The 72,089-nt window shown below is 35.3% G+C and overlaps 2 protein-coding genes and 1 long non-coding RNA gene across 5 annotated transcripts; 1 reads left to right on the top strand and 2 right to left on the bottom strand.

Moving 5' to 3' along the window:
- Window positions 1–28,507: 28,507 nt before the first annotated feature.
- On the bottom strand, window positions 28,508–44,752 carry LOC100792102 (serine/threonine-protein kinase TIO). Of its 2 annotated transcripts, XM_003535136.5 has the most exons (22): window positions 44,510–44,752; window positions 44,349–44,423; window positions 43,560–43,652; window positions 43,317–43,391; window positions 43,116–43,208; window positions 42,614–42,677; window positions 42,409–42,493; window positions 41,507–41,579; window positions 41,343–41,411; window positions 41,153–41,233; window positions 40,958–41,042; window positions 40,678–40,800; window positions 40,043–40,181; window positions 38,732–38,903; window positions 34,492–34,590; window positions 33,773–34,303; window positions 32,403–33,560; window positions 31,854–32,087; window positions 31,099–31,242; window positions 30,616–30,696; window positions 30,096–30,284; window positions 28,508–28,994 (listed from the first exon to the last, which is right to left on the bottom strand). In XM_003535136.5, the coding sequence occupies exons 1-22, from the start codon at window positions 44,597–44,599 to the stop codon at window positions 28,749–28,751; spliced, it is 3,999 nt and encodes a 1,332-aa protein (XP_003535184.1). In that variant the 5' UTR covers window positions 44,600–44,752; the 3' UTR covers window positions 28,508–28,748. The 2 variants fall into 2 exon arrangements, with proteins under 2 accessions (XP_003535184.1, XP_006589027.1); XM_006588964.4 differs by lacking the exon at window positions 40,678–40,800.
- Window positions 35,666–37,742, bottom strand: LOC121172993 (uncharacterized). Its single transcript, XR_005886964.1, has 3 exons — window positions 37,496–37,742; window positions 37,246–37,413; window positions 35,666–36,720 (listed from the first exon to the last, which is right to left on the bottom strand). It is a non-coding gene; the product is annotated as an uncharacterized lncRNA (long non-coding RNA).
- An 11,041-nt stretch (window positions 44,753–55,793) lies between the features above and the next one.
- LOC102666915 (uncharacterized) lies at window positions 55,794–61,886 on the top strand. 2 transcript variants are annotated; one of them, XM_006588963.4, is made up of 3 exons: window positions 55,794–55,908; window positions 59,536–60,147; window positions 61,226–61,886. In XM_006588963.4, exons 2-3 carry the CDS (start codon window positions 59,544–59,546, stop codon window positions 61,609–61,611), a joined length of 990 nt encoding a protein of 329 aa, XP_006589026.1. In that variant the 5' UTR covers window positions 55,794–55,908; window positions 59,536–59,543; the 3' UTR covers window positions 61,612–61,886. The 2 variants fall into 2 exon arrangements, with proteins under 2 accessions (XP_006589026.1, XP_040862287.1); XM_041006353.1 differs by lacking the exon at window positions 55,794–55,908 and having other exon boundaries at window positions 59,310–60,147.
- The last annotated feature ends 10,203 nt before the right edge of the window (window positions 61,887–72,089 follow it).

Raw genomic sequence — 72,089 nt, 5'->3', positions numbered from 1 at the left:
CACCGGGGGATTTGCGAGACTCTGTTTGATCTTCTCGAAGGCCTCTTGGCAGTCACTGTTCCACAGGACCGCCTGGTTCTTACGTAATAGCTTAAAAATGGGCTCACAGGTAGGGGTGAGTTACGAGATAAATCTCACGATATAATTCAACCTGCCCAAAAACCCCCGAACCTACTTCTCCGTGCGTGGTTCCGGCATTTCAAGGATGGCCTTCACTTTCTCGGGATCTATCTCTATCCCTTTCTGACTTACGATAAATCCTAACAGCTTCCCCGACTTCACCCCAAAGGTGCATTTGGTTGGGTTTAGTTTTAATTGGTATTTCCGTAACCTTCCAAACAGCTTACGCAGATTGACAAGGTGCTCGTCCTCAGTCCGAGACTTGGCAATCATGTCATCTACGTAGACCTCTATTTCCTTATGCATCATATCATGGAACAACGCCACCATGGCACGTTGATAGGTTGCCCCAGCATTTTTCTGCCCGAAGGCCATCACTTTATACCAGAATGTTCCCCATAGGGTGACGAAAGTGGTCTTCTCTACATCTTCGGGTGCCATCTTTATTTGGTTATACCCCGAGAAACCATCCATAAATGAGAAAAGGGCGAATTTGGCTGTATTATCTACCAATATATCAATGTGTGGCAGGGGAAAATTGTCTTTAGGACTGGCTCGGTTCAAGTCCCGGTAGTCTACACACATTCGAACCTTGCCGTCCTTTTTCGGGACTGGAACAATGTTGGCCACCCACTCCGAGTACCGTGCCACAGCTAAGAAACCTGCATCGAACTGCTTCCTTACTTCTTCTTTAATTTTTAAAGACATCTCGGGTTTCATTCTTCGTAACTTTTGCTTAACCGGGGAAGACCCAGGATTCAAAGGCAACTTATGCTGCACAATGTCGAAATCCAGACCGGGCATGTCTTGATATGACCATGCAAAGACATCTTGATACTCTTCAAGAAAGGTTATCAAGCCTTGGCGGATAGGCGCGGTCATACCGGTTCCTACCTTTACTTCTTTCTTTTCCTCCGTGGTCCCCAAGTTTACCAATTTGGTTTCTTCTTGGTGAGGCTTCATTTCACATTCTTCCTGAGCGACCAACCTCTCCAACTCTGGCGACAGGACGTCCTCTTCCTCTTCCTCGTTTATCGTTTGGCTTATATCTCGATCGAAATCGATTGTCAAACCCTCATTGTTAGGATCCTCAAAGAATCGACCCTTATATCTATACCAAACAAGACAAAAGAAACAAAAACATGCAAAATGATATGAGAAAAGGTGGAACCGCAAGAACAGATGAAACAAGATCTCTTTGTTTATTTAATAAGGTAGGTTTCACAAAACAAAAGAGAAAGGAAATCTATAGGCTCTAATTACATTGAATCAGCGGTATAGACTTCTGACTGGCTTATCATGCGCCAGTTCCCCACTTGGGAATCGGGGTGGCATGGTTGCACAAAACTTGGTGGGTCTTGAGGGAACTCCTCTTCTATTGCGGCTACCTCCTCCTCGGACACCATTCCAGCGCTGGTGAAACATTGGCTAATACGGCCGGGCCATACCCTATCCGCCCGAAATCTTGACGGCACGTTCCTCCTCCCCGGCATCCCGGGTTCATACCCTAATCCATACTTGTATGGATTTCCCTTGATATCGAACACGTCGGCATTCCCGAGGCAGTCCTTGCCTAGACCCATTCCGGGCTCAAATTCGTTCCTGAGCATAACACGCGCCACCATTATGGCCGTTTTGGAGAGAGAAGGTAGCGACGGACTTGGTTCCACAGAGGCGTAGCTCACCACCTCAAAGGATTGGAAAGCTGTTTCCAATGATTCTTCCGCCGCTTCTACGTACGGTGCGGAGGAGGGGCAGCTCACTAACATATGCTCTTCACCCAACACTATCACTAAAAGTCCACCCACTGCGAACTTCAATTTCTAATGAAGTGTTGAAGGGACCACTCCTAAGGCATGAATCCAAGGTCTTCCCAAGAGGCCGCTATAGGCGGGATTTATATCCATTACTTGAAACACCACATTGCAAGTGTGGGGGCCTATCTGAATGGGAATGTCGATTTCCCCCATCACTTCCCGCCGAGTACCATCAAAGGCTCGCACCACCATCGAGCTCGGTTTTTAACGTGACGCACTAAAAGGAAGCTTTTCCAAAGTGGTCTTCGGCATTACATTTAAACTCGATCCATTGTCGATAAGTACCTTTGCGACAACGTGGTCCATAAATCTCACCGACACATGTAGAGCCTTGTTGTGTCCTCTCCCCTCAACGGGAATCTCTTCTTCCGCAAACACGATATAATTGTTGGTGGTTATATGATTAACGATGCCTTCGAAAACCTCCACTGAGATATCATGTGCTACATGGGCATCGTTAAGGACTTTCATCAACAGCGCACGATGAGGCTCAGAGTTTATGAGTAGTTCAAGCAAGGAGATCCTTGCTGGAGTTTTATTCAGTTGCTCAACTACCTTAAACTCGCTTTGTTGGATGAGGCAGAGGAACTCATGGGCCTCTTCCAAAGTCACTGTTTTTGCTTGAAGACCTTCTTTCTTTTCAGCTCCTCTTGCCACTGGAGGATCTACTTCTTTCGAGGGGGTGGCTATGTCTGTGGGCTCTAGGACCATGGGCGCTTTCCCTTTGGAGGGCAATTCCGCCGGGTGAGGGGAAGCGAACACCCGACCACTGCAGGTTACGCCACTGAGGCCGGTGATGTTGGTTACTTTAGCTGATAGGGAGTCCACTTCGGTTGCAACTCTTTCGCTGGACGTGGGAGGGGTATACTTCCACGGAACGACCTTATTACTTTGATATGCAAATGGCGTTGGCTTGGGTGCCGCCTGGGGGTATATGGGTGTGGAGCCGGTCCATTTTCTAGTAAAACATATCACTAGGGCCTTGGGGGTTAGAGGAACCCTCTTCTCTTCCGACTGCATGCAAATTTGTGGTTCTTCCCTCCCTCCTATGGACACTTCAAGCTGCCCCCAGTCCATGAGCCACTGAAGCAATTCTTCTACCGCGGGACAGGTTTCCATGTCGTGCGATTCCCCGAGGTGAAACAAACATTCATCCCTTTCGCCTCCGCCACGGGAGACCATGCATGCCGCTTGCAGTAATTGATAGATGAGGCGTCTAGAAGTAGCTACCTCTCCTAATCTCTTTGCCCGCGATGGCCCATCCTCTTCGACGGCGTTCACGCTAGCCCCTCCATGACTAGCTAGCGGGTTGGTTCTAACATTTGGGCCTTCCTCTTGAAATGATAGCCAACCGGCACTGATTAAGTGTCGTACCTTATATTTGAACGGGAGGCAAGAGTCAATGTTGTGTCCGGGAACTCCACTATGGTACGCACACTTGGCACCCGAGTCATACCACTTGGGGTAGGGTGGCTGGAGGACCTTCCCGGGTATGGCCACCACCAAATGATTCTCCAATAATGAAGGCCATAACTCGGAGTATGCCATAGGAATAGGAGGGAAGTTGTCTTTCGGGGGCGGGTGCTGTGCATATTTATAGGTCGCGCCGGGGGCTGTATTATTAACTGGCCGGGGTGCGGCTAGAGCTGTGCGTTGGGTCGGCGCTCTTTCTGCTGCGGGTGGTACTTTTACTTGAGTCGGGAGGGAATTCCCGGCTCGGATTAAAAAATTTGGGGGATTGGGCTGGTATGAGCTTTGGATATTTTGGGGTGCTTTCATCCACGTCGGGGCGGTGGTGACCGCGTGGGCGTCTCCTTCCTTTTTCCTCGCGCCCCCTACTGGGGCTCTTCTGTTGTTGTTGGGGGCCATATTAGCAGCATATTCGAACTTGCCTTTTCGTAGTCCGGATTCAATCCTTTCTCCGGCGAAGACGAGATCCGCAAAGTTAGCTGGCATGTAGCCTATCAGCTTTTCATAGTAGAACGTGGGTAGCGTATCTACCATAATTGTGATCATCTCCCTCTCCATCATGGGCGGTACGACTTGGGCTGCGAGATCTCTCCATCTTTGGGCATATTCCTTAATGGAATCATGCTCTCGCTTAGTCATACTCTGAAGCTGGTTCCGATCGGGAGCCATGTCCGTATTGTACTGGTACTGCCTAATGAAGGCAGTTGCCAAGTCCTTCCATGATCGGATCTGGGAAGCTTCTAGATTGGTATACCATGCTACAGCTGCTCTAGCCAAACTGTCTTGAAAGAATTGGACCAACAACTTTTCGTCCACGGAATACGCCCCCATCTTCCGGCAATACATCCGGAGATGCCCTTTCGGACATGTCGTCCTTTTGTACTTATCAAAGTCTGGTACTTTGAACTTGGGAGGGATGACGATGTTGGGCACGAGACATAAATCCGCCAAATCCGAGAATGGGTAATTGCCAAGGCCCTCGACTACTCTTAACCTTTCTTCAAGCGCCTCAATCTTTCCCCTATCTTCCGTGAAGGGAACAGATTCTTTTACGGGTGTAGGTGAAGCCGGGATATGGCGGACTATGTTCGGTTGGGGTAGTTCATGGGGGGACGGATCTTTAAGGTGGAGCAGAGGACCGAGATGGGTATCTCCTTCCTCATCGTCTTGCCCGGGATAATCGTCATAAGGTGGGAGCTGCCCCTCGAAAGTAGGGGCTTGGCTTAAATCTTCCGGGGTGGCACGGGGAGTGAAGTCCGGAGGCAAGCCATAAGGATAAGCTTGCGGGCTATACCTTCGACCAAACACTGCCGTGTTTCTGTCTCGGCCCGGATTTAAGGCGGGTTGCAGCACCGGCTCCGCTTCCCTAACTGTACTGGAGGCGGTTGTCGTGGCTTTATCCTCTATAGTTTTCTGGAGTTTTAACATGACCTCCGAGATGGAAGCCATTTGATCTTTTAGGGCCGATAGATCGGCCTTCATCTGTTCCTGCACGCCCTCTTCATTATCCATTTTTCTGGATCGAGTGTTATAGGGGTGCCTTGGTGTTTTCTTAGTTATGATGAAATTCCTAAAGAAATAAAAAAAGGTGAGTATGCCACCAAAACATGAATATGCAAATGAATGATCGGAACACTTGGATCCACCCAAAGGTTTTTTAGATAACGTGATGAGTTCAGAACTTCTCATTTTATAAAAAGAACAAAAGCTTTCATCTAGCCAAGATTATACAAAGGTATTACAAGAGAACCTAACGATTTCTAATTATATGGGCCATCAAATCTATCATGTGTTGACAGTAATTGATTAGCCCATGAATCTCCTCGGGGGTCGTACACACTTCGGCTATGGCTTTTGCTTTGGCTAATAGACGCGGGAGGTCTTGACTTCCATTCAAGGTCAAGGCGAACCTATCCATCCACATAGCCGCTTCTTGATGCAATGCATCAATCACCCTCCCTCTTGCTTATTTTTCGGCATACACTTGTGCAAAATCCTCCACTAGCTTTTGTTCATGGGCCACAGACTGGTTCAACTCTTCCTTGTATTGCCCTATGATAGCTAGCATGCTTTGCTCTGTGGCTTCCAAGTGTTGAGCCAAACTCCTTTTGGACCTCGCGCAAGCAACTAACTCTTCTTTTAAGATCATGCCATGCACCCGTGACCGATCTCTTTCCTCTCTTCGGAGCTTGATCTCATTGTTGCTACCCCACAATGCTCCTCGGAATTTCTCTCGGCCATATTCCTCCTTGCGGGCCCTTTTGGTTTCTTGTTCAAGGGCTCTTGCAGTGGCCGCGTTTTCCTCTTGTAACTCGGTGCACTCTTTCCGGATGTGTGTAGCAGCTGATTTGAACTTCTCCTTGGCGAGTCTTGCCTTCCCTAGCTCCAATTTTAGAGCTCGGACTTCTTCATCTTCCTCTGGAGCTTCGAAGTTCTCCTCATCGATAACTTTCAACTTGGAGAGCCAATCTAACCCTCGTGTGTGAATTCTTAGCCATCCATGATAACCTCCGATGACGCCATTACGGATGCCCCTAAGCTCCTTGTCTTTCCTCAACGGACTCCTCCACGCCTTGTGGATTCTTTATATAACCTTGAGACCTTGCGCGCCTAAATCTTTCACAAGGAAAGGTGAGAGACTCCCTTCCGTTGGCGCTCCCCTCATGGGGTACCCTAGCTGTCTTATGGCGAGCGCGAGATTATAATTAATACACCCCCTAGTCCCTATCAATGGAACATTAGGGTAGTCCCCACACGAGAAAAGAACTCCTTCCTTGCCTTCCTTCCAACGAGGAAACCAATTGATTGTGCTGCCCCCTATCTCCGCCAAATGTTGGTCCCAATCGACTCTTCCTTTTTCGGCGCATGAGCGATAACTTTGAAGCGGGCACGGGTGTCTTGTGTCTTGTTGGAATAGGTGTGAAATCAACCACACACAGAGAGCGGGTAAACAACAGACAATCCGTGCACTATTTTTCTCACACCTCCGGTCAAAGGTGTCAAACAAATCTGCCAAGATAGCCACCACTGGACTTTCCTTGCTATGGTGATATGCGAGGAAAGCATCAATGGCGGCTAAGTCTACCAAACCGTCAACATTCGGAAAGAGGACAACCCCAAAAATCAACAAAGCTAATATATCCGCTAACGGGCCCCACTTCTCTTGGCTTGCCATATCCCTTGCCTTGCCTTCCAAGTATTTCCGAGGCAGGCCCACTACGCCGTTCCGAGTTTGTTTCATGCGATGCAACTCTTTTGCTGAATCTCCAACCACAGCTGCAATCTTACTCAAGGAAGGAAGAAAACCGGAGAAAAGATACGGTTTTCTCCCCCCAAGAGGGCATCCTAATATTTCCTCAAACTCTTCAATAGTTGGTACCATTTGGAAGTCCCCAAACGTGAAACACCTCAACGGCTGGTCATAGTATTGGGCGAGGGATACGACAGCTTCCGTAAATACCTCCGCTGCAGTCAAATATAGAATCTTCCCGTACACTTTGCGGAAGGCTTGCCTTTGGAGAGGTCCCATCAATCGTCCCAATTCCTTGAGGCTAGTGGCATCTAGACCTTTAACCTTGATTTGATAAAACCTTTTGCCGTTTTGATTTGTCCCCATCATTTACCTAAAAAAGGGGTGGATCAAGACTCCGACATGAATGATGCAATGCGTATGCATGAAACAGAAAGAAAACAACACAAAGGGGTAATTCATACATACGAGACCGCAGAGATCCAATTTTAATGCTACGTTTGGGCATGATGGCGCCTCGACGTAGCATAAAAAAGTTTATGTATTACTCTAAAGAAACCAAACACCACTAGCAAAAACTATAAACTAGTGGTATTTTACAAAAAAAATGCATGAGAACGAATGGCACGGAGCGTGTTTGCTCTTTGCCCCAATTTGGGAACCTATAGGACAATATCTAGGGGTTTCTAATAACTACTCCCCAACAATTCATAACTCACACGGCTGTTTTCTAGAGGTATCATCACTCAAGATAATAACATTGCGGCGGTATGGAATACCAGCGACAACACATTATAAAGAGAGAAAGCTCTAGACGAGGTTTCACTATTATCAAGCAAGTCGGAGACCTAGCATGATGATAGATTCACCTCCACTCCTTAAATTCCCATGAACCCGGGTATAGGGCCCCTTTTTTTTTACTTAAACCCGTGGGTGCTTAGAATGCAGTGTAAAGAATGCGAAATAGACAACAGTTATTTACATTTTACACAGTTCAACAAATGCATACACGAAGTTTCACAAATCCACAATTCCTTAAAATAGGCCTAACTCACAAAAAATACTCCCCAGTGGAGTCGCCAACTGTCGCAACGTGCCATTTTGCGGGCGAGCGAAGGCGAGGCTCACGGGTGCGCTTTCCAAAGGAGGAAAGATGCGCGGAGTCACCACCAACGTTTATTTGTGGAAAACGTCGGGAAAACCGAAGGAAACCGGTCAAAATAAAAATTCTAAGTTCGGGAGTTATATTTACGCTTGAGGAAGGTATTAGCACCTCTTATGTTTGTCTCGAAGGACAACAGCCTATTTTTTAGAATTGTGGAAATTGCATTACCTTAACTTTTATTTCTTTTTATTTTGAGGTCGACGAAAGCGGGACTCTTGCTCCTACGTACCCTCTATCGAAGAGGAAATCAAACCTACGTAATTCTTTCTTATACGTGAATCAAGTGATTCTTTTTATTTGAAGGGTGATCATTTTAAGGCGTTGGACCTTAAAAATGATCCATTTTACTTGGTAAGAAACTGAAATGATAAACTTTCAAAACCCTATTTTTTGTGGACGAGCTTGACCAGGCGAGTTGATTTTAGCCTTAGTTTCACTTTAGTTATTAGTCAATTCAATTAAGAATGAGAAATCCCAAAGAGAAAACATCCGATTGATTTTTCGCTTTATTTTACTAAAAGGTATTTTTTATTATTATATTATTATTTTACCTCTTTTTTGATTTCCAACGTAGTTACAGCACGACCGAACGGTCGGAATTCATTTTAACCGAAATTAACGGATGATACAATTCAAATGATCGGTGGAAATTTATTTTATTTTTAGATTAGACGAGAAATGACTTAAATAAATGACTGAAGCACGTCAAAAGGGGGTATAGAAAGCGAATGAAAATGAGAATAAAAATACATGAAACAAAATGTGGACCACCACGGGTACATAGAATGAATTGAAAAGCTCGGTTTGAGGTACTTACCCGTCGAAGACTGAAGAAAACGAAGAACGAACGATGAATGTTGAAGAACGGTCGAGAACGACGAAGAACGATGAAGAATTTCCACAGAATCGCTTACGGAAGCATTACGGAAGCACTTCGACTCGATTTTTCTTCACGAAAACGTGTTTTTTGCCCAAAATAGCCGAAATGCATAGCCAAAGGGGTCTTGAACATTTTGAAACAGCTCCCCCTCCCTTATTTATAGAAAAAAAGGGAGGTGCTTGCCGCCCAGAGACTTAATGAAGAAGATTTCTAAGCGCACCCGAATTACTAAGTTCACCCCCCTTTTCGTATTTTACGGAAAAGTTACGGAAGCCTTACGGAAGTGTTTTCGAATTTGATTTTCATCTTTTTTCTCTTCCCTTTCACCAATGTTAAGGGGAATATGCTTACCCAAGGTTTTCAGAAATTTTACGGAAGTATCACGGAAGTCGCGGAAACCATTTTTCAAAAACGTGGAGGAGCTTGCCGCCCAGTTGCTTCCTCCTTAAGCCACCCAACTTCCAAAATGTTTCGGAAGGGCCTAGATTTGAATTGCTATTTACACCCCTATCTTGATAAGTTCACCCATTCCCCCTTTCCCTTTTTTGGTGATTCTTTTTCCGTAACGTTACGAAACTTTACGAATTTCGTAACGATACTTATTTTCTTTCCGTAAGGTTACGGATCCTTACGGATCATGTATTTACTCTTTTTTAGCTTTCGAAGAAGTTACGGAAACTCACGGATTGCGTAACAACACCTCCTTTTGGTTTCCGCCACATTACGGAATTTCACGGATCGCGTAAGCCTGCTTCCTTTTGATTTCCGGCATGTCTCAGAACTTCACATATTGTGAAACAAAGGATGCCAAGTATCTCAAAGCGGCCGATCAAAGGTTGCATATTATCAAGTAATAATCCCCGGACGAATTTAGGGTATGACAGCAACCTTATAGTTCTTGATCGAACCCTATTACTCTAGATACCATGGTTATCAAACTCTCGAGTTAACTCTTAAACTCTTGTGATTTTACGAGTCTTTGTTGATAAAACGAGTTGACTTTTTTTGGATAAAATCTAGTAAACTCGTAAACTCATGTAAAATCTGGAGTCAAGTAGCAAGTTAACGAGTTTGAAATCAACTATAATTCTACCCCCCGACCCCACAATGACAATGTTTTCCCATGACTCAAATAGTTTGAACAAAGGAACTCCTTTTTTAAATGTTTTCACTTTAATAACTTGTATTTTTATGAATTTATACACTGATAGTGTAAAAAAGACTATACACTGACAGTGTCAAAAGTTTTAAATTGTCAGAGTATAAACATTTAACTCATATATTTGGTCATATTTTGATCTCAGTACTAATGTATTGTTACACTTTACTATTGTGATTTTTTATTTGGCTTTATTTTGAAGTTGAAATGTTAAATATTGTTGGTGTAAGAGTATTTTGTTAAGTGTATATGTCATTAATAGGCTTATTATTATGATTTTTTCTATTATGTAAAAGTTTACGAGTCAACTCTACAAGTCAAGTTTACAAAAGCTTTATGAACTTAGGTAAACTCTCGAGTTTGACAATCTTGCTAGATATCATGTAGAAAAATATTATCTTAATGAATTCATAACAGGCTTAATTAAGTTTTTCATACCTAAAATATAGGTCATTTTCATATTACTACTTAACATTCATCTTTTTCACCCAAGTACCTGAAAAAAATTTCAGTTTCATTTTACTACCTGCCATTAGTTGCCTTTCATTAAGTGATGATGTGGAAACAAAGTGTCAGGTCATTGCGTCTTGTCACGAACACCTCATTGCCATGTCATCACCTTCAATGATGTGTCAATGACGTGTTAGTGACAAGGCATCATGACATGACACTTTGTCTATGTCATCGCTTAACGAAAGGCGACTAACGACAGGTGATAAAATGAAACTCAAAAAAAAATTGCTACTTGGTTGAAAAAAAAGAATTTTTAGGTAGTAATATAAAAATCCTCTATTTCCCAAGTATGAAAAACTTATTTAAACCATATATAATTGGTGTTTTGCAGTCTATAATCAATGTTGATAACTGCTAAATATGAGCTATTTTTTATGATAAAAATATAATGAAAATAACCTTAAAAATATTTATTTAGCAGTTATTTATACTTAATTGTTAAGAATTGATGTTTTTTATTCATGGCTTGCAGATATGAAAAAGAGGGATTAAAAGCCAAAAAGATGCTAAAATAGAAAAAATATGAAAAGGCCTAGCCCAAGACGCGCTCAACGTACAGCGTGCGCTCAATGCCAATACAGGCACCCATGCTAAGCTAGCAATGCAGGCTTAGTGCGAGTACGCAGGCCCAAGTCCACTCTAGCAACTATAAAAAGAAGGTCAAGCCAAGGAGAAAAGACATACTAAGTCTTAGAGCACTCTAATTCACACCTAAAACCTGAGAACTCTCCCTTAGGGAATTCTTTCTTCTCTTCCATTATTTTCTATTCCCCTTTTTCATCCCTTCTCCTCCATTGGTTCACTATACCCCCTTCAAGTGTAAGGCCCTTGTGGTTGTGAGAGGCTAAACCCTTAGTTAGGGCTTGGCAGGCCTAAAAAGCCAAAAAATGTAGTATGCTTCATATCTATCAATGCAAACAGGTGTTTTCTTTCCTATTTTAATTGCATGTATCATTCATCCTTGCATCATCTTTAGGGGTTAGGTTCTCGACAAAGGATAATCCTTAATAGAAATACAAGGAAGGTCTTACATGCATCAGTTTTAGGGATTAGTCGCTCGACAGAAGGTAATTTTTAATAGAACTAAAAGGAAGGGGTATCTTAATAAAAATCATTGCTAGACATAGAGTGATTGCATTATACCCATGCATCAAAGCAAACATCTAGAATTAGAACTTCATGCATTTTATCTATTGAGTCCTTGCAAAGACATTTGGGAGATAGGTAGATAAGATAGGCTTGTCATTGTGAGACATCATGGGCAAGTATTCTAATAGATGTGGGTAGGAAAAATTCACCCAATTGATAGAGAAAAATCTAAAATAATACATCTTAGGAAAATAAGGCATGCTAGGTCCTAACATTCCCATCGCATTGAATTCCCTATTATATCTTTTGTCTCTTAGTAATATCTATTATTCTAGTTATTGTTTCTTTTAGCTCATCTTTTACCTCATCTCATCTTTTCCTTTTATAAATTGGAAATTTTCCACACAAGTACAAAACAAAGTCCCTGTGGAAACTGACACTTGGACTTCCAAGAATTACTACTTGGACATTTTGGTACACTTGCCAAATGTTCAACAAGTTTTTGGCGCCGTTGCAGGAGACTTTGTTCTTCGTACTTGATTGCCATACATTTTCAATTTGTAAGAATTAATTCTTTCATTCTTTATTTTTTTATTTACAATTTTAATTATTTTTCTTCTCCATTCTTTTTCTTCTATAATTTGCACGGTAGTGCTTGTTTTTTGTGTATTCGAGGTAAAACAACCTATATTCCAAATATGAAAAACTTAATTAAGCCTTCATACCAATAGGCAATAACAGAGGGTGCAACTTGTATTTATGCAAATCAAATCTATTACAAATAAGAAAAATAAATCTTTGATAAACAGGAAACAAATCTTCAATAAATAAGGAGAGAAAAAAGAAACTAAATTCAAGATTTATTTCCTCTAAACATTCTTAGTTTATCCATATCTCCCTAATTTATTTTGAATCATAAAATCCTAATATATCTAATTATTCTACAATAATGTAAAATTGTTTTATACTATCAATTCATAATTTTTTTCTCTGTATCTATTGTGTTGTTATAATTTTCTAGCTAAGATTTATTCATTAGTTTAGTGAATGAAAAAGTAACGCAAATATTTCCAAGAAAAACATGTAACCATGTTGAATGGCCTTTCTTGGAAAGTGTTTTTACAGAAAATCGATTTTCCCAATCACTAGGTGATTTTTTTAATGAGATGTTTCTCTATAGTTACTTTCTCAGTGATTTTTTTAATGGAAAACCTTGTGATGAATGTCGCCCATAGAGGGGATTTCGTCAAGGTGATCCTCCCTCACCCTCTTTATTTATTGTGTCCTGAAGTTTTTTCCAACATGATCTATGGCCAACGAAGAAAAGTTGTTGCATGAGGTCAAGATCAGTCATTCAGCCCCAGTTATTTCTCACCTCTTCTATGTGGTATTGGAATTTTCTATTCCAATAATTAATGTGGGCTAATATTATAAGACAGTTATATTAGCTATTTATCATTAGTGGGTTTTATTTTATGTCATCAAATTAAGTGAGCCCGTCAAACAACTAAATCACATGATATGAACTTAAACGAGCAGATGTTAGTGTTGGTCCGTTAAAAGATAATGGGAACCCTATTAGGTTAACATGTTATGAGAAGGATATGGTTCCCAATATATCGAATTGTCGCACATAGTTTCTCTTCTCCCCATCTGAAGAGTTACGAAGGTCCTATTGAGAAATAAAAAGGTTATGGTTGAGGAAGAACCATGAAGCCACAGGTTACACTATTAGTTGGTTATCCATTATCTCTACAGAATTTTGTAATAGATCCTAAGAAGAGGTTACATATCAGAAATCATGAAGCCATGGGTTACATATCATAAATCACACGCGGATTCAGATTTTGTTGCGTTTGTTTGATCAATCATTATTGATCTAGGTATTTCTTAAACTCTTCTTGATAATCTGACGTAATGCGTTCCTATGGTTATTGGTATTTTATAAGGATCCCCTAAAATTTTAACAAGTGATATCAGAGCCACCATTACTGTTAGATTATTAGGATTTGATTATATGAACCCGATTTTTTTTGGAACAACACATATTAATTTTCGGTAAATTCAAATATTGCCATATTAGAGATTTGGTTTGAATTCGAGTGTCTTTTTTTTTGCATCATGTTGGGGTTTATACACCACTTATGTTTATGTCAAATGTGATTATATATTGCTGTATATTGGAGGAAGCCCTGCAAACATGGTTTCTCTTTATGATTTTTGAAAGAAAACTCATTACGATGGATGCAAACACAATTGTACCTTTACACTTTTATCTTTTTTCCTTTTCAACATACGGCTGCATAACAATTACATGAATTGTTGACTGCATCGCAATTACATGAATTGTTTTTCTTGTTATTGTAAAGTCTGGGAATTACTATTGTCGCAACCTACCCTTCGGCGGGAAGGCGACGCGACACTCACAGGTGCGTCTTCCAAGGAAGGAAAACGCACGGAGTCGCCACCAAGGTTTATTTGAGGAGAAAAAAATGCTAGAAAAACCAAAAGAGGTCTATGAATTTTAAGAATAAAATGTTCGGGAATTGTTTACGCACAGGGAAGGTATTAGCACCCCACAAGTCAGTCACAAGGGACGGCAGCCCTTAATCAAATGTACAAAATCATGACTTCAATATTTATTTTATTTTCCTTTTTTATGTTTTTTTATCTTTTTGGGGTCGACAAGAGCGGGGCTCTTGCTCCTACGTATCCTCAATTGCAATGAGAAAATCAGACCTACATAGTTCTTTGAAAGCAAGAAATTTACGCGTAGTAAAAGAGATCGTTAAGGCGTTGAACCTTGAACGGATTCAAGCGATTTTTACAGATAAAAGATTGATTATGAGTTGATTTTAGCTTTGGTTTCACTTGGTTACTTTCAAACTCATTAAAAGAGGACTTACAAAGTAAATGACCGGTTGAAACTTTATTTTTCAATGATTAGCCGAGGTTAGAGCACAAACGATCGGTTGAATTTTTATTTTATGATGATTAAGTGTGATTTCGGCACAATTAATCGGTGGAAACTCACTTTACAATGATAAAAAAGAGATTACGGCACAATTAACCGGTCGAAACTCGCTTTGCACAAAGAAATAAAATTACTGATGGTAGAAGAATGAAGATGCAGAAAGCAAGAGTGGATCCCTAAGGTTGCATAGAATGAATTCACAACTTCAAAAATTAAAACTAATCGGTCGATGAACGAAGAACGGACGAAGAACGATGAAGAACGATCACGGAATCGATCACGAAAACATTACAAAAATGTTACGGAAGCGTCTCGGCCTTGTTTTTTCTTCTTCTTTCTCTTTCTTCTCACTAATTTCAGTGAAAACCTCTTGATTTCAGGTGTTGGACCCTTCTACTCAGCCCCCTCCCGCCTATTTATAGGAAATGAAGGGTGGAGGTTGTGTGACAGCTCGCCCAGGTGAGCTACTTGCTTCCTCCAGAAGTAACCTTGCTCGCCCAGGCGAACTGGTTACTTCAGCCCTAAGCTTCCTGGTGGGCCCAGGGGCTAAAAAATGCCCCAAAAGTGACCCTTTTGCACTTCTTTTGAATATTTTGCACATTTCCTTCTAAAACGTCACAAAATCCTACGGATTACGCTGCAATTAGTGTTAAGCATTTCAATTCGGCTGGCGAGAATCCAAATGTTGGCACACAATCGTCCCCGGACGAGATTAGGGTATGACAGTTTCCCCTCTTTACTTATCTTTTATTGGAGATAAGAGGGAAGTAAAGATAAAAACACTAATTTCGTTCGAGTGATCTCACCATCCGACCGGCCCCTAGCAAAAGCCCAATCAGTGAAACCTGTCAAAAGAAAGAGCATAAGAGACATCAGGTATATCAACAAAAGACCTTGAAGTCTTGCAAAGTAAGGGAGACATCAAAGTCTCGACGAAAGACTCTGATAGCCTTTGAAAAGATAAAGAGCGGAAGACATTGATAGTCTCCGCAAGACAACAGACTTTGATAGTCTTGAAAGCAACGAAAACGAATGACCATGATTATCTCCGCATGCCAACGAACTTGATTGTCTCTAGAAGGCAAAGAAGATTGTAATAATCTTGAAAACAACGAAAGCGGATGACCATGATTGTCTCCGCATGCCAACGGACTTGATTGTCTCTGGAAGGCAAAGAAGACTATAATAGACTTGGTCGAAAGACATTTGAAGTCTTCGAAAAGTGGCAGACAACCATGATTGTCTCTGCATGCCAACGGACTTGATTGTCTCTAGAAGGCAAAGAAGACTGTAATAGTCTTGGTCGAAAGTCATTGAAGTCTTCGAAAAGTGGTAGATTACCATGATTGTCTCTGCAAGACTATGATAATCTTTGTAAATCTTTTACTAAAACGTGAACACACTTAGCAAAGAACAAACCTCCAAACCAATCAGAGCAACATATATTTTTGAAGAAAAAACAATGTGACTACTGGGGAAGGAAAGCATGCTGATAGAATTTCTCATAACCACAAATGAGATTTAGAACATTTGCATTTCATTTCTAAAAGAGCATTAGAAGAAAACGTTGGGTCCAATCGAAATAGAGGAAAACCGCTCAAAGTGTATAAAATCTCACACAGGTAAGTGTTTCATCCTAACTCCAAACCACAGACATGTCATGATTTGACTTTGTAAGTCATTTCCCATCAAGTCAAAGATAATATGTGTAATCATAGATCAACAGGATGTTTTAGGAAGTTGGATTTTGGTGGGGAATTTGGCTTTTGGGTGTTCTAGCCTTTCCTTTTTGTTTCCTTTTCTCTTTGGTTCGGCATGGAACAAAAGCGGATACAAAGATTTGTTTGTGACTAAGAAGGGGATTGCTCCACGCATCCCTCGGGTTTTAACCAAGTCATTGTTACTATTTTCTTTCTTTCTGACAATTCTACGCATCGTTCAGACATTGTCGTGTTCAAAGAACTTCTCTTTTTCTTTTCTTTTCTTTTGCTTTTCTTCAATCTTTGATTGATTGATTTTTTTTTTCTTTTCTCTTGCTTTTCCTCAATCTTTGATTTATTGATTTTTCTTTTCTTTTCTTTTCTTATGTCTCACACTTGTAACCTAAGGTAAAGGGAGCTTCGCTCGAAAGATCTTTTTATGCTCTCTCCCAAGGGTGAGGTTGGAAATTTCCATCTTAGGTCAAGGTTTTGGACAAAAAGTTTGACGTTTGGCTCAACAAGCCTACAAATGGTGGGACATGATGGATGTCGGGATATTTGCTTAATAGGTGGCTTAGGAATAAAGGGAATGCCCCAAATCATTTCCACGACACGCATATGACAATGATGATTAGAAATTTATGCAAAACTTATCATAACACACATCTATGTGGACACTAAAACATAAAGTTTTGTGGCCATGCAAAAACTAAGGCTTAGGGTTCGTTTCCCCTATTCAATCAACCCAGTGTTTCCAAAAAATGTTCATTTATCAACTCACGCATACATTCGAGTCCATTTAGGAATTTCGGGAAAATCTTGCATTGCGTACACCCTTTAGGTGCACATTTCTTTTTTTTTCAAAAACCTTTTTATGTTATGATCCGGGAATTTTCCAAAGAAAATTGGCGGTCATTCTTTTTCAAAAGCGTGTTGGCCTTTTTTAGTTTTCTTTCTCTTAGCTTTTTTCTTTCAATTATTTTCTTTCAAGAAAAAAAAAATTGGAAAAGGTTTGTAACCCGGGCAAAGTTGGTGTCCGAGATTACACTTTATCGAAAGGAATAAAAGGCATATGAATGAAAATAAAACAACACACAAGATCCCCTATTTTTTGTTTCGGACAAACCATCGCAAAGTAAATACGAAAATATGATAGAAGCGGTAAAGTTAATCACAATGAGATAACAAATAACTGAAAGCAATAACATAAAGTCTAGTTTTATCGCAATGAGATGACAAAAAAAACTGAAAGTAATAACATCAAAATAAAGACAAAATCACAATTTTTTTGGGCGATCTTAGCCATGCAATGCTGCCTCCTCAAGTGAAGAAATCCAACACATCGACCGTATCGTCATCCTCCTAAGCTCCCTCGTCGCCCCTTGGGGCCCCTGCAGGTCTTGCCCCTGTCTCAAAATCTGGCTCATCTTCAGGCAAGGTCACTGTGGCCCCGAACTGCTCGAGGGTAGGCCAAGGGAAAGGACTAGGGTCCTAGCTCTACTGGTGCATAGTGTACCGGTATAAAGTCTCGTTTAGCTGCACCTGGCCCCTGTGATTAGTCGCCTGCTGGCTAGCCATATGTTGCATGTATGTGTGCATCTGGAGTTCTAACCTCTGCAAGTAGGTAGAGATAAACCCCAGGGATGGTGTCTCCTGTAGAGGCGGTGGAGACACATCTGTGGCTGGCTGCTACTGGCCCTCCTCCTATTGCTGGGCCTGCCAGGGCATTCAGTATTTTTCTATGAAGGCTCTATTTATGGGAGGCCGAATGAGCTTGGTGGGAGTGACCGACACTCCATAGAATTGGCACAGGCTCGTGATTAAAGCAGGAAACCCCAGTGCCCTATTGGACTTCTCCAGGTCCACTGGGTGTCTAGGAGGTGTGATCCCTACAAACTGATATATAGCATCTGAGATTAGCTGAGCAACACGAACACTCACCTGGGTCAAGATGGCGTAGACTAGCTGACACTTCGGCAGGGGGAGATCTGAATTATGGTCGCTAGGGAGAATGTTGTTGAGCAGCAACATAATCCAAATCTGCGTGAGAGTGGTCATGCTAGTGCTCATGATCCGCACCTGCCTCCCCGCTACGTTCCGGGCAAAGTCCTGCCTCGAAACGCACAGCAATTGGCTGATGGCCTCCTCATCAAACCCCGAGGCCTGACTCCTCCGCTAGCTAAACTCACAGCACTGGCCTTCCTCCAGGACCAATGGATGCCCCAGAAACTGGTTAATGGCATCCTCATTGAAAGGGATCCATTGGCCCCTCACCCAGAAGCGTTTGTCTCTGACACCCTCCTCCGTTGGCCAGGCATTGGCATAAAACTTCATGACTATCTCTGGGTCGAACTTAGCCATGGGTGATAAAGGCTGAGCCCATTGCCTCCGGGCAATTTCCTCTTGAAACTCAGCATACTCTCCATCCCTCAACTGGACTCACCTCTCCTTGAGGAACGACAAGCCTTTAATGGCCTCAAATCGTCGCTGGTGTTCCTCACTCCAGAACCTGTGCCAATCAAATTCTATGTGGGGAATAAATGGCTTCACCCTTCCCCTATTTAAAAAACTCTGCAGACATGCTCGCCCAGACGAGCTAACTCCCTTTTTTTTTTTGCAAAAATTTGATTATTCCTTGTTATGTTCATTATTATTTTTTAACTCCTATGGTTGCAAATAAACTAGGCGCATTCAAATATAATTCAAGAAATAGACAAATAAAAGCATGAATCTTAAAGAACATAATTAGAGATACTAGGTTGGCTCCTAGTAGCGCTTCTTTAACGTCTTAAGCCAGACGCGGGATGATGATTTGTTGATCACGGGCCTAGCACCTGCTCGTACCTGCCCCTAAGCTTTCGAATAAAGGAAATGGCATCATGCAGAAAGTGTGAAACAAACCACAAAATACCCATATTACCTTTCACTTGCCCTTTTTCCAATTTTGGTGTGATATTGATCACTACTCAAAATGGATTTCCATTTATCCTCCGATCCGCAGGTTGACAAGATGCACATGCATGCATGCTTACGATTAGGAAGTTTAAGTGTAATAATTAAACAAATGTTATTATGTTCAATTTTACTTAAACGCTTATGGCACCCTTTTGATGGAGCCAAATGGCTCCGGATTCAGTGGGCAAAATTGAAAGTGTAGGTTCTCAAGAAGTAAAAACACAACACAAGAAATTAAAATGCAAATCATCAATCCAATGTTTATTAATGTTGCAATCATGGTTTACAAAGGATTGGAAGACTTTGGAGATCCCAATGAGTCTTTGGAGAACAACCTTGTATTGAACCCTTAAGCTGCCCCAAGTACTAAGCATAATATCGTTTGACGATATCAAAATTCATAGGCGAATGCAATTCTTCATCTTCCATGCTGGCAAGTACCAATGCTCCTCCCAAAAATGCTTTCTTCATGACAAAAGGTCCTTCTCAATTCGGCACCCGGCTTTGATATAATCGTCCATAGCTCATGGCGACCAATCTCTTACCTTCCATAAGATTCAGCTGATCAAAGCGTGCTTGGGCCCATTCCGACTCTTCCAACCCTGACTTGGCCAGAATTCTCAAAGAGGGGACCTCTACTTCAAACGGCAGCACAGCCTCCATCCCATACACTAAAGAGAATGGAGTTGCCCCAGTTGATGTGCGCACCGAGGTTCAATAACCATGCAGCACGAAAGGGAGCATCTCGTGCCAATCCTTGTATGACACGGTAGCCTCAATTGCCTCATTCATCTTGGGCCTATAATGCGTAGAATTGTGATGTTGGATCTTGAAGTCCTCACACATTTCTTTCATCATTTTGTTGTTCAGATTGGTGGCATTATCAGTGATAATCTTCCTGGGTAACCCATACCAACAGATTATCTCTTTCTTGATGAACCTGACCACCACACTCCTTGTCACACTGGCGTATGAAGCCACTTCAACCCATTTGGTGAAGTAGTCAATGGCAACCAAAATGAAGTGATGCCCATTCGAAGCTTTGGGCTCAATAGCCCCAATCACATTTATTCCCCACATAGAGAACGGCCAAGGTGCCGCCAAGATGTTCAAAAGCACGGGCGGAGCGTTGACATTGTCGGTGAATGCCTGGCACTTGTGGCACTTTCTCACATGGATACAACAATCATTTTCCATGCTGAGCCAGTAATACCTTGCCCTCAAAATCTTCTGGGCCATGGCATGCCCATTGGTGTGTGTTCCAAAGGACCCCTCGTGAACTTCTACTAGCATTTGCTCAGCCTCCCTGGCATCCACACATCGGAGCAAAACCATGTCATGATTCCTCTTATACAGGATACCTCCACTTAAAAAGAAACCAACTGCTAACCTTCACAACGTTCTCTTGTCGTTGTCGGAAGCCTCCCGTGGGTATTCTCTTCAACGTACCGCTTGATGTCGAAGTACCAAGTTTTACCATCTTGCTCCTCTTCTATCAAGAAGCAATGTGTGGGCTTGCCACGACATTTGAATTCAATTTACGGCAAGTCCCCATGCGAGGTCAACTGAAACATGGATATCAGGCGAGGTTGTGTGGCAGCTCGCCCAGGCGAGCTGCTTGCTTCCTTTAGAAGTAACCTAGCTCACCCAGGTGAGCTAGTTACTTCAGCCCTAAGCTTCCTGGTGGGCCCAGGTGGGCTGAAAAATGCCCCAAAAGTGACCCTTTTGCCCTTCTTTTGAATATTTTGCACATTTCCTTCCAAAAAGTCACAAAACCCTATGGATTGCATGGCAATTAGTGTTAAGCAGCTCAATTCAGCTGGCAAGAATCCAAATGTTGGCAAACGATCATCCCCGGACAAAATTAGGGTATGATAACTATAACAAGAAAGTATACATAAAGATGTCGTACACTTGTTTAGTTATGGATTATTGCATTGGATTTTCAAAAAACAAATTGGCATTATTGGTTAATTGATATACATGATTAGTGATGCTAGAATAAATTTGTGATAGCATCATCTATGGATGTGATATTTACTTGTTGTATTTTAAGTATAAATCAATGATAGCATTAAATATAATTTAAGAATATAATATTTACTTGTCGTAATTAATGTTTTATATTTTTCTACTATCATAATTAGGTGTAAATTTAACAGTAACATATCATTCCCATTTATTTGCATGTCTAGTAATTTTTTTAGTTAAATTGATTGACAATATATTGTCAAAGTGATCTCTATTGTAAAAATTGATTTGATTAAAATTACATAGATTTTTGTATGAAATTGTTTATGTGAATTGTATTCGGCTCAAAGGAAGACGCGATTTGGCCAAATAATATTGTACCTATTATGATAAATGTGTAATAATTATAAGATATTTTCATGTGAATAGTAGTCGGTCCAAAGAAAGGCTATTATTTGACAGAACTAATCATCAATATTTGATCATTGCATTAAGAGTACCAATTACAAATTAATTTCTTTGTCCAAAGACTAGGAATTAATATTGTGCTAGGTATCTTGTGATGGGTCTGTTATGCAAAATATTTGCACGTTCTGTTATATATAGTTTTATATAACTTACTTGATCATATGTGAAAGTTGTGTAATTTTAAGACCTCTCATTTATTATATTAAAATGTCTTGTATTTTTTGGTTAAACTGATTGAAACAAGATGTTGCCAAAGTAACCTCTGTTGCATAAGCTTATTTGATTGAATTTACATAGATATTGCATGGAATTATTCATGCAAATTGTGTTCGGCCCAAAGGAAGACACTGGTAGAATAATTACATGTCTGTGATAATAAACATGTTATGATTATAAATAATGTGATCTTCCATGTGAATAATGAAATTTCCAAAGACAATCATTATTTGACCGGAATAACCATCATATAAGTTTTCCATGTGAGTAATGGAGTGTCCAAAGACAACCTTTGTTTGACAAGACTTATCACCAATGTTTGATCAATGCGTTGAGAGTACCACTTGTAGTTAGTCTTTTTCAATCCAAAGATTGGGGATTAATGGTTCGCTAAGTATCTTGTTTGGGTCTTGAAATTTACCAAAAAGATTATTTGTACATTGTATGTTTATTGTTCTCTTCTTTAATTGTTGTTGTTGCTACTACTATGGTTTAAATTACTCATATTATTTGAATCCCAAAGCTACATGTATAAAATTTAGAGTTTGAAAAGAGTCAGTTGCAAGTTGAGGATATTGCATAATTTTTATTAGAGAAGAAACAAAAGAACAAGATAATGAATTTCCTTGTTGCTTTTGTAGGATGAGGCATATAAAAAATAAAAATGTCCTAATTACACTATTTAGTGTGTAGAGAATGGTAAACTTCTCATTTTTGTTTGTTTTAAAGTTAATTTAGTTTTGTACCGAAGAACGCTACTTAGTAGATTTTGGTTCTACTACTCAAATAAGCATGTCTATACAACACTACCTATGGAGTCATCCACTAATTGATAATGAAATATTCATCTATATGGGCGATGACATAAAGTTGCAGTTGAAGCTATAAGAACTTTTATGTTTCTTTAAAAGACTCAATTTCGTTTGAATTTGGTTGAGACATGTATTGAGTTGTTTATTAAACCAAATTTCATTTCTAATTTGGACAAATTTAGTTATTCTTGTTCAATTAACATAATAAAGTTAGTCCCTTTTGTGATTCAAATGTTGCAAGTTATGAGTTCTTTTATGGATATTTGAGTGTTCCTATTGCAAACAATTTTGGGTGGTACAAAATTAAATGAGAATTTCATCACTTTATAACATAAGTGCTTAAGTCATATCTTAATAGAGAATTTGAATGCTTGTGTTATAGAAAATTCTAGATCATTTATATTGGTTGGACCTTATAGTCTACATTGAGATATAAAGGGAAAATAAACAAACAAAAAGGAACTCAGGTGCTGAAAGAACTAAGGATGTCTTAGAACTAATAGATACATATATTTGTGTTCTATTCCTTATGGATTCATGAATTGAACAAATGTATTTTATTATGTTCATATATTATTCCTCTTTATTTAAATTATGGGAAGTTTTGACCTCTAGACATTTAGTCTTTCATTGAACTTCAACCAGGAAAGAAAGTTAGGGTTGTCAAATCTGACCGCGGGGAATATTATGGTAGATATGACATAAGGTGCAATGTTTGGAGTCCCCCATGTGTTTTCTTCAATAATTGTGAAATTGTTTTACAACATGTAATGTTAGGCAAACCTAGCATGAACAAAGTTGTTGAACGATGAAACTAGACTTGCGCAGATATGGTAAAAAGTTTGATTCTTCTCTACCAAAGTCACTTTGGGTAAGGACATTAAAGAAAGAAATTTATATCTTTTTAGGGCACCAATTAAAGTAGACACTAATAACCCCTAAAGGTGTGAGCCAGGAAAATCCCAACATTGGGCATATGCATATTTGGGGATGTCCAACCAAAGCAATGCCTTATAGGCTGCATGAAGGTAAGCTCAACTTAAAGATAATTAGTTACAAATTTTTTGTCACATTTAAAGCTCTCACATGTATAAGTTTTACAATCCCACTTTAAGATCATGTTTGAGACATACAAGAGTCATTGAGGAAATTAAGTTTGGAGGGGAAGGAAACATAAGGAATGTTAAAGAATAACATGTTATTGACAATAGATAAGTATTTGTACTTACCATTGTTCAAGAAATGGATATGGTAATTAAATAATGATGTTACTCCTAACATTATTAAAAGACAAGACAACACTGAGATTTCCTCCAAGCACCACCTAAAGTTCAAACTCAATAGCCTCAAGAAGTGTCATTGAGAAGTCCTCTAGAGAAAGGAAAAAATGTAATTTGAATGATTAGGTTACATTTCTTTAAGAATATGAATATGACATTAGGTTGATTGAGAAGGTCTAATCGACTTTAGTTAAGTCATGTTGTGCTATAAATCTCAAGTGGATTGATGTCATAAATGATGTAATAAAACCGATGGTTGAATATGACATTTGGGATATCGTCAAATTTCCTGAAAGTGTGAAACCCATAAGTTGTACATAAGTATCCATAGTCGAAATGGATTTGATGAGTAATATTGAGATATATAAAGTTTGTCTTGTCGCCAAAAGTTTTACAAAAAGGAAGACATTGATCACAATAAGACTTTCTTTCTGATTTCTTAGAAATGCTCTCTTAGGACTATAATTACACTTTAAATCATTTTGATGATTGTTTTGCATAGATGGGTGTAAATATTATGTTCCTAAATGGAAACATTGAAGAAACAATTTATACGATGCAACCAGAAAACCTTGTTTAAGATGATCCAAAGTCTATGGTATACAAACTAAAGAAATCCATTTATGCTTTTAAACAAGTCTCTCGTCTATGGTATTACAAAATTCATCAAGATTATCTCTTATGGTGTTGAGATAAATTTGGTTGATGGTGGCGTATACTAAAAGTTCAGTGGGAGTAAACTTATTATTTTGGTATTTTATGTTGATGACATCCTACTAACATTATACGGTTTATTGTTGCAAAACAGTTATATTGTAATTTATCATGTATGCTTAAGTTTATTTTTTATTGTCTTGAAATTTTTTTTTGTGGGAGTCCTAAGGTGATATATGAGTAATCTTGATATGCAACACTAGATAGTAGTAAAGTGCATTATGCTCTAATTAAAGAGAACAAACAACTACAAGTTTTCATATCGAAATTCTAGAAGTTTAGAGATCATTGGGTATTCTAACATCGATTTTATGGAATATTTTAATACCAATCACTCCACACAAGGATCCACATTTAACCACATTGGTGGAGTTAATATTTTTGCTATGAGACATCATACTAGAATTTATGACTGTTAAATTATTATAACTAGCTTAGTTGTTGTTGCCAACATTAAGAAGTCATCGAGTGTTTATTGGGACAACATCTTAGCGGTCTTATTTAGGATTCAACCAAGTAAAAATTTGTTGTCATAAAGTATTTGGTTGTTAAATAAAGAACTCAAAAAATACAGATTTCTATAGAACATATAGGGACTCATTCCATGCTAGCTGATGCACTTACTAAAGGTCTGACACTTAAAGTTTTTTTCATGAGCACACTACTCATATGGATGTAATTCCTGATGGTACCTTAGTTTAGTGGGAGTCTTACTTATGTTCTATATCTTATGGTTTACAAACATTTTGTTGTTTTGATTTTCTACAGAAATAAAGTTGAAGTTTATCATTTCATTATAAGCTTGTTTTGTTTGCAATATTTATGTTGTGTTTGGATTGATCTCTATAAAGAATATAGTTTGGTTTAATTGGGAATAGGCATGACTGAGATCACATTGAATGTAATTTCCATGCTACTTATCCATATTGACATGTCATTGAGTGTATTGATGTGGTGGTCATTAGGCTCTAGTTGCATTTGTTGTAGTGACGAAAGCCGCAGTGATTTCATTATTGATACATGAGATGGACAAAGTTGTTAAGGTGAAAGTTTAAAGGTAAATAGCATACGGATGCGCGTTTAAAGATTTTGATATAATCGTTATAATATGTAGCCCAAGTGGGAGATTGTTGGAATTTTCTATTCCAATAATTAATGTGGACTAATATTATAAGACAATTATATTAGCTATTTATCATTAGTGGGTTTTATTTTATGTAATCAAATTAAGTACGCCTGTTAGACAACTAAATCAGATGACATGAACTTAAATGAGCAGATGTCAGTGTTAGCCCATTAGGGGATAATGGAAACCCTATTAGGTTAACACGCTATAAGAAGGCTATGTTCCCTAATATATCGAACCGTCACACATATTTTCTTTTCTCCCCATCTAAAGAGTTATGAAGGTCCTATTGAGAAATAAAGAGGTTCTGGTTGAGAAAGAACCATGAAGTCACCGATTGTGCTGTTAGTCGGTTATCCGTTGTCTCTACAGCATTCCGTCACAAATCCTAAGAAGAGCGCACGAATCAAAAATCACCTACGAATTTAGATTCTACTGCGTTTGTTTGATCAATCATTATGGATCTAGATATTCCTTAAACTCTTCTTGATAATCTAGCATAATGTGTTCCTAGTGGTTTTTGGTATTTTATAAAGATCCCCTAAAATTCCAACATGTTGATGATAGTATTATCTTTTCAAGGGCTACAGACACTGAAATGGGACATCTTTTGTCTATCCTTCAACGATATGAAGCAGCTTCTGGCCAATAGGTCAATTTGAACGAATCTGAGCTTTCCTACAGCCGTAATGTGCCTAGTACCAGATCTGATAAGCTAGAAAGGCTAATGGGAGTAAAGGTAATGGAAACTCATGAGAAATACTTTGGTCTACCTACTATGGTGGGAAGATAAAAAAAAAAAAAACAAGTATTCTAGTTTGTTCAAGGTTGTGTCTGGAAAAAGTTGAAAGACTAGAAGAAGAAGGCCTTGTCGAGAGCACAAGGGAGGTGCTCATAAAGTCTATTTTGCAAGCTATTCAGACATATATTATGGGTTGTTTTGAGCTACCACAGTCACTCAATAGAGAGATTAAGAGACTTACGGCCAAATTTTACTGGGTGGTGATGTTGAAAGGCTGAAAATCCATTGGCTGAGTTGGAGCAAACTTAGTCATAGTAAAAAAAAGGTGCTTTAGGCTTTTGGTACGTTAAAGCTTTCAATTTGGGCCTCTTAGCCAAACAATGGTGGAGACTCATTTCAAATGACAAGGGTGTACAAAGCTAATTACTTCCCCCGAGGTACACCTTTTATTGCACTAAAAGGCCACCAACCGAGTTTGGCTTGGAGAAGCATGGATGCTACGAAATGGATTATAGAAACAGGAAGCTACTGAAGGGTGGGAAATGGAAGGGATATCAAAGTCTACAATGACAGATGGATTCCTAATCTACCAGGATTCAAAATACCTGCATTTGAGTCAATAATGCTAATCCAGATTTGACTTGTTGGAGCTGATAGATGTGGAGAATTGTGGGTGGGATGGTAATAAGCTTCAGCTTTTGTTCTCCCAAAACACAATTGAGGTCATCATGTCTTTGCCTTTATGCCAGTCTAGACTCATGGATAATTTGTTGTGGCAATACACTGACGATGGAGTATGTAAAACAGTCAGGTCACCACTTGGCTAAAACATTGTATGGAACAGAAGTTGAGTCTACAATAGATGCAAAGGATCCCTTCTTGACAAAATTATGGGTTGTTAAGGCAACACCAAAGTGCAAAACACTGGTCTAGGACGCATGCTTAGACTCCCTGCCTATATGCTCTAGACTATGCTACTGCAATGTTGATGTGGATCCAGTTTGCAGCAGATGTGGTTTACCTCTAAGTACTTGATATGAACCCAGAGTAACCAACTTGTCTCACTCAAGGAATGGTTGTGACCTCTTCTTATGGGAGCAAATGATGAACTTGCTGCTGATATTTTCAATATTATGTGGCTGATATGGTTCAGTATGAATCAATTAATTCTTAATGGGAAGTCCTGGGATTTTAGGGAGGTGATTGCCAAAGCTTGGTTGCAGAAACTTAACCTTAGACAGCATAAACAACGTGAAGCTCCTAGTACAATATTACATGGAAACGCCCAGCAATTCATGAAATCAAACTGAATTTTGATGCATCGGTTAATAAGGAGAAAGGAATTGGCATGGAAATGGTAGCCCGAAATGACTATGGAGAGGTGCTTGGCTCAGCTATTTGTGTAATGAAAATGAATGTGGAACCAAAGATTGCTTAAGCCCTATGTTATAGACGGGCTATCAAAGTGGCGGGTGACTTTTGTTTCACATGAGTGGTTTTTGAAACGGACTGCCTCCAACTAGTCCAACGTAGGAAACGCAACTTGATCACATGCAGAGATTATTTCTCGAGCATCATTGTTGATTGCATCTCAACTAGCAGGAGTTGTCTTCTATTCAATCTGAGAGAGGGCAATTTTGCAGCACACGATCTAGCTAAGTTGGCTTTTTGATATAGGAGAATTCTGGGTTGAGGAGGTCCCTTATCAATTGGACCTTTGCACTTCATATGTACGTTAGACTTCAATTTCTTCTGAATAATATTCCCCAGTTTAGTCCTCAAAAAAAAAAAGCACTTCATATAATGCCACTAAATTGTTATAAAAAATTATATAGCAACCCATGCATAAGCAGGCACACCATACTAGTTTAAATAAATTTAGGGTCATTGTTTTTGTTTTTGTTTTTACTTATGAATAATGATATTTATCCAGATATATTTTATTATTATAAAAAAATTAAAATAAAAAAGTTAAAAACTAAAATGTGCAAATCATGGAATGACTAAATCAACATAATAGATAAGCTGGTTGTTTTGGTTATAAAAAAAACGAAATTAAGCGAATAGCCTAAAAGAAGACAAGCAATTAAGGGAAAAAAAACATTACAATATATTAACATGGACATATTTTACATATTAAACGTTTCATCTCATACTAAAGATGACTTTTTTCTTTGCTATGGCTACAACAAGACATGACTAGACAAATTCACTAATTTGCAGTGTTACAATGTCCTTACGATTCAAGAAGCATTGTAGAAAGAGAATAATGACTTCAGTGGAAGTCACGAAAACAGTGGCACAACTTTGAAGTACTCTTAAAATGTTCAAGGTTCAGCAACTTTGCTAATGATCGCAGAAGCATATTTGGCAATGGATGATTCTGGAGACTGCTGAAGCCTTCCAATCACAGGGAACAATGGTGATGAACGGATGAAGTGTCTGCACAATGGATGTGCACACATCTTTGCTAGGGAAAAGAGAGCTATCTTTAGAGGAGATTCATTTCCTGAATCATTTCTACTTGGATTTAGCGCTGATACCGCACAGTCGGAAATTAGTTTCAGCAGAGACTGCAAAGGAGAATAATAATCACAAGGCATACAGAAAAATTAGTTAAAATCATAGCTAGCAGTTGAAGTATTATCACAAGGACCAGTAAAAAAATTTATAATTGATAGTTGTAAACAAATCAAAACTTGAATGTAAACAAAGAACTAATTTCTTATGATATATGATCATCAATGGAAAGTGGAAACAAAATAGAATTTGCAAATCCCCCTTGAATCATCGTGACAAGCTTCATGCATTAGATTATTTTCATCTCTAAAATGTTGACAAAATGAGTCAAGTGTTTGGAGATACAATACTTACAGTGGATTTGATATGAACACTTATCAAGACATGGACTAGAATCCAGACAAAGATTCCTCTCAGTTCACTGATTTTCAGATTGCAAATTTTCATTCTCATCATCACATTCTCAGCTACTGTTATTCTAATCAACTAACTAAAAGCTCTAGCTACCGGGACTGATTGTTAAAGGTATTAGTCATGTCCAACTACTGCTATTCTGCTTCCTTGTACATTTTTGCTCGGGTGTGGCCGCTGCATGATTAATATCAGAATGCTACCTTTTTTTTCTTTTTTTGTGAATGAGAATATAGCCATAGAGACTTTCATCTTCCCAAAAGCCATGAAATGGAAATCAAAAGTTTCGAAATAAGTAAATTATTTAAAGTATATTCTTAAAATTTGAATTAAGTTATAAATTTCTATTTTTTACAATTATTTTTCATTTTAAAACTATTGGGAGAAAACATAAGTCTCATATCGGCTAGAGATAAGGCCAAGATAGAATGAGTATATAAGTGAAGGACAAGTCTCACCCTATAAGTTAACTTTTGAGGTTAAGAGGCTCAAACCCACATTTTAAGAACTATTTAAGTTTTTCACAATTTATTAAAACATTTAAAGTAAATTTTGAAAATATAAAAAATGAAGTTTATGTGAGCAATTTAAACTCTAAACAAAACTGGAGTACTTTATGCAAAATTCTAAAGTAAATTTGACTAAATTTAATTATGCAGTTGTGAAAATAGGTATAACAGTGTAAGCTTGGCTGCGTAAATAGAAACTTTCACAATATTTAAAAAAATGCAGTATGCATTAACCTGAACCGCTCCTTTACACACGATGTCTTCACAAAGCTTGTCAGAGTTGCGAACCAGATTGCTAAGTGCACCTGCTGCATTTGCCTTAGTCTTATCTTCCTCTGCCATTTGTAACAAATTTGCCAGTTGAGGAATCGATCTCCTCAGCTCTTCATACAACAAGTCATTGTGGTAGGCCGCATTTCCAATCTGAGTTCAGGTATGGTACCACAGATTAAAATAGAGGTGAGAAAAGAAGAAAATGCGGCATATATATAAAGGCATAAGCATGATGACATCAGTTCTAAAAACAGGAAGGACAAATTTGTGCTAGACACATCTCTGTAAATTGACAATTAAACTATTAATAACTAGTAGACTGCATCTTATATTTTATGTTCACGTTAATATCTTTGGGAAATCATATCCCACAACAATCTTCTAAAGCCTAAATAAATAAATCACTGTATTAAGAAATAAATATGAATAACATGTTCAATATCAAGAATTTGGCTTCAGTAGTGGGATGGACAAAACTTACAGCAAAACAAGCAAATTTCCGTGTTCGTTTGTCTGGATCAGAACATCTTTCAATAAGGATACCAACAATTTGATGTCTTGCCTGGAAATCCCAATTGTAAATAAGAGAATTCAAAATAGGAGAAAAGCAGAAAGCAGAGTATCACTTATTGTTTTTTCACATTTTTACTGAGTATCAGAAATTTTAATATAATATGTACTCTGTCATCCAGAAAGGAAGACTTATTTTTCCTTACAGATAACAGCCGCAGTATAAATCTAGTTTACAAAGTTGTATATATCTAGAGATTGAAAAAGGAATAATTGCTTAACAGCAAACTAAAAAATATAAACAGGAAGAGAAAAAAGCTGAGGTAGGATAAATCATGAAAAGAAGTTCAGGAAGTAGCTTTCATCAAACGAAATATCATTGTTTCTTCCTTTTTAATTTTCGTTATGTTTATAAAGTACTCCGAGGGCAAATACCATTATTTTTAATACTTACAAGTGAACTATAAAAATAGGCACTATGACGACACATGTTTCCAAGAGCACTGCAAGCTTTGGCACGCATATTGGGATCCTCGTGTGAAAGAAAATCTTTCAAGAACTCCAAAATAGAAGCACCTTTAATGTACTCATAGAATCCCTGAACACCATAAAACAGACAATAATGATTTTTCGAAAAATAATTAAGGAATATCCCAAATGTAAAATACACAGAACTTAATTGTGTCCATTCACCAACAAAAAAAGAATGTCCAAAATAAAAACACAACTCAAGCTGTCCTATGCATGGGTGACCAGAAATCACAAATATATATTTGTTCTAAGTAAAACTACAATCAACTGAAATCAAAGTGACATTGCTGAAACAAATACCGGTTACATCGCCCAAAATTGGTTTGGCTTTAAGGATCAAATGAAGCCATTAGGCTCTAGAAAGTCTGAAATTTCAATGAATTCATAAAAACTAAATATATCCTTAGAGGATTAAATTGAGAATGGCAACATCTGTGGAATACCAAATAAGCAAAAAAAGGATTTTATTTTTTTAACACAAGAATACATGCAGTTACTAAAGTATCTCCAACTATCTATAAATTTCTTTTATGCATGGCATGCAATATCTCCACCTATCTATCAATTTCTTTTATGTGTATCCACCACACCCTTGGTAAACTGAACAGAAATAATAAAGTAAACTGACCAACTTTGATATTTGCATTCACATAAAATCATTTGATGATGAAAACAAACCTTGTCCATGCGAGCAAGATCAGAAATAATCATAAGAGCATCCAATTTGACCTCTTTTGGGGCCAAACAGTCAAACAACTTCCTCATACTATTTGGATCCAGAAGACCTTTACTCACAAGTTGGATTGCTAAAGGTCGGTGGCATACCATTTTAGCCATAAAGGCAACAGGCCTGCCCAAATCATTCAAATCCATATGATCTAGGCATCGAAGGATAATACCAGGCACACCCACCTGAAAAGTTCAAACCAATTAATAAGGATATCATTTTGAGCAATAAAGTTAAAAACATTGCAAGTCAGCAGGTAATCAAGTGAAAAATATAAATAGTAGGCACTAATAGAAAATGTTAACAAAGTAAAACCAACAAAAGAATTTTCTGCACAGAAACAATAATTGATGAACCAGAGTAGACTAGCAGTGACATGCAGGGACATCTTATTATCACATGATGCAATGATATCTCATTATCGCATGATACAATGATATTTGCTTGAAGCTTCCTGGTCTCCAATAAAATTTACCAAAATGATACAATAAAAAATTTACCTCTACAAGAATCTTAATATATTTTCCCATGTCTTCTTCAATTGCCTTAACTATACCCTTATCTTCCATGCATACTCTCTGACCAGGAGAGCCAATATTAAGAAGAAATCCACTGCTGACAGAAGCAGTGGCAGATGGCAAGCCAGGCGCATTTTGCAGAGCAACAAAAGGAAATGCTAAGAGATCTATCACTCCATTTATTAGATCTCTGACTCCTGCTCTCCCTCCACCAGGTCCGATCCAACATTTTACCAACTTCATATGAACATCACATATCAAGTTGGAAAAGAGCTTAATATGTTCATTCCTAATCAAAATTTGACGATAAGTCAAAGCACCACCAGAAAGACAATGACATAATGATGAAATTGTCCATACAACACCAATAGGAGACAATCCAACTCTATCATTTACATGGTCATTTCCATGAGAAGCATTTAAGACATCATTGCCTAATAGGCCCATAAGAAGTAGAGGAGTGCCACTTGCACACAACTGTTGAACAGCTAATGGTCCTCCCCACTTGAGTCTGGAATCTAAAAGACCAACAAACCCATCTCTTACCCCTTGCCAATATGAGAACTTCCCACTGATGTTGCAAGGGTCCAATTCATTTACATTGCTAGATGAAAATTTAAGATGGTCACTTAGTGTAGAAGTTCGAGGAATTAAAGGCATAGCAATTTCAGATATTGGAGACTCAACCAAAGCCCCAGATTCGAGGGATAGAATGGATGCCAGAGCCAACATGGCTGATGCACTTTGAGGCTCAATAGAGGCTTTTATTTTATCATCAGAAGAAATTTGGTGAGCAAGCACTGATAGTCGAGCAAACTGCTTCTTTGGTGAGGTAGTGAGCATAAAAATTGCTGAATTTCTTCCAGATGACTTCAAACACTGAGCAATTACTGCAACAAGGAGACATGAATGACGAACCAGAGCAGAAGGATTTGTTAATTTGCACTTGGCATTACTTGGTTCTACACTTTGTGTGTCTTTGTTAACAGAGGAACTGCATAATGATAAAACAGTGAAAACTTCTGAAACAATAGTTCCATCACCGCCACCACTAACAACAGTAGTCACGGGAAGGGAACTGGGAAGACCACAAAGGAGAGCAGGAACAATTCCATTATGTAGACAGCACCTTGATAAAAGCTGAAAAAACAGAATATAACAATTTAAATCACCTTCAACTCTGTCATAACTACAACCACAAGTTTTGTCCAAATAACAAGTGCTACAACTTCATAAGGAGAACAGCAAAGGATATCAGATTGATCTACTTTACCTATCCAACATAAAACATGCATAAAACTTGTTGCCATAGAAGGAATATGCATAAAGGGCAAGGGGTAAACCACAATTACCTGAAGACCACAATTCATTGCAGATTCAAGTCCTTGGTGAAAACAATAGTAAACAGCAACCAGAACAGTTTTAGATCTCAGGAATGCTCTTGTCATTGCATCAACAACTTTAGTCGAATCAGCTTTATGCAAGAGATCTTGCTCATGATGCACAACTTCCATCCTATGCAAAGAATGACTCCGCAAAGCATTAATGGGAAACAGAATGGCACTTTTTTTCATAAAAAGTATATCCAGTGCATTAATCAAAGACCAGACAGCTTTGCATGCTTCAGAAGCAGCCCGTAGCATATTGGAAGAACCTGTAATAAGACTCGATCCTGAAGTGGCTAAACACAGACACAAATGGTCTACTAAACCAGTTGTTTTTGAATGCTCTAAAATTCTGTAAGCAGTTTCATTCAGTTTCTCTTGGCCTGAAATTTTAGGAGATGATCTAAGCACCTGAGCAACTCTAGATAGCATGACTGTAATGCAGGCACTAGATTCATACAGAACTCTTCCAGATGCATCATTATTTGAAGTTACAACCTGCAAATACGTATAATACTAAGTACTAAAAACATGTAAGAAATACACAATTATCAAGAGCTTTTGCATCGAAGTTATACAAAATGTTTCTAGTGTATGATAGGTATGGATAAAAGGTCATTACTTGATAGATCTCCATATAAATTTGCATTACGAGATGTGAATTTACATGATAGGAAGATTGTTACCTGAGAATAGATCTCAACAAATTCAACCCAGTGACTTACATAAGAGCTTGAAGTGAAACTTCCACCATTATCTAGCAAAATTTTAGTGATGGAGAAACCCTGCACAAAATAGACAAACCCAGTTTAATGCTTGATTAATCAAAGAGAATCAAGTTTAATGCATGTACTGAGGTTTATGCATGCTAAAAATAAATGTGCTATAAAATCATCTCTAATGGCAACCCATTTGAATCTATATCCTACTTCAATGGTTGGACCTGAAGTTTTCCTAATTCTCCCTCTACCACTAACTATTGAACTGTGCCGGCATCTAATCTTACTCTCCTTGCAAGGTCTTAGAATTTGGACTTAAGGCCTAACTCGACCCCACAAAACTAGATTGTAAAGTGAAGACTGCTTGAAACTTATAAGGACTACATTGGCTATATTTCTAGTCATGCAGGATCTAAACCCCGAGAGCTGATGTCTCAGCAGTTGCACTATCCAACGCTTCACAAAACCTTTTTGGTTAGTCCTTCCATTGGTAGCCCTTTTCCAAGACACTAGCAACCAACTCGGATAGGATACAACTAAAGCAGGCTAAGGGTGACAGCTGACCAGAATTAAGGTTGCTTTCCAACACTGGGGCTTCTATAGTCTACTAGTTATTTCCCTACATGCCCAAATCAACTAATGCAGGATTTCCCATCTTTTCCACAATACGTGCTACCCCAATTTTCCCCATACATACTAAAAGAAAAGCAATCCTAAAAAAATGTGGTCTATGAAGGATGATATTTTGGGAGGAGATTCACGAAGAGTTCACATTATGGGAACTCAACATTGCTAAAAGGAAAAGCCCCCTCTAATATGCAGGTTGAAAACAGTGTATAAAGTCCTCTCTAGTATGAGATAGAATAAATACGATGTGTATAAAGCACTAAGCTATAGGACTAATTTATACTAACAATTACTAACTAATCAGATTACATTGTTGTCTTCTAGTATAAGCCCAAGCTCACTAATGCAATAAATAAGACTACTAGCTCTAAATAAATTAAATAAGGAAACAAATCAAGAAACATAAGAAATTAGAGACAACTCATGAGATTGCTTCTTCAACAATTACTAACATTGCTTCCTAATTAGATGACTATCAAAATAATTGATTCAATAATATATTTTGAGTGTGGGTTATATGTCTAACTCAACCCTACAAAACCGGCTTGTAAGGTGAGAGTTGCTATATACTTTAATTTGGCCATATCTCTAGCAGTGTTGTCAAATAGCAGCTATCACGGCACTATCATGCTATAGCATAGCAGGTTTTGCAGAAAACAGAATCGTGACGGTGTCGCGTTGCGGACTCCACGATTGTTGGCGCCTTACACGTCACAGAACCACATTGGGTCGCGGCTATTGCGTTGTCAGTTTCCGACGAGGATGAATCCAGAGAGAAACTGCATCGACGGCGACGGCACGTTTAGGGTTCATCGTGCTGACTGCTGAAAGAGGAAACCGAGTCGAAGCAGATGCAAAATCGGGTCAGTGCGGATTGCAGTTGTTTTGGGCATGCAGAATGCACACTAGGGCCCAACAGTAGCCTTACATTGCCCTTTTTTACTTTTTCTTCTTACTTCTTTTTGTTTTCAATTTCTTCTTAATTCGTTGAGCTCTTCCTTCCCTTGGCTCGTGGTGGTTTGTTACCTACATTGCCTCTGTCGTCGGTGTGGTGGGTGTTGCGGTGGCAACGACTGTCCAGAGGTAAATTTTTTACATATCTGCGTAAGATATGCATATCGTTCTTCCATAAGAGGCAGTAATACTGAAATACAACAATTAGTCTCTTGATACCAATGCTTGTTGACCACATACGTGATGTCTTTATTAATTGTTGTATGTCAGTATTAATTTTTGTATTTCAGTATTACTGTCTCTTATAGAAAAACAATATGCATATCTTACATTGTAGACTTGCTTCATTGTTGTACAATTGTTGGCATATTGCTCCTTCAAAATGAGAAGAATATCCTTTGATTTTACCATTGATTTTGTCATATCACTAAGAATAATCTTCCCATCCTCAATTAGTCAACCAACATATGAATGTCTACTCAATGACTTAGTCAATGCATGATTATGAGTCTCATCTTAAGTTGATCATCCACCCTTCATCTCGCGGGACTGGTTTCATTCGCAGCTTAAAAGGACAACCACATTTTCTAGTGCTAGTCATCGTCAGTACTAAACCTTTCTTGTACATCTCGCGGTGGCAACGACTGTCCAGAGGTAAATTTTTTACATATCTGCGTAAGATATGCATATCGTTCTTCCATAAGAGGCAGTAATACTGAAATACAACAATTAGTCTCTTGATACCAATGCTTGTTGACCACATACGTGATGTCTTTATTAATTGTTGTATGTCAGTATTAATTTTTGTATTTCAGTATTACTGTCTCTTATAGAAAAACAATATGCATATCTTACATTGTAGACTTGCTTCATTGTTGTACAATTGTTGGCATATTGCTCCTTCAAAATGAGAAGAATATCCTTTGATTTTACCATTGATTTTGTCATATCACTAAGAATAATCTTCCCATCCTCAATTAGTCAACCAACATATGAATGTCTACTCAATGACTTAGTCAATGCATGATTATGAGTCTCATCTTAAGTTGATCATCCACCCTTCATCTCGCGGGACTGGTTTCATTCGCAGCTTAAAAGGACAACCACATTTTCTAGTGCTAGTCATCGTCAGTACTAAACCTTTCTTGTACACTCTATACTTTACACTCCTCTCGCAACCAATTAAAACAAATGAGGTCCTTCCTCTCTTTCCAGTTGATGTGTCAGACCTCACTATCACAGCCACAAAACCAATATCATACACAACAATACAAGCCCATGGCAATGCGTCCTTACGGTACAAAACACCTACACAAAAGGACATTGCATGTTTAGTTTTATTAGGACATTCATTTACTTACTTTAACCAAATAGAAAATCATATCAATACCTGAGAAGTATTGAATGCGTCAGAACAATCAATATTTTCAACCACAGCAAGTTCCTCTCCCGTGTCTTCATTCATATTAATTTCTTCAAACATAATGCTATCATATATTCACTCATCTTTGTCCAAACATTAAAAAGAAAACAATTTCAATGACAAACTAAGGAAAACTAATGAAATTGGATACCTATAGCTCACACAAATTCTCAATCCGTATAGGATATACGGATCGGTTTTCCCTAGATATGTAAAAAACTTACCTCCGGACAGTCATTGCCACCACAACACCCACCATAAAGACAACGAAGGCAACACAGGTAACAAACCACTGCGACAATGCAGGTAACAAACCACCACGAGCCAAGGGAAGGAGGAGCTCAGCGAAGTAAAAAGAAATTGAATGGTGTAAGAAGAAATTGAAAACGAAAGGAAGGAAGAAGCGGAAGTAAAAAAGGACAATGTTGGAATTAATAAAAAAATTGAATGGTGTATATGAGATTTGAATGATGTAGGAAGAAAAAGTCTTAACTTCAATTCTATTTCTACTTCACGTAAGCTTTGTCCAGAGCATTCTAAAACCTCTCATTTGTCACCATGCCTTCTTAGTCACCACGTAGCCTTCTTCTTCGTCCAGTCATTATATTTTAACAATTAAGGTAACAACTTTTTTTCTTTCTTTTGTTTAATACTACTCCCCCTTCTTTTGTCCCAACCTTCTTATTATTCTGATTTTTAAAAAAATCACAGTATGGCAAATGAGGGGTCATCAAATCCTCCTAGCACTGATCCTAGATGGAAATATTATGTTAATATTTGTCCAGCTTTTTTTTATTTGCATATAGCATGCTTTTTTAAACATATTTAATTTATATATATTCTATTTCAACCGCTATGCGGATTTTGCTATTTTCCCATGACACAATCCACTATATTCTATAGCGGATTTTTAGCTTTTCACGATTCATTATTGACAACACTGATCTTTACTTGATGTGGGACTAATCCACCACTCTCAAGGTTGCACTTCAGGCAACCCCAAAGAGGTTGCAACTAAGGTGGATTTTCCAACATAAATTATATTCTAAAAATCTTTAAGATATCCTTACAGACTATGAGATATTCTAGCATACATCAAACTATCCAAGCATGTTTAACGAATCATATAGGAAAAAATACAGCAGTTTATAATTCTGAAAGAAACAAACAGACAAACAAATACATTAAATGCTTGTGATGTACCTTTGCCATCATGTCAGTAACTTCAGAGGATTTCATGGCTATAACAGATTCAGTAAACACAAGGAGCTCTTTTATTAGTTCATCTATTAGTCCACTAGAACTGAAGGCACCAGCTGCAACTAGGTTTGAGAGAATCCTCAACGACTGGTTTGATTCAGGAACATCTTGATCACTGCACATTGCTAACAGGCGATTAGACTTCATAGATAAATAAAAAAGAAAATTTATTTGGTAGGGTCTAGAAAAACAATAGCATGTCATTCAATTATTATTGAAATTTAAATGCTAAAAGAGGTTTCAATTTTAAATAATTATATGATATGAAAAGTTAAAAACCTACCCATTAATCCTATTGATTTTACTTTTATGCAGAAGAATAAGAAAGAATAGAACACTACACTAAAGGTAACCTCCGATTCTTTTAGGAAAACAATTACATGAAGAGTAGAGGCCAAAAAAACACTAAACAATTGTTTTGGCATAACAATTTGGAAATAACAACAATGATTTAATCAGAAACAATGCAAACTTAAAAAGGTTTATGTAATGCAGAAGTACTCTGCAAGTGAATCGTGCTAATATTAGTTAGCACGTTTGCATCATTTACTAGTTTATTCTAGTTTTATGAAAAATAAAACTTCCCTGAGAGACCATGGCAGTGCAAAGTGGAGGATATAACATCCTTCACATCAAACTTCAACAAAGAAGATAATTATCAAAATAGAAAAAGTAGATTACATAAAACCTTTCAACAACTCATTGTCTCGTTTACTATATAAGAATATTCCCTACAGAAAAAACCCAAGGTGAGAACACGAGAGAGATTTTAGGAAGACATATATGACAGAACAAGGTGCTGCCAGCACAAGATAGGAGCCAAGCACATTACATACTAGTGGATAATGGTCTAGGAATTTAAAAAAAAAAACTGAAATGTTACATAAAAGTAATTACCCAACACATATAAACTAAGGTTATTTCAAGTAGCTAAAGAGTCACTCTGACCTTGGAAAGCAGGCCATCAAAGAAGTGAAACAGAGAACACATGGTTTACATAATGAGAGAGAGAGAAACAAAGAGAAAGCGGGTTGCATATCTGTGATTAAATTTAAAACTATGAGCAAAACATGTACATTAAGCAGAAAGGCAAGAAAATGAAGCTCTAGAAGGATAACAAATTCATGACATTTCTTCATGCCAAGTCAAAAAGAATGTTCTGCTTCTGCATATTAAAACCAACTCAATATTTAATGAGATTCATGAGGATTCAATATGCAAAATAAAAGTTTTAAGCATGCAGTTCATATCTACCTGCAAATATTTTGAGATCCTTTTGACCATTTTTTCAGTGGTAGCAGAATATGTTTCAATGCTTCATTATCTTGGCCAATTAGTTTTGCACCGCTGACTGTGCAAGAGTTATTTTCAAGTCTGTTCAATCTTTGGCAACCTGCCCAGAAGTATTTACGTCAATCTCATATTACAGATGTTTGTGTAAATAAAGAATAATAATGGAGACATTTGACAGTTCATTTCAGAAATTTAATAGAATAAAAATTATAATCCAATTTCATAGTTTCATACCTAATAACAAGTCACTAAAATCCCTAAATGGATGCAAACAAAACTAACATACATTTGTTCCTCATTAATGTCTGCAACTCTGCATAAAATGTGTGAAAATTTCCAGGAGACTATTACTTTGATATTTATTTGGAATTATCTAAGTCAATCTTAAAACGCATATTTGAATATTTCCAGGAGGCTATAGCTTAGATATTTATTTGGAATTATCTAAGCCAATCTTGTAAAGGTATCTCCTGCATTCTTTTTTCTAGTATAAGGAACAATACAAAGCAACTATAGAATCAATGCCAAGAAGTTTCTATGTTTACACAGTATGTTACATGGACTGATTTGAATAAATGCCAAGCCAAGAGAATTACCTGACTCTCCTACATTTTGATTTGAAAATCCTAGGGACTCATCAAGCACTGAAGTATTGGCTCTGTCTAAGTTAGGACTATTTAACTGAATAGCACTCTGAAGCAGTGAAGCAATATGCTCCTCTGTACCGGCCATGTGATTGTTTTTGCATGTGAGACATAAATTATTACAATTAAGAGAAAGAAAATAAAAGATATAGGCTTATTTAAATGGTACTTTATTAATATATCTAGTAGTAAGGTAGGCACTATCATCTTGCAGTACTAGAAGTAGCTGAACCTGTTGTCGGAGTTTGAATTGTTTTCCCTTCAACCACCCGTGCTTCATCACTGTGCATGTGTGAACCATTTATCTCTCGCAATTCCTGAAGTCCAATCCATATTTTATTAAATTAACTAAGAAATCAACCAAGTTACATTTTCAATGAGCATCTTGCACATTGAGGAACAATCTAACACAGTTTAATATAGCTACCCTGGCCTCAAGTTCATCAGAGCTTTCTTTAACAAATGGATGTTCAAGAAGAGTCGGCCATGTGAGTCGACTTTCTGGTGCCTGCTTGAAATAAATTTAGAAACCAAAGCATTTAAAATCTCATTGTTGATTAAAGTAAAATATAGCAACAAAGCAATAAAAAAGGGGAAAATATTCACAAATGAGCTACCTTGTTAAGCAAACCCTTTAAAAAGCTTTTGAAATTGGGACTCATGCAATCTGGATATTTAACAGGATCCTGGATTATTGAACTAGTGATCAGGCCCAACCTTCAGTACTAGCACATACACATTTGTGATTACATAACAAATGTAATGTGTTTGAGAAATGTACCTTAACAATGTGTCTGATGAGAGCATATACAGAATTTGTGTAAAATGGTGGTTGGCCAACAAATAACTCATACCTGTTATAAGCATGAAAAATAGGCTTTAACTTAAGGTGACTCCTGACTAGCAAAGCAAAATGAGGGTTAGAAAGTGTTGTTCAACAAAACACACTACCATAACTATTAGTATTTAGTAACACAATGTCATCATTCAGATCACTCTTGGAAAGTGCAACAGGTCCGGAATATTCACACTATACACGGGTAAGGGAAAGGAATGGTTGACTACTACAAGCAAGAAGCTGTGGTAAGTATCTGCTGCTAGAATGAAACCAGAAGTTCTATCCAAAAAATGGAATAAGGATATGGCAAATAGAAAGGAGAAGAAAGAAAAATGAGAAATTACCCTCATCCTCAAATTGAAAAAAAAAAAGTGCTGCTCAGTTACATAATCAGAAAGAACAATTTGGCAAATCTGGTGCTTATTTTTCAAAAGAGAAACCAAGTAAGAGTGGTAAAGAAAAAAGAAACACCTAGGACAACTTCATAGCAGTCATCTCTCTCTTTTAACTTAGTATAAAACACAAAAGGCAGGTATTATATCCATCCCCTCTTCCTTTACCCTAAATATCCTTTCACACTTAGGCTAGTGTGGGGACCCTCATACAATTATCTAAAGAACCTAAATTGGCACTCATAATTCATCCATGTGGCAATTGTATTTATCATCCATGAATATATTCTGCAAAATATAAATAGCCAATTTAAATCTTGTAAAGGGATCTATTATAAAGACATTAGGCATTAGGCCAAATTTAAATGAGCAACAATCATCCACAACCACAATGTACAACTGAAGATAAAGTTCAATACTAGACCAAGATAAATAGAGAGAGATTCAACATACAATATGACACCAAGAGACCATAAATCTACAGTGTGGTTGTATGGTTGTTCCCGTACAAGCTCTGGAGCCATGTACAACGGAGTTCCTGTAAAACATACCATGTCAAAATATATGCAGACTGTAGAACAAATCCTCAAAGTACAAGCAGCTACATTGCTACAGTTTAGATTCCAAAAGCAACAAAATCAATTCTGATAAGCCAAACCTTTTATAGATCGCAAAACAACTGTATTTGTGGACATTGCACGCGCAAACCCAAAATCACAAAGCTATAAGATATTCACAAAAAAAAAAAAAACATCAGTCATTAGACCATTGCCAAATGTACTCGATTGCAGGAAATTATAAATGAAAGCCATATCATCAGTCAGTAGGATAAAAATGATGCAATGCGCAAGTTTGATTTAGCTTATTATGGGGTTAAAAAAGCTTTTTCTTTACAGCTTCCTAAGAAATTTTTGAAAAAAAAAATTATTTCCCTTATAAAAATGGAACCAAACATGCACAAAGTGCCTTCTTGGAGGGAAGTGTGTTATAGGAAAAGTGTACTGGATTATTATTGAATGAAACAAAGCTTTAACTGGTGTATAATGTAAACCATGACACTAGAAAGTGATTAGTGGCAAAATTCTACTGCCACAAGCTATAAGACAAAAATGTTTTAAGTGTATGTTTCACCATGTGAACAAACTAGCAGCTAAATCAACCTTGACAATAGATCCAGCACCAATTAGAATATTTTGGGGCTTCATATCACGATGGATGATCCGATTGGAATGCAAATAATGTAAGGCTTTTACCTGCATAATCCAAACCAAAAATGAACTTCTGCCAAAATAAGATTTATTTTCATATCTCTTCATCTAAATGCTATTAAAAACAGAGCAAAGATGTTTTAGAGGAAATACCAATTGCTTTGCAATTGCTTGAACTTGCTCTTCCGGAAGGCACTTATCATCCTCAAGAATCTCAAATAGCTCACCCTGTAAAATAAAAAATATAATCAGCTTGACAGCATCTCTAATAATTCACAGTTTCCTGTTTCACTATCAGATAGCTGAGTATAATTGGATCACCTATTAAGGGGTAAGTGTTAACTTTCAAATATAGAAGTAACAGTCAAACCGTCAACTGAAAATACAGATGATTACTTGTGCAAATTCTGTAACAACACAAAATTCTTGCGGGCTTTCAAAGGAATCGAGCATTTGAATAATATTTCCATGCTTTAACTTTCGTAAGATCTGCAAAATTTATGAATGTCACATGTCACCAGTCAGCAGAAACACTTATAAGTAATTAATAAATAATTAATTATAATAATTAGCAACAACAATAATTAAAAAAAAAAAAAAACTTATTCTACTAGGTAAAGTCAGGTACTTACATCAATTAAGCAAATGACCTACAACAACAAATCATTTAAAAAATACTAATGATTTCTGGATTCTCCTAATGTTTCCTCAAGTCTTAACTATCACTTAACCACAGGCGTGTAGTACATTAGTCAAAAATTAATGCCCAGCCCAGTGTACAATATTACAAAAGAAATAAATCACAAATTCCCCAAGGAAACAGATTTGACATTCTCAATGAAAAACCATAGTCTATGAACATTGGTAATAACAATAATAATAATATCAATAATTAATAATAACAGATATACTTATTAAAATTGAAAAATAGTAATAGTAATAGTAACAATTAACAAGAAGCTTCTTCCAAACTCCGGATTATCACAGCTCTCAGACAGCATGGCTTGTTCCAAACTCAAAATACTTTTGACATTAGTGGCAAAAATAGAAATCCACGTCACAAACAACAAGCTACAAAAAATCAGTATCCAGCGCTTCTCAAAATTTCTAACAACTAGAAATGCACAACAATCAGCGAGCACAGATTCAAAGAGCATAAAAACAGTGAGGAAATGAACGAATTACCTCGATTTCTTGTCTTAAATTATGAATATCCTTCTCGGTCTTCCCGTGCTTCATTATGAACTTCATCGCGACGGTCTAAGAGATCGAATAAAATCAGAAGTGAGATAGTAATCGGAAAAGAGCGATTCACCGGAAAAACCCTAATTCGAAGAGTGGTGTACCTGTCCCGTGTGCTTGCGTCTTCCCTTGTATACCTTCCCGAAGGAACCCTCGCCGACGAGCTCGATGACGTGGTAGTTCTCAACGCCCATTGTTGAACCGAAGTTGCAGAGAGAGAGAAGAAGAAGAAGAAGAAGAAGAAGATTGATTTGAAAATGTCGCTGAACAGAGAAAGAGAGAGATTTGAAAATGTTAACGTTTGAGAGAGAGTGAGTAGAGCTGAGAAATTCGAATTTCTATTCCCGCTCCACTCTTTCCGATATTTATTATTTATTTATTTATTAATTATTAAAAAAATATAAAAATGGAAAAAGGATGAAATCAAAAATAGGACGATTTAGTTTGAGAAACATGATTTTTTTCTTTTCTATATATAATTTCTATTTTCAAATTTTAACTTACAAGTTTTTATGCTTAGTTGGCTGCTACTATAAGTTTTTTCTAAGTTTGAATGGAATATATTGATAAGAAAATATTAGTGATAAGGCATATTTTATTTTAAGTTAAATTATAATTTTTATTTTTTATGATTTTAAATACGTAATTTTAATTTTTTTTATTTTTAAATTAAGATATTTATTCATCATATTTTTTAGAATAACCAAATTAGTCAAGAGTTATAAAAAAATATTTTTATAGAAATTAAACTCATAACTTTTTATTTATATAATTAGTTGATTAATTGATTAATTACATTAACATTATAGAAATTAAACTCATAACCTTTTTATTCATCACTTGAATACTTGAATACTTGTATTACTTGATTAATTGCATTAACATTACTTTTTATATATAATTAGTTAAGAATTTTTTTTAAATTATTAAAATTTATAAAATAAAAAATATTTAATATATAAATATTTTTGCCCATCATCAATCTTCCATCGCAATATTCAGATGTTAGTTAGATTCTTCTTCTCATCAAAATTATCAATCAAGTTTCTCATTTATGCTGATAAATTAAATAGCAATTACATCCTTAATCATACAATTAATAAGGCTATTCCGATAATAACAATAATTATATAATATTAACAACCACACTACTAATTAATATTTCTTTACTTGTTTTTCTTGTGGGTACGTGTTTTCTTTTTCCAAGTTATGATTTTTCTTCTTGCAGTTTATGACATGGCACATTGTAAGTTTCTTAATTATGTTGATAAAAATATAGCCGTACTCTTATGCTTAATCATACAATGATAATTAGTATATACTATTAATAACTACATTACTAATATTTCTCTAATTTCTTGCGGTTTATGACATGGCAAGTGGAAGTGGTAGATCAAGTGCGTTGAACTCAAATTCAAAGATGAAGGAGGGTATATGGAACGCATCAGCATCTCCAATGAGCAAGAAACTTTTGTTGCGTGCGTGCAAGGAAGGATAACTCGTGAGATCTTTGTTGTTACAAAAGGGTACTGTCAAAGACAACTACATGTGGTTTTATGAGCCTATTAGACTATCATCAGAAAATTGATATGAACTTAATGAATGAAAATTAGTTTGACTCATTAGAAAATAATGAGAATCCTAATAAATTTAAAATTTGATGCACGGGTATAGTCCCTAATATACCATATCAAGAAACAGTTATCCCCCTCTTCTCATCTTAGGAAAAAATGATAGTCCCATAAAGAATAAGGTGATTTGGTTGAGGAATGTCTTTAAATCAATTGTTTGTGACTATTGTTCAAATTACACTATGTTTGATTAATCATTATGAATCCAAGTATTCTTCATAACCCTTATTGATAATCTAATATAGTGTGTCTCTTGTTGTTATCGGTATTTTATAAGGATCCTCTAAAATTCCAACAAATGGTATCAAAACCACCATTACTGCTAGAGAATTAAAGTTGTTCGGTTCATGGTTATATACATACATACATATACATACATATATATACATACATATAGAGGAGGTAAGGATTCAAAAGGATTGCATGTGATCACTCCAACTGTAGAAGATTTGCAACAAACTCATTTGTATGTGTTGAATAACAGTAAAGAAGTTTGGTCATATATACTTCGCCATGAAGGTTTAGTGAAGGAAAGTAATCCAAAAATGTCGAAGAATAGGGTCTTGAAAAAGCATAAAAAGACTTTCCTAGATTGGTTTAAAGATACAATCTTTGTTGATGATAATGTTTCTGAAACGTTAAGAAAGCTAGCAGATGGGCCTAAAAGAAATGTTATAATTTGGCAAGGATATGATATAAACAAGTATTCCTTCTATACAAAAGCACAAGACGAGAAAAGTATAATGCAAAACAGTGGGGTCACCCTAAGGGCTGAATCTCAATACTTCGCTAGTGTACATGATGACAATCCCCGTGTAGCTTCCATCTCTTACTTTGGTTTCATTGAAGAAATTTGGGAGTTTAACTGTGTCAAATTTACTGTCTGTGTTTTCAAATGTAAATGGGTTGATTGCAATACCGGTGTGCGGATCGATGATGTAGGATTTACATTGGTAGATCTAAAGAAACTCGCTTACTAGAATGACCTTTTCATCATGGCAAAACAAGCTAAACAGGTATTTTATGTTCAAGACCCTTGTGATGAAAGGTGATCAGTGGTTCTACACGGAAAAACAATTGGTGTTAATGTTGAAGATGATGATTCATACATTAATACTTATGTTAGTCTTTTGTCTACACAAATGTCGCCTAACATCGACGGAGAAGAAGAAGCTAACGACGTTCATGCTAATCGTAATGATCATGATGAAGGTGAATTAATTAACATCGTCTAATGTAATTTTCTTATTATGTATTTCATTTTAGTCCATTCATTTACATAAGTGATTCAGTTTTGTGATAATGTTAATTAACTAATGTTTTTTTCTTTACAGACAAATGACTGCACCACCCAATTCTCCTCCTCATCCTCCTCCTCCTACTGGTGCAGCATCACAGTCGCCATCTACCTTGAAGCGGACAAGAAAAGCCACACAACAAGATCATTAGCAACTAGACCAGTTGGGGTAGAGAGACTGCTGGTCCATGTCGATCTTGTGACCGGGAAAGCCGACGGTCCCCACAGAAATAAGTTAAGAGCATATTTGGGGATCGTCGCTCCCTACTGCTCAGAAGGATTTGATATGGGAGGATATTCAGGTAGTTTAGTTAAATCTTGCATTTTGTTGATTGACAATCAAATTGTAATTTAGTAACAATATAATGTAATTTTCTATTTGTCAGGCTAAATTTGATATCCATGAAGCATCTAATTTGAGGACAAAAAAGAAAATACTTCAAACTGTGGGAGAGCGGTGGAGACAATTTAAGTCTGATTTGATGTCAAAATGGGCACTTGCAGCCGACAAGGAAAGTGTCAACGACACTGTATGCAAAAAGTACGACATTAGCAAGGAGAAGTGGGCTCAATTTTGTCAGAGCCGCATAGACCCTTAGTGGGAGGTAAGTTTGTGATTTTCATTGTTTTAAACTTTAAATTGACTTATTGTTATACATTGTAATGATAACTTTCAATAATATTTAATTTCTACAGGATGTGCGAAAGAAGGCACAAGCAATCCAAAAACAAAACACTACCCCTCACATGTTGTCTCGTGGGGGTTATGAATATTTAGAAAACAAGTTGATGGATGAGAAGAGAAAGAAAAAAATGGAGGAAACTACTCAATCCGGAAGCATTGACACCGTGATTGATCCTTCATCTCCCATCAGACGACACGTGAAGTGGAAGATGGCCCGCACCAAGAAAACTAAGCAAATGATGTCTGAGGCAACAAAGGAAATTGATGAGAAGATTGTAAGTCATTTTCAATTATTAATTGCAATTATTTATGTTTATTGTGTGATTGAGTAAACCAATAAATGTGTTCTTTACTAGATTAGTTGGAGGAGCAGGCCTCACAGGGCTCCTTCTGTGGGCAAAGTATTATTTGAAAGTTAAAAATGAAACTTAGGATGTTTAGGCAATTTTGTAATTGTAGTTTAGTTACTCTACATTTTTTTACAATTCATAAATATTCTTTTGATTCATAGTAATTAATAAATTTTTCATGGAATTTCTGGTCAAAACTGTTTCAAAACAAAATGAAAATTATATGTTGTGTGGTCTTTTTTTAAAATTTGCAAATTAATTTTGGGTTTATTGAAAAAATAGACATCATATTAAAATAAAATCCTAAGAACAACATCGATTTTTTAAAATAAAAAATCGATGTTGTATGTCATTTTAACATCGGTTTTAGGAAAAACCGATGTTGCTGGTAATAAAACAACATCGGTTCTTACCAAAAACCGATGTCTGTTGTAAGAAAACAACATCAGTTTTAATAAAAACCGATGTTGTTTTATTACCAACAACATCAGTTTTAAGACATACAACATTGATTTTTTTACTAAAATTCAATGTTGTCTTCATATATTAACATCAATTTTAGTTAAAATCGATATTGATATGGAGATTTATAACTTTTTTTTTATAATTCTTATTATATAACATCGGTTATTTAAATAATCAATGTTGTAATTTTTCTTAATATCGGTTTTTGGAAAACCGATGTTAACGATAATACTTTCAACGTCAGTACTTTCAACATCGATTAATAACCGATGTTGAAAGTCTATTTTTTAGTAGTGAACGATCCACTTCGAAAACCTCTAATGAGGCCAAAATTGAGAAATTGGATCGTTCCAATAGAATGTGCATTATGACCATGAAGTGCTCTATTCCATAAGCGTTTCGGGGCTCTATTTGTGAGGGTGAAAATGTAAAGAAATTTCTTGAGGAAATTGAACAATACTTTGCCAAAAACAAGAAGGCAGAGAGAATAACATTTATGATCATGAATCTCCGAAGTATAAGGAAAAGAATAATATAAGGGAGTACATAATGGAAATGTCTAGCTTGGCATCAAAACTTAAACGCTTAAGCTAGAGCTGGGCAAAGACATGCTCATGCATTTAGTTTTGATCTCACTTCTTGTGCACTTTAGGCAGTTCAAAGTGAGCTATAACACTCCAAAGGACAAATGATCCCTTAATAAGCTTATATCTTATTGTGTACAAGAGGAAGAGAGGCGGTAGAGAGACAGATCTAAAAGTGTTCATTTAAGCTACATCTCAAAATAAGAAGAAAAAAAACTAAGGGTGCAGCAAAAGGGTCTTCTAGCAAAAGAAACAAAAGAAAGATGAAGAACTTACCTATTACTTTTGCAAGAAGTCTAGACACATGAAGAAAGAGTGTCCAAGGTACGTTGCATGACATCTAAAGAAAGGTAAATCTCTTGCTCTTGTTTTTTTTCTAAAGTTAATTTAGCTTTTGTACCTAAAGATACTTGGTGGGTGGATGTTGGTACTACTACTCACATAAGTCTAACCATGAAGGGTTGCCTGTGGACCTGACTGTCGAGTGACGATGAAAAATTCATCTTTGTGTGTGACTACAAAAGGGTTGCGGTGGAGGCTATAAGAACTTTTAGGTTACATTTGAAAACTACATTTTATTTGGATTTATTTAAGACTTTTCTAGTACCGTCTTTTAGACAGAATTTGATTTCAATTTCTAGTTTGGACAAATTTGGTTTTTCTTGTTCATTTGGAAATAATAAAGTTAGTTTCTACCAAAATTCAAATTTGGTTGGTTCTGGTTCTTTAATTGATAATCTACATATAATAGATGTTATTTGTTCCTATAATGAAATACTGCAAATAAACTCAAGTGGTACAAAACGAAAATTAAATGAGAATTTAGCCACCTTATGACACAAACACTTAAGTCATATCTCTAAATAGAGAATTCAGAAACTTGTGTAGGATTAAATTCTTGAACCTTTAGATTTATCAGACTTTGAAGTCTATGTTGAATACATAAGGAGAAAACGAACAAACATGAGGAAATTAGGTGCCGAAAGAGCTAAAGATGTCTTGAAACTAGTATATACGGACATTTGTGGTCCTTTTCCAACACCTTCTTGGAATGGGCAACAATATTTTATCTCGTTCATAGACGACTACTCTAGATACGGTTACCTATATTTGATACATGAGAAGTCTCAATCCCTAAACATTTATAAGAGTTTCAAGGCTGAAGTTGAACTTCAACTTGGAAAGAAAATTAAGACTGTCAAATTTGACCGTGGTGGTGAGTACTATGGCAAATATGATGGATCAGGAGAACAACATTCAGGACCTTTTGCACTTTTTTCAAAGAGTGTTAAATTGTTCCACAATACACTATGTCAGGAAAACCTAGCATGAATGGTGTAGCAGAACGATGAAACCAAACTCTTAAGGATATGGTGAGAAGTATGGTTAGTCATTCTTCTTTGCCAGAGTCGCTTTGGAGAGGAGCCTTAAAGACCACAACTTACATCCTTAATAGGGTGCCAAGTAAAGCAGTTAACAAAACCCCTTATGAACTTTGGACTGACAAAAAGCCTAGCATTAAACACTTGCATATTTGGGGTTGTCCGACTGAGGCATAACCTTATAGGCCGCATGAAAGAAATATGGATTCAAGAACAATTAGCGGCTATTTTGTTGGCTATGCCAAATGCTCTCGGGGCTATAAGCTTTACAATCCCACTTTAAGATCCTTTTTTGAAATGGGAAATGCGAGATTTCTTGAGGAAGTTGAGTTTGGGAAGGAAGAGAACATAAGAAATGTTGTCTTTGATGAAGAACCTGTTTTTGGCAGTGCTCAAGTCCAAATACCTATTACTGTTCAAGAAATAACTCCAGTAATCGAAAATGATGTTCTGATTATTTTTTATGACATTTTTCAAGAACAAGATAACAATGAGGTTCTCCCTTGAATATCTATACAACAACCTCAAGAAGTGCCATTAAGGAGATCTGTTAGAGAGAGGAGAAGTTCACTCCTAGATGATTATATTATCTTTCTCCAAGAACATTAGGATGCCATTGGTTTAGCAGAGGATGATGCAATCAACTTCTGTCAAGCTATGCATAGCTCTAACTCTCAAAATTGGGTCGATGCCATGAAGGATGAGATGAAATCTATGTTAGATAATGATGTTTGGAATCTTGTCGAATTTCCTAAAGGTGTAAAACCTATTAGTTGAAAATGGATATTTTAAACCAAAATTGATTCAAAGGGCAATGTCGATAGATATAAGGCTCGTCTAGTCGCTAAAGGTTTTACTCAAAAGGAAGACATTGACTATAAAGAAACATTTTCTCCAGTATCTTCAAAAGATTCTTTCAGAAAAATAATGACATTGGTAGCTCATTATGATTTCGAGCTACATTAGATGGATGTTAAGATTGCATTTCTAAATGGTGGCATTGAAGAAACGATTTATATGGTGCAACCAGAAAACTTTGTATCAAGCGACTCAAAGTCTATGGTTTGCAAACTAAATAAATATTTGATCTATGTCATCAAGTATATGTGACATTGGTGATCATTGTAGCTCAATCACGTTGGATAGTGATGAAAACTGCAATGATTTCGTGTTACTATATGAGATGAACTAGATTGTTTAAAGAAGAGTCTTAATGTAAATAATATATGGTTGTGTGCCTAAAGATTTTTGTAGTACAAATGTCTAAAGTTAATAGGAAGCCTAAGTGAGAGATTGTCAGGAATTTTATAATTCCTAATTAATTAATTAATATGGGCTACATATTACATTATAATATTTATATTAGTTATTTATATTTTTTTATGGGCCTAATATAAGTGATCTAATTTGGTGAGCCTATTAGACTATCATCAAAATTTTGATATGGGCTAATTGAACGGAAACCAATTTGGTCTATTAAGGGATAATGAGAACCCTAATAGGTTTAAAACCTAAGACACAATTATGGTCCACAATACATCAAAACAAGAAATAGTTTCTCCTTTCCCCATCTGAATAGAAAAGGACAGTCCCATAAGGAATAAAGTGATTTGGTTGAGGAAGGTCATTAAACCAATTGTTCGTGACTATTGTTTAGATTCTGTTGCATTTGTTTGATCAATCATTATGGATCTAGGTATTCTTCATAACCTCTCTTGATAATCTAACATAATGTGTTTTTGGTGGTTATCGGTATATTATAAGGATCCCTTAAAATTCCAACATTGGTCTCCATTGGGGCTTAGAGTTGACTCATTACAAAATGTGGCCAATATCATTATGTCACAATGGGTTGACCAATGTTTGAATGTTATGTGCCATGGTGTCGGGTTTGTGGCACAAACACAATGTTTGGGTTCTAAGAAAGAAGAAATTGGATTTGTGAAAATTTTGGCCAAGGCCTTGTCTGTGTTTGTTACTATGGAGTGGGTCCCACCTTTGGATCCCAAAGTTAAGGTCAACTTTGTTGTTGCAATGATAGAGGATGTTGGGACTGGATTGGAAGTGATTTTTAGTAATTCTAAAGGTGAAACTATGGCATCAGGTATATTTCTTTAATTTTCTTCTTATTTTTGGTACAAATCATATTTTATCCTATGTTCGGAGACAATTCTATTCGAGTGAATAGAAGAGGTTAATACTCTTTCTTTGAATATGTATGGCCAAAGTAGCATTTTGATAGCCTATTGCATTATAGGATTAATGGTTAATTTGATCCCTTAAGTTTGAATAGATTCACTGTTGTCTTTTATATTACCTTTGTTAAACTAATTTTGGTCATTTACTTATCATGTCAATTTAATCCAATATGACATTGCTCACATTTTGTTATGTGTCACCAAGTTGAGTTGATCATATTAATGCAAAAAATTGATGGAATGATCAAATTGGTGTAATGAAAGAACCTTTAAGGAATGAAATTAAACTTTTTAAACAAAAACGATTTAACCAAAACCTAAAATTGCAAATAAAGGACCAAAAATTCTAAATTAGTGTTGACTCTTTCTTTGAGTATTCAACATATTTACATTTTAAATGCTATGGTGCAGGTACATGTTTTATGCTAGATGAGTGTTATGTTTCTAAAATTGCTGAGACACTCTACTACAAGTGGGCTATGGAGAAATCATAGGAGCTCTGGTTTCTTGAAGTTATTTTCGTAACCCATTGTCAAAAGTAGTACAATCAGTGAAACATATTAACACATGGAAACAACAACAACTAGTGGTGATGATTTCTACCTGAATAAAATTCTAGAAGAATGCAGAAACATGATGCAGGGCATAGGATCATCTCTCACATTGGTGGCTAAGAATGGCAACGAAGTGGCACAGTGTTTAGCAACAATGGCTTATGATTATGGTGAGAGAGTTTGGATTGAGGAGGTGCCGAATGAAGCATCACAATGCTTGCAATCTGATGTTGTAGAAATTGCAAATGTTTTTCTTGTTCAATGAAAGTGAACATGGTTGTTTTGCAACACTAGAAGTAGAAACTTGATTCTGCAATTAATTTTTCTTTTAAAGAAAATTTTACAAGTACAATTTTGTGTATGATATGTTGTTGCATTGAGATATAATTTGAGTTTTCAATCAAATGCTGGAAAAATTGCCAATGTTTCTGCTGATCAATGAAAGTGAACATTGTTTTGTAGGACTAGAAGTAGAAACTTAATTCTACAATTAATTCTTCTTTTAAAGAAAAAATTACATGTACAATTTTATGTAGGATATGTTGTTGCATTGAGATATTTGACTATGTTTAGAGCACAAGTTTCTTTTCTACATGGTTTTGTGTGGGTCTTGCTATTTACCTTTTACATTATATTAGTGATAAAGTTATTGTGGTTGTGGCATGTGGTTTGTGGTGTGGTGCTGCCTTGATGGAGAATTTCAACTTAAATTGTAATCATTTTTCTTAATCACACATATATGAGGTAGTAATAATTAATCGAGCAAGGAAATTAGAAAGATTAATCTTAAACAATTTTTTAGGAGTTAATCTTGAATAAGAATATTTTGCATATTGTTTTGTTGGAAGGAAATAGACTAATGGAAGGGAATGGTGGAATTCTCTTAAACTTTGGTTGTTTGGTTTTAGGAACACATGGGAGGGGAGTTAAAGGGAAGAAATGTTCCTTTTCATCTAAGTTTTGTTCATCTCTAATATTGGGAGGATTTGAAGGGAAGGAATGGAAAATAAAATTTAAAATATTTCAACTATAATGACCAAAATATTCATATATATGTTTTCAAATTTAAAACTACAAGGAAATAAAAATAAATTAATTTTTAGAACTCTTTCCTTTGTGAACCAAACAAGAAAAACCTTCACTTTATTAAAATTTAAAATTCATGTCATCCTTTACTCTCAACTAAATAAATGCCTAATCAAAGTGTCTCCCCTTCCAATACCAAAAATAAACTCTCCCTTTCTTCCCTTCTTCTCCCCCTCTTTATTAAAATCTAACTTATCCCTTGTGTCTCTACTTTTGAACCAAACAACCTTTAGGAATCATTCTCAAATAAAAGTATTTTAAGTTTTTTCACTCTCATCAAGTCAAATATCTTAATTCTAAATATTGAACATTTAATTTTAATTATTTAAAATATTTTCTTACTTCTAATTTTATATTGAACCTTTAGGAATTGAAGTATTTCAATTTTTTCCTTGATTCCTTACACGAGATTTACAACATCAAAAAAATTTGGTTAATTAGAAAATTAAATAATTGTACTCCTCCTTGTAGAAAGAAGGCTTAAATCTAGTGTTATTATTCTCAATCTGATCATCGTTTCAGTCAGGACACTCATCAAATGGTACTGATTCACTAGTTGACTAACATGACCCGATATAACATTATATATATAATTTAAAATGTTATTTTGTATTTAATATATACAATTAATATTATATGTGTAGGAGTGCATTTGTGTATAACTTATTTTATTATACTAATTAATAATGTTAAGTATGAAATTAGTAAAATGTATTTTTTGATAAATATATTCTTTTAAGTTAAGAATAACGAAAAAAAATTAGTAAATCATGTTGAGAAATTTTATGATATATTATAAATATAACTAATCATAGACCTATTTGGATACAAGTCATAAGTGATTTTGAGAGGTTCTCTACTGAAAATATATATTTTTTAATAGAAAAGCATTCAAAAACACATCCAACCTTGTATCCAAATAGGCCATGTAAGTATTATTTTTTGTTTTTAACAAAAGATTATAAAGATTGCTATGTAAAACAAAAACCAATTATAAAATATTTATAGCAAATAAATAATTGATCCAGTAAAATAGCCCGAATGATTAAAAAGTGGGTTGTTGTGGGCTTGTTGTGGGCTTAGGGTCATGAAGCAGCCCATTTAAGTGAAACCCTAAAAATCCAAAACAAAGGGTTACATATAAAAAAGACAAAAGCTTCAATCGCAATGCTCATTGCTCACAGCCACACCCTAACCCTGACGTCTCCCGTTGCTTAATTCTTCAGGATTTCCTCACTACTGTTCAAGGCTGAGCCATTTTTGCAGAAAAAGTATGTTTCTTTGAAATTTATCTTCTCTTTCTATGTTCATCATCTCTTTCCCATTTTGGTTTTATTTTCTTTTTTCCCTCTATCGTATCTGTCTTAGTTCTTGATCTGTGTGCGGTAGCAAATTGCCTATGAGTGATGATGTGTGCTCTGTTAACATTTTTTACGACTATGTGGTTTAAATCACCAATTTAATTGCTTTTTTCTTCTATAAGCCGTCGAGTCAAACCATTTTTTACTGGTCTAACTACATTTTCAATCCAATTAGTCACTCAAACCGATGGCATGTCCAGTTTTTGGATGGACCGATCGGATCGGCTAATCTAAGAAGGTTTTGATGACATTGCCTAAACCTATAGGGAAGTCACACACACACACACACACACACACACACACACTTCACATTCTGGTCTAAAGAGAAAAAGAGGAAAAAAGGATACGGGAGAGATGGAGAAAATACGTAAAGGTAAGGGAAAAGAGAAGGATCTAAACTCACGAATAGCATATCCTAGGTAAATCCAAGTCAGTGCAACTCTTTACATGCTTCCCCCTCCCCATAATTGTAATGATTCCTTCAAATTCACTCCTAGTATATTTTCCCCTTCTTTCCCATGTATGCCATCTTCTTCATATTTGTTGTATGAGTATGTCTTGATAGGGTTTAGAAAATGGTTTTTATTTTAATGTATAATTGACTAGTTAAGTGTGGGAGGTTTGTTGCTTGTAAACCTCATTAAAATTTTCTTATATAAATTATGTAATTTTTTTGTGGATATAGGAACTTTGCTTTTGTAACTAATGGAATAATTAAGTTAAAATTTTTGTTTCTATCATGGATCATAGATCGAGTTGTGATTGTGATCCATACTATCCAAAATTTAAAATATGAAGTCTGCCATGGATCACTAGTGTGATCTACGGATTTAATGATGTCAATCAAATTTGATGAAGATCCTAATTATATGTTTGAAAACATTTGTGAGTAAATTAACATCAATAAACCTTTGGATGTGGAAGCTACTCTATGTAGCATTGGATAAGATGATGTGTGTATATAAAACATCCAACATGGTTCCAAACATGCAATAACATTTGGAACTACGTCTATTATTGATGTTGCAAGTTAAAATAAACACTTCCAGATCTAGGACCAAAAACAAAGATTTTTGTTGTTGTTAGTGATATCGTTAACTAATCCTTAGTCGTGCTTTGATTTTTCTTCCACCACCAAGCGCACTTAAGAGTAGCCATCAAAGCCACTGCACAGAGCCATTGTCATGGCATCTCTGAACGCCACCACCACTGACGAGGATGACGATAAACTCAGATCTTTGGTTCGACAACCACAATAGTAATTGGAGCACTAGCGCTAATGAGATCAATATTTAAAAAATCAAGAATGTGCATGAAATGTAGAACCAAGAAATCAAAGCAACAAGTCAAAGAATCTTTGGCTGCAAATCAAAATCATGAACACCCGCATAAGCCTTGGCTCTCGTGTGCTTCACTTAGTTCCAAATCTTAAGGGTTATGGTGTAGAGCAAGGGCTTTTGCCATCTCTTCATTTTTGGCACCCCATTTTTTTTTTTGGCATGGTGAGGATAATCATGCCCTATCTCCATGTTCGTGGAGTCCTAGTCTTTCGCTGAACTACCTTGTCTCTATCGTAGTCACTGTAGGGTTTGGCAGTTGTACTTTGTGTTTATCCCTTAGTGAAAACTTATGCTTCTTTGACAAAGAGAGAAGAAATTTTTGGGCCTTCACAAACCTCGCCACTGTCCTTAAGCTAGAACACAACAGATTTGAGAGCACCTATGGAGGAAAGAAGGGAAATTGAGGAAGGAAGTGGTTAGTAGAGAAACATAATCGCATACGGTAGATGTAGGGTTACTCTTGAAACCTTAATGAATCCAACAGTTAGTAAAATTAGACCACGGTGAACCACATGCATCAGTGGTCCACCCTAGATGTCATCTTTTAATTATATTTGACTTTGTCCTTTATCTTTTTAAAATTTCACATTTTTTAAGTGAATCAAAATGGTCCTTTGGAAATAATGATGGTTGTTGATTTTGTGACATGATTTTAAATCATTTTTGACTGGTTTGAGACATGAAACATGTCCCATTAGATTCAAATACATAAAAAATCTAAAATCCAATTGATTTTTGAACTAAAAAGAGTCATAAACATAATGAAAATGGTGTAAAAATTGAATTCAACAAACAACCACAAAGACTATATAAGTAACACCACCGCCACGACCATCGTTGCATTCACTACCATGGTTGTCATCGTCATCACACTAACAATGATGGTGACAATAACAACAACAACAATAGTCATGGTGATGTGACGACAACATCAATTATACCAATGGTGGTGATGTGTTAACACCATGAGAATTGTTGCTATATGATCATTGTCATCGGTCATGGTAGTGACAATGATGGTGGTGATAAATTAATGATGATTAGAAATTTAATTTTTATTTGATAAATCTTTAAGAGATTTATTGGTTACATGAGTTTTTCATTTGAATTTTTTATATTTATTCTAACACTTTTCATTTTAATATATTTAAAATTAGTCATTATCATTCTTGCATGAAGTCATTCTTTTATATTAGAAATTTTAACATAGAGAATGTGATTTTGACTCTCCTTTTTTTCTCCATTAGAGATTCTCCCTCTTTCATCTTAGAGGTGCTTTTCAAACTTTAATCCCATTCCTACAACTAAATTAGAATCTTTTTAATTTTTAAATTTAGTTTACTTTTATTTAGCAAGTATCTCAACAAAGAAATATTCATCGTGTCAAACACGTGAGTGGGAATGTAAAGCTATAACAAGTAACAACACATAGGGAGGCTCAATCATACTTATTTAAAAAATAAATAGCTCAATCAATTCTTTACTTTTTAATAACTTTAATTCAAATGTTTGTTAAATAGATCTATGACCAAATTATATAGTTATGATACCTCATGAGCCATACCCTAACCCAATTAAAAGAACATTAGCAAGCTAATTTCTTCTTCAACTCTCTTTCCCGTCGTCCTTTCTTCCTCAGTTCCTCCTTTGCTGAATCAGTTGATTCAGTAGCGTTCCTCAAACTACTCCATCTCTACGTTAATTCAAAGACCAAAAAGAAAGGCTCTTTTTTTTTTTTTCCAGCTTCGTATTTCTTTGAAGTGTTTTATTTCATCTGCCATTGTCATCGCATTCAAAGCTAGGTTAGATATTTCTTCTCATAGCTTATCAATTCAGTTTCCTAATTACATCGATAATAGTTACCCTTAATTAAATTTTCCAAAAGCCTAAACGTACGCTGGAAAACGAAAGAGTATTGTGAAAATGGTTATTACCCCATTCTACAAAATGTGGCTATTCAGATTCAGATAACAATAACTACAAATATTTCTTAACCTGTTTTCTTGTTTTTCTTGGGATGATGATTTGATATTTTTCAACGTGTGTTTGGTTTAATGTTTGGATGAATGGACACACATTCCCAATTCCATGAGAAGTAAAATTTTGAATTTTTTTATTCGACTGTTGTTAATGGGAGGATTTCCTAACGGAAAAACCAACGCAATCACTTGTTTTTTTTTTTTTTTTTTTCATGCAGTTTATGCAATGGTGTATTCTTCAAGCGTGGTTTTGGACTCAAGGTCAAGCGTGTGGAAGGGCATATGGCACGCAGAGGCGCCGGTGACATGCAGGAGCCTCGCGTGGCGGGCGTGCAGGGACGAGCTCCCCGTGAGGTCCCTGCTGGTGCAGAGCGGTCTGGTCGACAACGCCTTGTGCCCGATATGCGGCCGTCTCCCCGAGACGGTCACGCACGCGTTGCTCCTCTGCGATGACGCGAAACTCGTGTGGTTCGCGTCGCCACTAGGGCTTAGGGTTGAGTCGTTGCGCGGCGTCTCGACCCTGTCACAGTGGATCGATCAATATTGTGTTGACACTTTGGACGACGAAGCGATGGGCGTGGTGTGTGCTACCATGTGGGCGCTGTGGCACAGACGCAATGCGTGGGTTTTCCACAGCAAGGGAATGGACTGCATGCAGGTTTTGGCCAAGGCGTCGTCCATGTTCGTGGTGGTTCCGGATGGGCCTGATGCGTGGGTTTTACCATCAAGTCCCTATGTTAAGGTCAATTTTGCTGCTGCTGTGAAGGACAATGTTGGTACTGCGATGGGAATGATTTTCAGAGACTCTTTTGGCACAACTCGGGCTTCAGGTACAATTTTTTGTTTGAATTTAGTATTATAATTACAATTAAACGCAATTTTCTGAATACATCTTCTATTCTACTACTCTTACTCTTGATTCAAATTTAGTTGAAATCATAAATTTGATGTATCTCCTAGCTATTTAATGTCTTTTTAATACTTAAAATTATCTTTCTCAAATTATTTCAATTAATTTTTAGTTTTTTTACTGATTTAGTAAACAAACCTTTTAAGTAATTTCTAGTATTTTTAGTAGGTTTTTAAGATGTTAACTTTTAGTTTTTTATATGTTTATTTAATTTTTTTATTATCCTTTTTAAATATATCATTTTATATTTTTCTAGTTACTTCAACGGTTAATTTTATTAAATATTTATAATTTAATAAGATAGTTTAAAAATTCTTAGTTACTAATTAGATTTTTAGCTTTTAATTTTTGAGTATGAGTAGACCCATTATGAATTAATAAGATTTGTCTTAGAAAGAGTATATTAGAGTTGATTTGAGATGAGTAGTTTCATTATTAATGTGAAAATTTTCTTTTAACTCACTGATCGTTTAATCACATCGTCTCACAAGTGTTGTAAATTTTGGCGTGTCTCACTTTCTATTCAATGACTTATTTTATTCTATAGTTTTCAATGAATTTTAACTAATAACTAATAAGAATAGTTAGTAAGTGTCTTAGAAAGAGTACTCTGATAGAGTTGTTTGAGTCCGAGTAGCTCCGTTATGAACGTCTTAAAATAAGTTTTGTTTCTGAAAGAGTATGTTAGAATTGTGTGAGTTGGTTAGTCCCTGCACATGTCAACTTTAAATAAGATTAGTAATTAGGTGCATTTTAGAAAGAGTGTGTTGGAATTGTTTGAGTGAGTAATTCCATTAGGAATGTAAATTTTCTCTCTTATAACACTCCCTTTCGAACACCCTAGTTCTATTATGAATTAAAATTTATTAGAAATCATAAATTTTAGTGAGTTTTACTTTTTGTTTAATGATTTTTTTAATTTTATATATTTTAATAAATTTTAATTAATAGTAGGATGTGTCTTTTAAAGAATATTTAACATACATTAAACACTACAGGTACAAATTTTCTGGAAGATGAATGTTTTGAGCCCCAAATTGCTGAGGCACTATGCTACAAGTGGGCTTTAGAGCAATCAGGGGACCTTGGATTTTCGGAAATTATTTTCGAAACTGATTGCCAAAAGCTATACATTCAGTGGAACCAATTAAAACAAGGAAAAGCTAGTGATGATTCCTACCTTCATTCACTTCTAGAAGAGTGCATAATGATGATCCAAGGTACAGGATCATCTCTCAGATTGGTGCGTCCCACAGCCAATAAAGTGGCACAATGTTTGGCAGATGTGGCTTTTGATTATGGTGAGAAAGTTTGGATGGGGGTGGTGCCCGAGGAGGTGTCTTCCCATTTACAATCTGATATGGCAAATGCCAAACTTCCATGATCAGTAAAATTGCATGGACAATTCTATCTCTCATAAGGTATTGTGTTGAGATCAAATTGGAGTTTGACTATCTTTGGACCATAGATTTCTTTTAATGCATGTCTTTAGTTTAACATTTTTTTCTTCTATATGATTATAATTAGTGACTTTTGTTATATTTAGCTGTTAACATTATTATATTGGTGATACAGTTATTGTGGTAAATCTTGATTTTGATGTGACTTGGGATATGGAAAGATGGTTTTAATTAATAATTATACCCTAAATTCAAGGGTTATCTTTGTTGTATTATTGTGGGCTAGTAATTGTTATCCCGTAATGTCTACCTCCTAAACTGTGTATGTAAAAAATGTATATTTTTGACTTGGTTAATAACAGACACATCCAATCCAACGGTACGTTGACATTATTGTTTATCTATATAGTCTTTGATTGATGATGTGAAGAGGTCAGGTTACAGGTTGGTGTGTTGATATACATTTCACGGAAGTAAAATTTTATGATGAGGGACACTTTAATGCGAATAATAAATTTCTTCCCAACGTATATATGCCATGTTGGTTGGGAGGCTTTGTCATAAATTATGAGTTTGATGAGAGTAAAAAAACCATATTTAATTAGGAATGTTCATTGGTTGAATTAAGTAGGATTTGATGAAATCAATTAAATTTTTTTGCTTGATTTGGGTTAGATTTGTGTTATTTTCTTCTCTCTCTTTTTAAACTCAATTCAAACTACAAATAGGTCAGTTTTGGTTGGATATGTTACAAAATTAAAATAAAATAAATGAGAAGAAAATATAAAGTCTTAAACTAAACAACGAAAATAATTTAAGGAATTTTTTTTAATTAGTGACTTAAAGCGCACAAACGATCCTTAGGGAGGAGAAAAGACTCCCACTGCACTAGTATTGCGCGCGCAAATTGTTTGTTTATTATATGCAACAAGTTACATTGACCCTCTAAAAGCAAAATCTTAGAAAGAAAATCTAATTTTACGTAACATATTCTAAAACAAATAATTTATTTTATAAAAACAGAATTAATATGAGTAATATATTTTTATAAATTTTAAATTATAAAACAAATATTTACTAACATTCTCCCACATAATTTAAAGTTTTAAAATATTTTTTTTTAAATAATTTATATAGAAACATAAAAGAAAGAACATGTGATATTATATTTCGGTATAAGGAACCTTCCGGGTTTGAGTCTATACCTAGTGTTTATGAACTTCCACCCGAGAAAAAATGTAGTGACTTAATTGTCTTGAACTATACCTTTTTTAACCGGACTTTAGTATACAATCCCTACAATATTAACGTTCATTTAGGTTCTAATCAGTGGTAGTGCATTACACGGTCTTGCGCATGTATCTTATTTCGTAAGTGTCGCTTAGAGATTAGCCCATATCCGTGGCAGTCCCACCACCACACTCACTAGGTGAATCCTCAAAGAGTGGTTTGTGACCCCCACCCCTACAATAATTGTCATCGAATTCATTAAGAGGTATTTTTTTTTACCAAAAATACACATATATAAATACCTCAGTCTTAATATTGCCACAATTTATAATACACCTTGCCATAAGAATGGGAAACAAAACACAAAATTTTATTTTGGTATACTTTAGTCAACAAATAATTTCGTTGTTACCTGTTGAACTCTCCATTCATGGGATCACCAATCACACGGAGACGGTGTCCATTGTTGTAACTAAATAATGGGCTTGAGTCTCATTCCCCTTGACGACTCAAGTACTTGATGGCGTGTCAACCCTTTTGTAAGGGGATCCACAATATGCAATGTCAGGCCTAGATAAGTCTGCCAAATGCAACAAAGAACCAATCATTTGAGAATATTTAATTATGTGAAGAAATTCCTTTACTCAAATTTTTCTTTAACTTAATGGATGAGTCATAAGGAGTAAAAAAAATTTTGACATCAAAATAATTAAACTTCTTCAATAACTTTTTCAACATAGTGTGATTGGGTTAAAACTATGTCATCATTTTTCTTTATAAGCTTAATATCCAAAATCACATCTTCAGGACCAAGGTCTTTCATATCAAAATTACTAGACAAGAAAGACTTCACATCATTTATGAATTGCATATTACTACCAAATATCAACATGTCATCCACATACAAACATAAAATGACACATCCAGTATCATCAAATTGTTTCACATACACACATTTATCACTATTATTGATTTGAAAATCATATGAAAGAACAACTTGATCTAACTTTTCGTGCCATTGCTTTGGAGCTTATTTCAAACCATATAAAGATTTAACAACCAAGAATCTATAAGTAGTACTATCTAAAGAATATCCAACAAAAACATAATCAACAGTTTTTGGTCCAATTTTCCTTTTCTTATTAATAGGGATGTTAATCTTTGTTAGACACCCCACACTTTAAGATATTTCAGATTTGGTTCTCTTTTTCTCCATAGCTCATGAGGGGTTTTTAAAAAAAATTATAAGGTACCATATTAAAAATACGACATGCATGCAGAATATAAAGCTTCATCCAAGTGTTCATTGCTTTGTGTGTTGTATTTTCACATGTTTTTTTAGCAAGAAGCTACATATATAGAGACAACCAGTCACCAACGTGTAACAACAAAATACTTGCAGCAATAACAATAACAATAAACAATAGAAATTAAAAACCAAACAACAAACTACCTAATTTTAAAGACTTGTAACGTTCACAGGGAATTTGACTAAGTAAAAGATAACTTCCTAAGATATATAAATAGAAGTAATGATATGCTTTTAGTTTTTCACGTAGACTAATTCTAAAAGCATTTTATCTTTAAAAAACATAATTGATAAAGAAAATGTACTTTAATTTTAAATTATAAATTATAAGAAAATATTTTCCAAAAATCTCTCACTAATTTAAAATTTAAAGAAATGATATAATATAATAATATTTTTAATAGAACATAATACTTCGTGTTTTCATCCATTAATTTTTCATGTTTACTAGAAAGGGACTCAATCATATCCATGACAGACATTTTTTGATAAAACAAGATGCTACTGTAGAAAAGACTATACAAGAAGAAAATAATTTTTCTCTCTAAAACTGTTAGAAAATTAAAATAAAATAAAAAATAAATGAGAAGAAATTGCAAAGTCTTAAACTAAATAACAAAACAATAGTAGTAAAATAACTTCAATTGACATAACATGAACCAACAATGCAATATATCATACAATAAGCTCAAAGGAAAATAATTTAAGGGAGAAATTTTTAATTAGTCTGGGTTGAAGTGCACAAACACTATCCTTAGAGAGAAAATGTCCCACTGTACTAGTAGGAAAATCTGATTGCGCTCCTCTCCCAAGATACGACAACCTGTTGCTTCTGATCGTGTGCAGTGAATGGATCCCCGAACCTCTGAACACCAATGCTCTTGCTCTCAAAAATAAGTTTTTATAAGAAAAGTAAAAGACAAAATTTAGAGAGAAAGAAATCAATTTGTTTATTCTGCTTGTGTGTCTTCTCTAGAGAGGAGGAAATATATATATATATATATATATATATATATATATATATATATATATATATATATATATATATATATATATATATATACACACATAAACTCTCTTATGCAACAACAAAAATCTCAAAGTAAAAATACATGACCGTTGGAAACAACTTGCAAATCAAAACAAACGTAACAAATACGTAACAAACAACTTTGACCCACTAAATGTAAAATCTTAGAAAAGATAGAAAATCTAATTTTACGTAACAAATTCTAAAACAAATAATCTATTTTATAAAAAAAGAATTAATATGAGTAATATATTTTTATAAATTTTAAATTATAAAACAAAGATTTACTAACATGATCAATGGGTTTAAAATTTTGATTTTTTTAAGTTTTAAAATAATTTAAAAAATATTAAGAAAGTCTAGTTCAGTTAATTAAATAGAATGTGTAAGTATTATAGATTTTATGATATCATGTTGAATTGTTACAGATAAAAAAATAGAAAAAAATGTGAAATAGTGGCAAACAATAAATTATAGTAGTATTACATGTCTAAGTCCAATTTCCTATAACATCCTATCGTATGAAAATTCAATCAACATAGGACAACCTATCACCTACACCTAATATATCATTCAATTAATTTGGAATATCATATGTGACTGAGCTTTCATCCTATCCTCAATTTTATTTAACCTTACACAATATATATTTAAAAAATTTACAGTGTTGTTTTCTCTAATCATAATAATAATTTTTGTTTTCTTATTTAATAATAATAATAATTTTAATATTATTCAATAGATTAACGTGTCAAATTCATGCATCAATAGATTTAAAACCTATTATCCAACTCGTACCGAAATGAGTTTAAACGTAAATTGGATTGAGTTTAACCCATAAAATATAAAAATCAACCCAAAATATTTAGATTGATTTGAGTTAAACGGGTTCGCGTATGATCTATATCACTAAATACCCCTATATTTAATTTTAGTAGCATAAAAAAAAATTAAGAAATCATGTGTGATTTTATGACTTTGGAAAGAAAATATATTTAAAATTATATAAAAAATACAAATCATGATTATTTTTACAACTTTCATTAAATTAAAAATATATATAATTTCAAATTAATGTTGGAAAAGTTATCACTAAGTGGGTTAATTTGCATGAGATTTTTTTAGCTTAACTAGTGATTTTAAATTCTTAAATCTGTTTTTTGCTCTAGTGTACATTAAATACTCCGTTTCAATGAAGAATACTTGTTGTCTATATAAAAATTAAAAGTAAAAAAGTGATTACGGCTTCCATTTCCAAGTCGTATTTCTCAAAATTTACCCATTGGCTATTATGATAATTGGTGGAAAAAAATTATCCCTCCTAGATAAAAAAAAAGAAGCTATAGACTGAATTAAAATTTTAAAAACTTCTAGTTAGAGGTTAGGTCTGCACTAAACTTAAACTTAAATTCATACGTATTAATAATTAACAACTCAGATTTGAACAATCTTCTCAACACGTATTGTAGAAAAAAGGAAATAAAATAAACTAAAAGGGTAAAACAAATAATTATTTTTAATTTAATATAACTAACAAACTTATGTACTTCAACTTTTTCAAAAACTTATTAACTAATTTCTTTATAATTACCGAGAAGTCATTTTGTAAGTGTTGGATCAAGTGGCCTCAGAATAATTAAGAAGATGAAGGGTTGAATTAATTATTCCTAAACCTTTACTAATTAAAAAATTACTCTTCTAAGACTTTTACTATATTGTTAAGAGAATAAGGAGTAGAAGAAAAACTTAAACAAAAGTAAAAGTAGAAATTAAAATGCACAGCGGAAAGTAAAAGAGTAGGGAAGAAGGAGACAAACACACAAGAGTTTTTATACTGGTTCGACAACAACCCATGCCTACATCCAGTCCCCAAGCGACCTGCAGTCCTTGAGATTTCTTTTAACCTTGTAAAAATCCTTTTACAAGTAAAGATCCACAAGGGATATACCCTCCCTTGTTCTCTTTGAACCTAGTGGATGTACCCTTCACTAGAACTGATCCACAAGAGATGTGCCCTCTCTTGTTCAAAGTCAACAACCCAAGTAGATGTACCATCTACTTGTACCACAAAGGATGTACCCTCCAATGTGTTAAGACAAAGATCTCAGGCGGTTAAACCTTTGATACATTGTGAATGGGGATATAAAAGAATTCTCAGGCGGTTAGTCCTTTGAAAACTTTTGTATAAGGGAACGGGAAGAATCAAAAGAATTCTCAGACTGTGTCGTTTTGAATTCTTTGACAAGGGAGAAGGGAGACACAAAAAAATTCAGGAGGTTAGTCCTTTGTTCTTTTGAAAAAGGGAGAAGAGAAACACAAAAATAATTCAGGCGGTTAGTCCTTAGCGAATTCTTTTTGGCAATGGGAGAAGAGATGAAAATAATGAATAACACAAGTTTTCAAAGTTTAGAAAACCAGAAAACTTTGGAAAGCTTTTGGCACAAAGAAGAAGAAGAAGTTCAAAGAGATTCAAGGCTCTTAAAGGATTGTAATGAATTGATTGGATTGTTAGAAAGATTGATTGAAAATGCAAAACAAAGCCTTGCTTTTATAGACTCTTCATGTCTGGTCAAGAGGACCATTTAGAAGAGTTATAACTTTTAGAAAAACTTAAAACCAATTTGAAAAAGTCAAAAAACATTTGAAGAGTTACATCTTTTGATTTACTCAGAAACAATCACTGGTAATCAATTACCAAATCAGTGTAATCGATTACACAAAGCTTTTATGTGAAAGGATGCGACTCTTCACATTTGAATTTGAATTTTAACGTTCAAAGGCACTGGTAATCGATTAGCAAAACATTGTAATCGATTACAACTTTTTTTAAATCAATTGGAACGTTGTAAATTCATTTGAAAACTTTTTCAAATTCATTTTGCTACTGGTAATCGATTACAACAATCTGGTAATCGATTACCAGAGAGTAAAAACTCTTTCGTAAACATGTTTTGAGAAAAATCCATGTGCTACTCAGTTTTTTAAAAAAACTTTTTCATACTTATCTTGATTAATTCTTCTCTTGATTCTTGAATCTTGAGTCTTGAATCTTGATCTTGATTCTTGGAAGCTTGAATCTTGAATCTTGGTTCTTGATTATTGAAATCAACTTTCCTCTTAAATCTTGAAGTGTTCTTCAACTTTCCTCTTGAATCTTGAAGTATTCTTGATTCTATCTTGAACATCTTGAACTCATTCTTTGATTGACCTTTGAGCTTTTTGTCATCACCTTTGTTATCATCAAAATATCTTTGAATCAATCTTGATTCATCATGAAGCTTTGCTTCTATAGTAAGTTCATAATTAAATTATTTTCTTAATAAAAAAAATTCCTACAAACTAAGAGCTAATCTAGAGCAAGCCTACGCGTACATGACACTTTAGGAGTATTTTATAACTTTTCACATTCACATGCATTACTGCATTTCCGTGACTAAATATTTATCTCTCAACCAGCAATTATAATCCATACCAAAACATAATCGAACATAACCTTTCTTATGTAAAATTTGTCTATGAAACTTATATAATTTCAATAAATTTATATCAGAGGAAAACAAAAAGTGCATTAAATAATGATCAATATTTGATGTACAATTCAAGAAGTTATATTCATCATCAAAAAAATTTATTTTGACATAAATTGATGTTTTTAATGACTATGTTAAAGCACATGTAGAGTTTACAAGCACTCAAAAGAGATATCATTTTGAATTTCGAAGTATCAATTAAAGTAGTTATAAAAGAAGTTACATAAAGTCATCAAATAACATTAGATTTGTGTATTTAGAAATACTATTGTATACGTGTCGAAATCACAAAATTCGATTGTTAGTATTAGAATATTATAAACAAGACATCTAACTGCCATTTTTTGGTGAGTTGAATCATTATCACTTAATTTCTTAAACACCAACAATGTTGCACTTCGAAATTGGTCATTGGTTCAAAAAGTCATCATGTATGTATTCCTTCCTACTTTTAATGAATTCATGTTTCTTTATTTTATTGTATCTTTCTAAGCACTTTACTTATTCCAATTTCTATTTCTGGTTACTATCAGAATTACTACCAAAATATAATAATTATCAAAATTAACTTTTAAATCAAAAACAGTGTTATATAATCTAATTAGAAATTATCTTACAGACTATTTTATGAAACAACTATAATTATATATGGATATCTTTATTGAAATTACTACCACCATATGTATTAAATATTAGACAATTATCTAATAAGTTAAAAACTATGAAATTGCTTGTTTGATAAAAAAAAAAACTTACATATGAGAATTGATTCTATGTCTCACCTTTAAATATCTATTTGTTAATAGAGTCATTTAGTGAAAATTCATCCTTCACAATAATAAACTATCTTTGAAGAAATGAATAAAATTTTCACGATTAACAAATTGGCACGTCTAGTGGGACAGTTTGCCATAAAGGCTCGATCTTAAGAACAAGTCTTAAGGATAATTGTATGTTATTAATAAGTGGTAGAATAACAACAAATAGTCAAAGAAATTGTAGCAATAACAACAGCAACAATAATATTGCAAACAATTCTACTAATAACAATGAATGCAATGAACAAAATCAAACAAACCCATCCTCTAGGGTTAATAATGAAATGGTTATGGGTGCTAGACAACCAACCAATGAACCTATATATGTAAGTGGTAAAGACGCGATGCGTTGATAAGTCCAGACAACAACTATCTAAACTTCTTTGCCACAAAATAATGTAGTGTTAACTATAAACACCCCACCATTTTCTACTACAAGACCACGAGGTATGTCACCATTGTCAAACGAAACAAATATGCCAAAATTGAGTTTACCCATGCCTCAAAATCAAAATATTATACCACCTATTTGTAGTTAGTAGGCGAACCAATAGGCTTCTAGAACTTGGGGGAAATAACCATTCTTATTGTGCTGACCAATTAAGAAATATGGGAGTTCCTATTGAAGAAAGGATAATGGGAGATAATAGCATGGTCTCCATGGGTGTTTCTAATGAAACCTTAGTAGTTTTTAGGTAACAAATAGATCGCAGTAATCATGAAATGTTAATACTGTTAGAAAAATTAAAATAAAATAAAAGAAATAAATAAGAAGAAAATGCAAAGCCTTGAATTAAATAATAAAATAATAGTAGCAAAATAACTTTAATTGGCAGAACATGAATCAACAATGCATTATATCATACAATAAGCACAAAGAAAAATAATTAGGGGAAGAAATAATTAGTCTGTGTTGAAGCGCGCAAACACTATCCTTAGAGAGAAAACGCCTCCACTGCATTGGTAGGAAAATTTGATTGCGCTCCTCTCCCAAGATATGACAACCTGTTGGTTCCGATCGTGTGCAGTGAAAGGATCCCCGAACCTTCTGAACACCAATGTTCTTGCTCTTAAAAATAAGTTTTTATAAGAGAAGGAAGATAAAATTTTAGGGAGAAAGAAATCAAATTGTTGTTGTGCTTGTATTTTCTAGAGGAGTGTTTTTTTCTAGAGAGGAGGAAAGATATATATCGGACCTTTGGAAATCAACTTACAGATATCAAATTGCATTGACCCATTAAAAAAAATCTTAGAAAATATAGAAATCTAATTTTACGTAACAAATTCTAAAACAAATAGTTTATTTTATAAAAAAAAATTAATATCAGTAACAGTTTTATAAATTTTAAATTATAAAACAAATATTTACTAACATTTTCCCACATAATTTAAAATTTTAAAATATATATATTTTAAAATAATTTGTATAAAAACATAAGAGAAAGAGCATGTTATATTGAATTTTGTTATAAGGAACCTTCCGGGTTTGAGCCTTATACCTAGTGTTTATGAACATCCACCCGAGAAAAATGTAGTGACTTAATTGTCTTGAACTACACTTTTAACCGGACTTTAGTACACAACCTCCACAATATTGGTGTTCATTTAGGTTCTAATCAATGGTAGCATACTACACGACCTTGCGCATATATCTTGCTTCGTGAGTGTCACTTAGAGATTAGCCCATATCTCACAGTGACGACCCCACCACCACACTCACTAGGTGAATCCTCAAAGAGTGGTTTGTGATGTAGCTGACCTCCCCCTCTAAAATTTAGTTGGATTGGGCTTCTCCCAATTCAAATAAATTTATTTTCCAACACACACATCAAATATTCACTTAATGTATGTGAAATTACAAAACTATCCATAATACAAAAACTAGTTTAGGTGCCCTAAAATACAAACACTATTACAAAAAACATATTTTACGATAGCTAAATTAGACTTTTAACGATGGTTATCAACTGTCGTTATAGCCAACATCATTAAAAGTTAATTACAATTAACAACGGTTCTATATAAGATCGTATTTGAAAATGCAAACTTTCTAATACGGTTATGATATAATAACCGTCTTAGAAAATTGACATTCTAAAACGGTTATTTAAGAACCATTTTAAAATAATAGACTTTTTAAGACGGTTATCATCAGAACCAACTTAGAAAGTCTTCCTATTTTTTAAGGCAGCTGTGAAATAATAACCGTCCTAGAAAATAAGCTCTAAAAGACTTTCTAAGACGGTTATAATAATAACCGTATCAGAAAACATATTTTTTAATATTTTAATTTTTTCTCTTTTAGTCATTTTAACTTTAAGCTTATGAAAACTATAATTAAGAGAACATAAACTTAAAAGAAGAATTACTACAATTAAAAAAAATACAAACTTATAAGACAAAATAAATTTAAAAAGCTTACAATTAACTAAAATAATGGCTATGATTATTTAACAGTTTACAATGCACGTTCATCACCCAGTTAACATTTGTTAAATATGATTCCAAAACAAATGTTTGTTTCCTTAAGTAATTCCAATATCTA

The sequence above is a fragment of the Glycine max genome, chromosome 10, assembly GCF_000004515.6.
Source record: "Glycine max cultivar Williams 82 chromosome 10, Glycine_max_v4.0, whole genome shotgun sequence".
NCBI lineage: Eukaryota > Viridiplantae > Streptophyta > Magnoliopsida > Fabales > Fabaceae > Glycine > Glycine max.
The sequence above is the reverse complement of the archived record's forward strand: the minus strand, read 5'-3'. Positions and strand labels throughout refer to the sequence as shown.

Excerpts from the sequence above, each read along its gene's own strand:
- LOC102666915 (XM_041006353.1), top strand. The coding sequence starts at position 59,427 with ATGAGAAGTAAAATTTTGAATTTTTTTATTCGACTGTTGTTAATGGGA. Across the intron at positions 60,148-61,225 it reads TGGCACAACTCGGGCTTCAG|GTACAAATTTTCTGGAAGAT; the intron begins GTACAATTTTTT and ends TAAACACTACAG.
- LOC100792102 (XM_003535136.5), bottom strand. The coding sequence starts at position 44,599 with ATGGGCGTTGAGAACTACCACGTCATCGAGCTCGTCGGCGAGGGTTCC. Across the intron at positions 32,088-32,402 it reads ATATTAAGATTCTTGTAGAG|GTGGGTGTGCCTGGTATTAT; the intron begins GTAAATTTTTTA and ends TGAACTTTTCAG. Across the intron at positions 28,995-30,095 it reads TGTGTAAAGGAGCGGTTCAG|TCTCTGCTGAAACTAATTTC; the intron begins GTTAATGCATAC and ends TCTCCTTTGCAG.